Source organism: Gossypium raimondii, chromosome 12 (genome assembly GCF_025698545.1).
Source record: "Gossypium raimondii isolate GPD5lz chromosome 12, ASM2569854v1, whole genome shotgun sequence".
Classification (NCBI taxonomy): Eukaryota; Viridiplantae; Streptophyta; class Magnoliopsida; order Malvales; family Malvaceae; genus Gossypium; species Gossypium raimondii.
The window spans coordinates 49,801,102-49,873,190 of NC_068576.1; the positions used below are offsets into that span (position 1 = coordinate 49,801,102).

General features: G+C 31.5%; 4 protein-coding genes and 1 pseudogene across 4 annotated transcripts; 4 read left to right on the top strand and 1 right to left on the bottom strand.

The window, feature by feature from the left end:
* Positions 1-1,433: 1,433 nt before the first annotated feature.
* LOC105764798 (SUMO-activating enzyme subunit 1B-1) lies at positions 1,434-4,727 on the top strand. The gene is made up of 10 exons (XM_012583557.2): positions 1,434-1,761; positions 1,871-1,922; positions 2,375-2,570; positions 2,695-2,774; positions 2,896-3,012; positions 3,322-3,372; positions 3,565-3,631; positions 3,979-4,082; positions 4,164-4,268; positions 4,359-4,727. The coding sequence occupies exons 1-10, from the start codon at positions 1,679-1,681 to the stop codon at positions 4,473-4,475; spliced, it is 972 nt and encodes a 323-aa protein (XP_012439011.1). The 5' UTR covers positions 1,434-1,678; the 3' UTR covers positions 4,476-4,727.
* A 9,388-nt stretch (positions 4,728-14,115) lies between these two features.
* On the top strand, positions 14,116-15,947 carry LOC105764799 (heavy metal-associated isoprenylated plant protein 7). The gene is made up of 5 exons (XM_012583558.2): positions 14,116-14,361; positions 14,448-14,682; positions 14,785-14,990; positions 15,089-15,176; positions 15,269-15,947. The coding sequence occupies exons 1-5, from the start codon at positions 14,353-14,355 to the stop codon at positions 15,739-15,741; spliced, it is 1,011 nt and encodes a 336-aa protein (XP_012439012.1). The 5' UTR covers positions 14,116-14,352; the 3' UTR covers positions 15,742-15,947.
* Positions 15,948-30,431: 14,484 nt separating this feature from the next.
* Positions 30,432-36,829, bottom strand: LOC105764800 (cytochrome P450 736A117-like; annotated as a pseudogene).
* Positions 36,830-63,193: 26,364 nt separating this feature from the next.
* On the top strand, positions 63,194-64,330 carry LOC105764801 (HVA22-like protein e). The gene is made up of 5 exons (XM_012583559.2): positions 63,194-63,336; positions 63,501-63,527; positions 63,611-63,733; positions 63,820-64,024; positions 64,112-64,330. Exons 1-5 carry the CDS (start codon positions 63,290-63,292, stop codon positions 64,130-64,132), a joined length of 423 nt encoding a protein of 140 aa, XP_012439013.1. The 5' UTR covers positions 63,194-63,289; the 3' UTR covers positions 64,133-64,330.
* A 6,014-nt stretch (positions 64,331-70,344) lies between these two features.
* On the top strand, positions 70,345-71,262 carry LOC105764802 (uncharacterized). Its single transcript, XM_012583560.2, has one exon. It carries the CDS (start codon positions 70,494-70,496, stop codon positions 71,064-71,066), a length of 573 nt encoding a protein of 190 aa, XP_012439014.1. The 5' UTR covers positions 70,345-70,493; the 3' UTR covers positions 71,067-71,262.
* The last annotated feature ends 827 nt before the right edge of the window (positions 71,263-72,089 follow it).

Consider the following 72,089-nt stretch of genomic DNA (forward strand, 5'->3'; position numbering starts at 1 on the left):
TCTATATTAATATAGATTTGATTTTTATGTGTTATAAATTACATAATATAAAAAATTATAAACTTAAAAAATAGGTCGGCCCGAACTTGGGCTTTAAATGTTCAAGCCCGAGCTTGTCCCATATCTTAAACGGACCTAGTTTTTTATGCGAACCCTCCTAAATTTTGAGCGAGCCTTTAGACGAGTAGCCCCACACGTGAACAAGTCTAATTATTATGCATTAAATTGATGATTTTATATCGACAAAATTTGCAAAGCAAAGCTGCCATATTGTGCCTATAAATAGATTGTTGATCAACTTCCTCGTTAGCCATTTGGGGTGTATTTAGATACTCCTTATTTAGGGATTTTTATGGAGAGCTTTTTATGTAATGTGAGGTACTAGGGAAAGTGGTTTGTAACAATTTGCGTTTGCCTCTGGAGATGAATTGTTGAATAAAATCATTATCTAAGTAAGGCTTTGTAGATGTAGGATAGGTGAATCTGAATTGCGTTAATAAATATCATGTGTTGATTATCTTTGTACTTATCTCTTTGGCTTACGATTAGGATTTGTGTTTATCTGTCTCATTGTTTTGCTTCTTATATTTATGCACTTAAACAGTTTTGTCCAAACCTCTATTCAAACATTTTTCTAAATATCGAATTGAACAAAAAGCAAATCGAGATTCTAACTATTGTAATTCATATGGATACATAAAATTTGATCTTCATTTTCATATACAGGATTATATTGTTGCTCCCACAATACATTAAGTTATATGCATTATGAATTAACACATCATTAATGTTGAATGACTTTAAATAAATATTTGAAAAATTAATCTTAAGTTTCCTTTTTAATTTTCTCTTCTCCCATACAAAATTGATAAAGTTTTAGCATTTATTACAATCCTAAAAACAATTTTAATTTTACTAATCCGAGTCAATCTGCGTTGCTCCTTAAATTAAGCAAAAACTAGACAAACGGTGTGAGTGTCAAAACTAAAGCACCATTACCCTCATATTCTGGGCAGGCACTAACAGAGTTCTTCCATCCCTTTCACTCAGTATACGATGAAGGAGAGAATAAAATTATAAAAGAACATTTAAGTATTTATTAAAAATTCATTATGGCAATTTATAATTAACTGATGATGGTGCATCAAATTACTTGATATAATTGTTTTTATACGTGATAAATAAATATTATTACAAGTTTCTGAATTTTAATTAAATAAAATTACATGTATAAAATTGTACAAATTAAAACTACATAAATACAATTTATAGCAATATTTGTTATTTGTTTAAAATTTTATGGATTTTAATTATTTAGTCTCCATTTAACTCGTTACATCAAAAAAAAATGCTTTATTCTGATAGAGATAGAGATTATTATATAAATTGGGGCCCAATTTGACAAATCAACTATGTTTCATTAATTTTGAGCCGAGTTAATGGCCCAATCTCACAAATCAGCCATCAGTACTCTCCCCTCGCGCTGACTCAAACAGAGAGAAAGAACGAAGCTTGGCCCTTTTCTTGAAATTTGAACTCTTTTTTCTTTAATATTTACACTGAAAAAGCTTCAAACTTGGTTTGCTTTGAAGCTTGATTCAGGGTTTTAGGGTTTTTATTACTCTCTTGTTTAATTTTTATTTCCTTGGTTCTTTGGGATTCAATTTTAAAGCCTGACATGAACGGGGAGGAGTTGACAGAGCAGGAGACTGCTCTCTATGATCGGCAAATTAGGGTTTGGGGTGCTGATGCTCAAAGAAGGTAATTTTATTCTGTTTTATGGTGCATTTTTTAAAATTCTTGAGTTTCTTTTATTATTATTATTATTTTGCTCATACGAGTGTTTTTGTTTGTTGTATATTTGTTTTAGATTGAGCAAATCTCATATACTAGTTTATGGAATGAAAGGGACTGTTGCTGAGGTATAATTTTTCACCTTTAAAAAAAAAAAAAGAGTTTCCTTGCTATGTTACTAGGGTGTGTAATCCAGTCAAATCAAACTCAAGTTTAAGAAGCTTGAGCTCGTGAAAATTAAGTTGGTCCATCTTGCTCAATTAAGCTCATTTATCTAGTAAAAAAGCTCGATTTTATATGTCGAATTTAAGCGTGATTATTTATACTTGATTTGAAGTTCAAATTGAGAGGTTTTTTTAAATACTATTTAAAAGAGGAAAAAGAAAAAAACTTCGATCAGGCTCTTGGGCTAATCGATTCTTCAGGGTACTTGAATTCGGCTCGCTTGAGGTACCCAAGTTTGACACGATAACTAACAAGCTGAATTCGGGGTTTTTCCAGAGCCGAACACGAGTTACTTGTGAGAAGGTTTTGTGCCGTTTAATGATTAATATATGTTTACATTTGTGGATATGGGTAGTTTTGCAAGAACATTGTACTGGCAGGAGTTGGTAGTGTGACATTAGTGGATGACCGTGAAGTCACCGAGGAAGCTTTGTCTGCAAATTTCTTGATACTTCCTGATGAAAATCTGTACCATGGGAAAACTCTCGCTGAGGTCTGCTGTGATTCTTTGAAAGAATTCAACCCTATGGTTCATGTTTCTGTAGAAAAAGGTTACCATTTCCTTCTTTCTTTTTTTCTCTTGGCATCTGCTTTATGGTTTTGTTTATCGTACAGTGTAAATTTTGTGCATTTTTGGTAGTTCAGGTGAAATCTCTTTCTTTTGCTGGCTTGCAGGTGACATATCAACCTTTGGTGTTGAATTCTTTGGAAAGTTCGATGCCGTGGTTATCAGCTGCTGTTCTCTTGCGAAAAAAGTATTTGCTAGTTTCATTCTTAATGCATCTTATAGACTGTAGAGCTATATGTTGTCAATATGTTTCAGCATATTTTGAGGCCTCAAATTCAATTTGCAACTGAAACCTTCCTTTGATTCAGAAATTGATCAATCAGAAGTGCCGGAAGTTATCAAAGCGTGTAGCTTTTTATACAGTTGACTGTAGAGGCTCTTGTGGTGAAATTTTTGTCGATTTAAAGGACTATAAATATTCAAAGGTGATAAATATTACACATTTAACTAGTGTTCTTTTTCTAGTAATCATCACATATGTCCAGCATTCATAAAATTACAAATGCAATTGTTAGCTCTAGTATTGTGAATTTCTATGGGAATTGCTGTTGAACTTGGTTCTTTTCTTGAACTGATCTTGTGCTTCCCGTATATTTTTTACTTCTTTTTTCGGTTGACATTTTAACTCTTTATTGTGTTATGATGCATATGCCAAGCATTTAATTCCCTTTTGAATACCCTGATTTTTTGACAGAATGTTTAATCTTGCCATCACTTTTATTTCTTTTTGACAGAAAAAACTTGAGGAAACTGTTGAATGCCAACTAGAATTCCCAAGCTTTGAGGTATGAAATAAATTTTGCTCGTTCTGGACAATTATTACTATTAATAACTGCACCTATGGGTCTATAATCTACCTTAGCACATAATGTGCACTGTTATCTCCGATGTCGTGAACTTAGCATGTAATAATATGCCATCTAAAACATGTGCATTTTATTCATTTATTGTAGTAAGTTAATTCTTTTCTGCCACAGGATACTATTTCAGTACCTTGGAAAGCACTTCCGAAGAGAGTGTCAAAGCTTTACTTTGCTATGAGAGGTATGCTAAATATACTCTTTTGCTTTTTGGACAAGAAAGTGGGGGAGAAGAAAATCATAATCAGCTAGAATTTGAATCTGATAACTAGTTGACTACAATGATTGTAGTCTCTTAAATACGGTTTTACCTTCTTTTTACCCTTGCTTGTGTGCAATAAGAGGAAACTCCTGAAAATTACTTATAATTCAAGCCTGAGTGCTGGGTGAATATGGTTTACTTTTTACATTTTCAGTTCAATTTTGTTAAACTTTTCCGATTCTACATGACACCTGGTTTACTTACAAGCATTGCTTTTTAACTTTCCTATATCCATACGGTTGATCACATAATTGCCTCTCTTCTTACAGTGATAGAGCAATTTGAAGATGCTGAAGGTCGTAATCCCGGGGAAACCTCAATTGCTGATCTTCCTGGTGTTCTGAAGCTCAGAAAGGAACTTTGTGAAACGAATGTATAGTATTGGGCATTTGTTGTCTGCATTATCTAGCAGTGCATTGCATATTCATGCTTATGTTATATTAATTTATTGCAGTCAGTGAACGAGTCTCAAATACCCGATGCACTCCTAGAAAGACTGCTAATGGATACAAGCGAGTACCCTCCAGTTTGTGCAATCATTGGAGGAATCCTTGGACAGGTTTGGTTTTTGGCCTTTTGAATTTTCTCTATCAATCGAAACCATAAATTACTACTGTAACTATGTGTAATTGACCGTTCAATGATGTAGGAGGTGATCAAAGCAATATCAGGCAAAGGAGATCCTCTCAAGAATTTCTTCTTCTTCGATGCCATGGATGGGAAAGGCTTGATAGAGGACATATCTGAGCCTAAACCAGTTAGCTGAGCTACTTTGATCGATGAGGGTTTGTGTATGCAACTTTTTCACCTCCTTCGCTTGAACTATTACCATGCGGCGAAGCTAAGTTGATGTTGAACGCTTTAATAGGATCAGCTAACATTCTCACCTACTGATTTTGTTGCCTAAAACCGAAACTCCGGGAAACTTGAAACTGTTAACCTGTTTTAAAGACTTTGGAGACAACAGTGTTGCTAATGAATCATGATTTATGGAAGTTTAATGCTGGAGGGTTTACCATATTGCTGATATTTACCCATGTTGCTCGTGTTTGGACATTGGTATGAGGAAATAATCTTTTTAATAATCCTATAAATATATACCTGTGTTGGATACTTAAATATCCAACATTCGGGGATAATTATAGGGATCAATGATGAAGATGAATCTTAAAAGCCATTGCAGGCGCTGCAGTGATGTGGTGGCGGGTCACAGTTGAAGCAAGATAGGGAGAGGGTTTTTTTTTGTTCTAAGAAATGGAGAGGTTGCATCCCTGTCTGAATCAACATTGTATCTAATTAAAGGGGAAAAAGCACATTACTTTTCCCCAATGGTAGTAGGCAGTGTTAAAAACATGAATGGTCAACAGCCCCACAAATTATAAAAGGTGAAATATTATGATGACATTTACAATCATGGTGTCATGGACAAATGACAATGTTCAACAGACTCTCATCGATTTTATTGTAGAGAAGTCATGGCCCAACTAATAAAAAACCCGATTTTAATTCAAACTTGTTGATTTGGGCGCCTCAACTTGATATGCACGAATTCAAAACTTTGATAAACCAGAAACGTGGGCAGTTTTGTTCCCGCAATAATCTCATCAGTATCATATTTCAAAACCAACGTCTCTAATCCATTTATTTAAAATCCAAATCCCCACAAAGTGCGCCGAGTAATGATCGAAGAGACCCCACCCCATGGAAGGACCTTGTACTGACGAAGAACAAACCGGAGACCAAAAGCTTCAACATCTTTTAAAGAACTTGGAACATGAATGGGACTTCATAAAGAAAAGACCTGAAAAAACCCTTTATAGAACTTCAACAGGTTCATCAACTAAAATGATTAAAACCCTTGGATCACTCAACCAAAACTCCCCCAGAAAACTCATCATGTCTCCACCATTGGATGAAGTTGCATGGAAAGTGAGGACCAATGACTTGGCAGTGGAAGAGATACTCAGAGAGAGGAGGGCAGCCATCGAGAGTGGTAAGTTGAAAGGAAGACGGCTTTTCGAGGACGATGAAGATGTAAACGAAGTGGGTTTCGGAAGAAATGAGGGTTCATGCAGTGGGTTTGAGATTGGTTTGGTTCAAGAGAGTGAAGTTAGGTCAGTTTTCTCTTACGAATCTGATAATTATGAGGATGAAAACTGGCCAGGAAAAGAACATATGTCCCCTTCATATCCCCATTGCTCTTCATCATCTTCTTCTCTGTGTGGTGCTGAGACTCTACAGAGAGGATCAGGAACTGAGATGGCAACAATGGCGGAGAAGAAAATAGGCAGTGATGTAGGAAGCGGAAGGGTGAGATGGATTGTTATCAAGATTTGGGTTGCCGTTAGTTTAGTTGTGTTCATTGTTGGGATCATCTCAACGAGTAGCTTTGGTATATATGAGGATGAAGAGGTGATTCTAACCCCAACCTGAACTAGCTTTGGTATATATGAAGAATATTGATGAACTAGGTTTCATAATATATAATCATAGATCTGATTTTAAATACAATTATTGCCTTTTCCCTGCTTAATTATTTCCATGTTCTAATTATATGTACTCATCTACATGAGCATGATTTGCCTTGTGATAACGAAACATTAAGTGATATAGGATATAGTTTATATGTAATTAAACAAGTCCTTTAGTCGGATTTGTATGAGTGATGGATACCGACTATGTACACATCCATGTCCAAGTATATATAGTATGCAAATCACTAAAAATTCTACTAAGATTGGTAGTTTTTCTGTTTATGTGGTAACTCTTAAATAGTTAAAATAAGATCAAATTTATCATTATATTATAGTTTTGATTTATGAATTAATTATTAAAAATAAATAAATTCTTTTACTGATAAACATTGTGATTTGGAAGTTTTAAATTCCATGTTGAGATGAATAACATTTGAGGTTGAAAATTACATGGCAATGTCGACTTTGATAATGAAGTTTGATGAGTTAATTAGAAGCGCCATAATCTGCTGTCCTAAGCCACTTATGACTTTCAGAACTTTAGCCACTTAAACCATGCAACTAATTTGACTGACACCATACATTCTTCCATTGAAACATCTCGAACCTGGAGAAAATGAAAGAAAATTGTTAGCTCTCTCAATAAAGGAGAGTTGAATAAGCCCAGCAGCATCGATAAAGCCTTTCTGGCTAAATCCACCCACCCTCGTTTACTTGGGGCTGGCGTCTACGCAATGCATATAATTACTGAGCTTTGTTGTTGGGCCGGGGAAGCTTTACAGTGATCCTTGGAGTCCTGGTTTTACATCAAATGATCCTCAAAGGCTTCAAACGAAGTCCCTTTTGCGTGAAGAGTACCATCTGTGCCAAAACCTGGTCTAACAATCAAAGCACCCACGTCAAAAAACGGTCACTTTGCCTTTTGTTACCTGTCAAATAAACTTAAAAAGCTTCTGTACAGTGAATATGATTTCGGTGAGATTAAATTTCCAGGCAGTCCGTCTGATTAATGATGACTCTCTTCAAGTTCCTACCCATGCCTTTAGTAAGAAACATTAAACAGATTAATACCGAGCTAGGAAATATTGCAGTGAATCATGTCCGTTGCTGATTTCATTGTTAAAAGGGCAGACTGCAGGTGCAGTATCCAATTCCTAAAGCTTGGACTTTTCTTCTGAAAAAAATAAAGAAAACTGGGAATAAGATTGAATTTTGTTGAGTAAGATTAAAATTAACGATGAAATATTAGTCGAAAATTAACGATATGAAATTAGAATAGAAGCGACTCGTTATAGAGATTAATTTATGATGTCTATAATATAATAAATAATCAATTATATTTATATTAAATATGAAAAATAATTAACATTGTATTTTTTTTAAGATTAATAATACAGATTTGGTGAAGTTTTGATGCCTGTTTCAATAGCAATTGGTGAAGCTGATTCCATCACAGTAGAACAGCTTGTAATTAGAGTAGTGGTTATTCATTTTATAGAAATTTATCATCGAATCAGATAGTTTGAATGTGCAATTGGGTAAAAAATCTCGTTTTAACACCTTGTAATCTTAAAATTATTGTCGAGTCCCTTATTATACGTGAGACATTTTTCACATCAATACGGAAGCCAATTAATTTGCAGATAAGTTGGGTAAGGATGGTGCATTTAGTGAGACCATCTTGAGTTGATGTCCCGTGCTGCTTTAAGCATCAATTTGCAATTGAAGAGCTCCCTTGTTTTATTTTGCGTTTTTCAAATCCCAGTACTTACAGGATGATTTTAAGTTTTGTCTTGATTTATTTTTGTGTTCTTTGGAGTCATCTTGTCAGTTGTTGCAATCGCACTTTGATCAATATAAGATCTTTTTCTGTCAAAAATATAATAAAAGTTATTAGAATTGTATTTAGAATAAAAATTTAATTTATATTTATATTAAATAATAAAATATATTTAAAATATTTTGTATTAAAAAATTTTAAAATATATTTATGCTAATAATATTTTTCTCATTAAAATTATATAATATTTTTTAAATATATTTAATTTTTTAATTATATTTATATCATATAATATATTTACTATTTATGATAAAATCAACTGCTTTTATTAATTTACATACTATATTAATAATGAGTTACAATAAATTATTTTTGTATATTTTAATATATTAACAAAATTTAATATCAATTTTTCTTTTTAGTATTTAATTAGAACAATGATTAAAATTTTAGTCAACCGGTTAAGTGACAAGGGTTCAAAGTCCAATCCCGATTTACCCTGACTTGGTTCACTCTGGGCCAATATTATTTTGCAAATGCAAATGGGTCCCCTGGTTATATTGGTTATCTTGGGCTAGTGACCGGGTGGAATCCGTGGATCAGCTCCTTTTAGGCCGTCCTTACCTGCGGGCCACCATCTACATTCCAAACTTTGGGCTAGGCTATGATCTGTCATGTGTGACTTCCTTTTTTGTGAAATCATAGTTTATCATAATCCCATTGAATAATCATCAAATTACATTATGTCTTAGAGCTCGAAATAATTGGTTTCATCCTTGGATTGTTAAGGTCGAGTTAATAATAATAATACTTTTATTCATGGTTGGACCATAGATATAAGATAATGTTGGTAGTCAAAGTCATATCTTTATACTCAGATAGAGATATCGGATGAACATCCCTTATTTCAACCAAAATCATCGAATCTGGTATTGCTGTACCAGTAAGATTCTATTTCCTACCAAAGTGGGCACCACCAAAACATCATCACATGCATGGCCAATCAAATAATTTTACCATCATGTGTCATGCTTTTCACAGACAACGATGGTCACTTGAGCCTCCTTTACATCATATGATTAGTACGTCCATTATCATCAACCAAAACCCTTCTCTATGAATTTTGGATTAATTTCATGTGGTTGTGTTTGATCTTTCTCCTGCATGTCCCAAATCCCATACTCCTGTTTTGATATCAGACAAAGGAATGAACTGTGACAAAAAAGAAACACCAGATGTCCACTTTCGTTGTATTTTTTAAGATAATTTCATTACAGACATATGGTTGGATGCCTCGCGATTGTCGATTTGTTCTTGAAAAGGATTGAAATTCCTCTGCATATGTTTTGGAAGTTATTGTTATCCAATATGAACTTGTTTTCTGGCATTTTCAAAAGTTGGAAAGCTTCAACTTTCCATGGACCGATTCTATATTTTCGACCATGTTCCGGATTCAAGGAGGCAAATAATGGCATCACTCAGCCCCTTATTGTGGATCACACATCGATCCAACTATACAACTTTGCCGATTCCATCTTTAGTCATTCATCATTCATTTCCATTGATCTACGTCTCAAACATATATGAATGGATAAAAATATAATTTGATCTTTGAACAGATTATAGATAAAAAGATAGGAAAAAGATTAAAAGAAGAAAAGTTGGTTGATAGATAAGAAAGGAGATATGAATGAGGGGCACTTTAAATCCTGAAATCAACCACCACAAAAATTATCTGTTGTGACGTTTAATCGTATGGAGTGATGTTTGCCATTAAGGTTTCAACCCCACTTCTGTTTTTGGGAAGCTCTATTTGAATGGGACCGAAGAAAATGTGATTGGCTTCTAGCCTTCTAGTGGGTCTCTTTAGCTCAAAAACTCAGGCCCATTGCCTTTGATAGCTCAAAGCATAAGATTAAGTTCTACTCGAATGGTTTTCCAGGGTTTTTTATTTTTCTTCTCCTGGCTCAGATCATCCCAACTCATATTTAGTATAAAATGTTAAAAAACAAACACAAACACAACCACCAAACCCTAAACCCTAAACCCTCACACATATTAGGGTTTACAGATTCTTTCATATTATTTGTAAAGACTTGTAACCAATTACCAAGTTTTTGCTAAAAAATATCATCATTTTATTTATATTCACACCTCACAAATGAGGTTCCTATTACATGTCAGGATACTAGATATTGTTTGGTGATGTTGAACATGCCGAAAGGCGCGACGTCATGTATTTTTGCCAGGTGTCAAGAGTTGAGGGTCAAAGAATAGACAAGTCATATGCCACGTGGCGTTTAAACCATTTAAGCATATTTTATTACAGTGTGCTGCCTTGAGAAGGAAATTAGTTGCCGGGAAACTTCTAGTAAAGAGAGGAGGAAAAAAGGAGTAATGGTGGCGTTTGGTTGGGTGGAATTTGAGACACTCATAAAGAAAAAAAACACAGGAAAATTTCAGTGGCTCATGGAATGTGGGTCCCCTTTTTGAGAAGGATAGATCATCATATTTGCCACGATGGATGCGTTTTGCTTCGATGTGGAAAATAATTTCCAGATGGAGATTTGAAAAGTTGTAACATAAAAATGTGATAACATATGTTTCGTTCATGTCCCCAAAATGACTTAGCATGCAATGTTAACTCAAATGATAAATGGTTAAACATCAAGCAACCCATGTGATTTTGGTCATTGCTCTAATCAGAACTTGTTTTTGCTTCAAATCATCGCGACTACAAAGTGGTTCATTTATACAGGATATTTCCCAACCCTAAACTTTCCTATTAATTAACATATTAACTTTGATTATTTGGATATATACAGATATATATATATATATAATTATTTTTTCGTGCTTTATCATCAATATGATTGAAAACCCAATACAAAAAATCATCTTAAATCACTTTTCCAGATTAACTGTTTAAATAACTACTTGTTTATCATTAATGTAAAATAAACATATTCCTTTTTGGCATGTTTTGAAGACAGTAGCATCCTTTCCTAATGATGAAAGTGTTTTTTTTTTTTTTTTCATATCAAACTTTATCCATGATCATTTAATTAAATATCAAACAATATAAGGATTTAGGATAAACTGTAAAAATAGTCATTTTTGTTTGCCTCAACTTACGTTTTAGTCACTTATGTTATTGTTTTGTTACGAAATGGTCATCCTGCTGTTAAGATTTGTTACCTCCTAAATGACAGTCCGACTGACAGTTAAAATGGGTTTTAAATGGTAACACGGATGTCCAATTGGGATGAGAAAAGTTAGATTTTTTTTTTATCTAAACACCATAATATCTAAACCCAAAACCGAGATAAAGAACAAAAAACCACATTACTTACTGTAATCCATGCCTAGACCCTCCATTGAATCGATCATTTGTTCTTCCATTTTGAATAAAAAAATCCAACTTATTGATGGAGCACTCAATTTGATTTCTACTATTTCGATTCAACAAAGATGACTATGAAAATGGATAGTTTTTTCAGTCAAAATGGAAACGAAAACTAAAAGAAAAATGAGACCAAGGGTTCTTTTTTCCCAGTTTAATGATTAATCGAATGCATTCGTTTTGATTATTTCGGGAAACCAAATTAACATTTCCTTTAATTAATTTAAAAAAATTAATTCATTTAATTAAAAATCAATTAATTTACTTGGCTGGACATTCACATTGGTATCTAAAACTCATTTTAACTATCATGTCGGACTGTCGTTTGGGAGGTACGTAATAGATCTTAATGGCAGAGTGACCATTTCAAAACGATAATGTAGCATTTCAAACATAAATAATCAAAATGTAATCTAAAATAAACAAAAGTGACTAATTTAATAATTTACCCGAAGATTTAACATTTAATTCTAATCATGGTATCAAAATCTAATCAAACCAGAAGCATGTGGCATTGTGGTCCACATATTAACACAGGCAGCTCTTTTCTCATGTTATGAATCAGAGCCAAGAATGTCAAATCCAACAAGATTCCTATCACTCTTTCTGGTCTTATTTTTCATTCAGTAGAGTTGAAATAATTAACTCAATTTGCTAAATGTAAGCCAAAGGTTTATATTTTCAAGTTATTCGGATCACCAAATTGAAATTGAAGTTGAACACACTATTTATTGTATTTATTTTCAAAATCATCCCCAATTCTCTATTTACTTCTCTAATCGTATTGCTGTAAGAATTTTACCTTTTGTTATAATTTATCAAAAATAAAAATAATAATCTAATTATCCAATATACCAACAAAATCATTATTATTTACACATGGCACCTTTTCTTTCTTTCTTTTCTTGCATTTACAATAGAAAATTTCAATTTCAATTTTAATCTCTCTCATATGCTTAAATTTAAGATTTAATCTATATACTTTTTATACATAATTTGGCCCCTATATTTTTATAATGTTATTAGTTAGTCAAAATAGTTTATACAACTAACTTTTTTTGTTAAAAGGTTATATATAGCTTGAATATCATAATAGTCTTAGAGATTGACATGTGGCTTCTTATTTATTTTAGCTTCGTGTTGTTTTTTTCCTTACATCATAATCTTTGGATTATGTTGAAACTTGATATTTAATCTAAAGACTTTAATTTTTGACATAGTGTAATTCGTTAGTCTAAATAGTTAATGTTGTTAAAATGTCGACATCAAATTTTCTTAAAAACAATAAAATTCTAGTAGGAATTAAAAAATTATCCTAACCATTCGAATGAGAGTTTTAAAGAAAAATCCTAATAAATATTGTCAACCGTGATGTTTTTTAAAAAATTCAAAATATCACAAAGGTGAACTTAATTGAAGCATTCCAACCATGGTAATAACTGGACCTAAATTATTAAATTTGAAAAAGTAGTGGACAATATTTTTAAAATAAAAGGAGCTAAATTCCAAATGTATGTATTTTAACCTTTAAACATTTAATATAAATAAACAAAAGCATTCAAGTTTAATATTAAAGTCTAGATTTTATTTGGGTGGAATTTAATGTAATTTTCATTTAATTTGATTGTTATGGATCCCTAATTATCTTTCACTTCAAATTTAAATTTTACTTTAAAAAGTGCTATATACGAGATAATTACCAGTCCACATCCTATTATTTTTACATATAAAAGGAACAAAAACGTCATTGGCAATGCTACTTCCACTTAGCTTTTTTACATATATATTTTTTGATAAATTCATTAAAAATCAACCGCAAATAAAAGAGTAAATATGTGGTTTACATTTCAGAAAAAGTAGATATTTTATTTTTATAATTTTATCTTTTAATAAAATGTTACGTATTTTAGATAATCGAATGGATTTTCGTTAAATAAATGTTTTAAAAATAAAATATAATAAAATTTAAGTTATAACTATAACCTTCAATTCGATTTTCTAGACTAGTTTATTAATAATTAAATATTTTTGCAAGAAAACCCTCAAGAACTTGTAAAAAAAATCAATTAAAATAATCAATGAAGCGGTTAATATGATCAATGACGGAAACATACGGTATTTAATAACTTTTTATATATTTTTTATTTTAACGGTCAACGACAAAAACTGCTAAATTGGTTATTTTAGTTAACAACAAGAACTTAATTAGACGCAAATTTAATACCGAGGCTTGATTGATTTTTAGCATTTTCTTGAGGACTTTTTAACGTATAAACCAGTATTTTTTAAAATATTATGGCAAGGGTATATTAAAAGAATTGTAAAACAAATTTATCAGTTTTGGGGCTACGCTCTTCTAACTTCACCCTTGTTTACAGTACCAATTAAAGTAAGTGCAACAGAAGCAACCAATATAATCTGATTCCAAAGAGTACTTAGAAGATTAATACAAAGCCAGGAGGCAAGTATCAACATAAATGCTGGATAGAATTATGGAAGATTTTTGTAATCCCTTAAATTCAATTTTGTGATTTTGTGATCATTTTCCGGATATACCAACATAAATGTTGTATGCAATAATAAACCTTAAATCTAATCTCATTTCTTCTTCTTTTTTTAATGTTAAATAGCAGAAATAAAAGAAAATTCGAGGCTTCAATCTTTTACGAGGAAAAAAGTATGTAGCATTCTTGAGCTACCATTTGTCTCAACCTCATCCATGCTCAAAAACACGTGGCCTTTCAGAAACAGCCACGTCATGTTATCATGGCTCATATGTTGGTATGATGATGATGATGATAAAATCCCCATCTCCCCCCTTCCCTCTATTTAGTTTCACAGATCTGATGTTCTTGACAGTTCGCATAGTTTTAAGTGTTTCTTAGTAGCCTCTGTGAAGAACCCAATCCAGGAAAAAACAAAAAACCCAACTCCAAATCTGTTCAGAGAGAGAAATCACTAGAGACAAACAAACAAGCTCTTATCAATGGGGGAGGTGATGATCTTTAAACATTCTTCATCATCTTTAAGTTTTGATACATCTTTACTGGGCTTAATTCGATTTGTTGATTTGTTTAACAGGAAGAGAAGAAACCTGCAGACGAGAAGAAAACGGAAGAGCAAGTATCTGAAAAAGATGGAAAGAAAGGAGATGAAGAGGAAGTAAAGCAGGCTGAGAAGCCAGTTGAGGAAAAGAAAGCTGAAGAATCCAAGGAAGAAACGCCGCCGCCTCCTCCGCAAGAGATTATCTTGAAGGTTTACATGCATTGTGAAGGGTGTGCACGGAAAGTTCGCCGGTGCCTCAAGGGCTTTGAAGGTTTTTAACGTTGACTTAAGAAACCAACTTTGGTTTTGTTCTTTTGATTTACGTTTTTGATGAAATTAATGGTTTTCTTTTTTTTTTTGGTTGGATTTGTAGGGGTCGAAGATGTAATGACTGATTACAAGAGTAATAAGGTGGTGGTGAAAGGAGAGAAAGCTGATCCTTTGAAAGTTCTTGAGAGAGTTCAAAGGAAGAGCCACCGGAAAGTGGAGCTTCTTTCACCGGTTCCGAAACCACCGTCGCCGGAGGAGAAACAGCCTGAAGAAAAAGAGAAACCTAAGCCTGAAGCGAAGATAGAAAAGGTCAGTCTCTTTTCGTTAATCGCTTAAAAAATCTACATTTTGTCATGTCGGAATCTGACGACGTTCGGACTTGTTTTCTTATTATGTGAATTATGCAGCCGGCGCCGATCACGGTGGTGCTAAAAGTTCACATGCATTGTGAAGCTTGTGCTCAGGAAATAAAAAAACGTATTCAAAGAATGAAAGGTTGCTTCATTTACGAAGCCAATCTCAACTAAACCCATAATCATAATTTACACTATAATCCGGAAGCTGACATCTGAAAAATGTGTTCTCAGGGGTGGAATCAGCAGAACCAGATCTGAAGAGTTCAGAGGTGACGGTGAAAGGAGTGTTCGAACCACCGAAGCTGGTGGCGTACGTTTATAAGAGAACCGGGAAGCACGCGCTGATAATGAAGGAAGAGGCGACGGAGACCGACAAGAAAGAAGGAGAAGAAAAAGAAAAGGCCGAAGATGGCAACAAGGAAGAGAAAAAAGGTGAGGAAAAAGAAGGCGGTGAGGAAGTAAAGAAAGAAGCCGGTGGTGAAGAAGACAACAAAGACAAAAAAGAGGAAGGTGATCAAAGCACGGAAGCCAAGGCATCTGCCGCAGAAGCGGCGGCTGAAGGTGCGATGGAGGAGACGAAAGTGGCGGTGGAAGTGAAGAAGAATGAGTACTATTACTACCCGCCAAGGTATGCCACAGAGTTTTACGCATATCCGCCTCAGATCTTCAGTGATGAGAACCCTAATGCCTGCACTGTAATGTAAAAACTGGAAGAATTGAAGGGATAAAAAGGAACACTGAGTCGTCTTGTTCTTCAGCCTGTCCCATCTCTGTTCTGTGTAAGCTTTGCCTAATGGCTGTAATATTAAAAAAAATGGTATAATCTACAGATAAATCTGTAGAATTTTGTTAATGTACTTTCTCTTTATTAAATAATAATATCATAAATCATAAGCTGTAAATTTTAAAATATTTTTTCAAACTGGTTTTTATTTTTTCCACCTAATGTCCCGATTTGCAGAGTGGAAGAAACATGTACTATACACAATCATAAATTCAAAATAAAACAAATTCCGATATCAAAATGAATAGTAATTTGATCAGAAATTTCGGTTTTAATATGACTTATTTATGTTTTTAAATTTTGTTTTAATTTAATTTAATTTTTCTTTTAATATAATATATTTTATGTATTATTATTAACTTTGTTTCAATGTTTATTGTATGTTAATTTTAAATATAAATTTATATTCTAAATATATGATTTTTACTCATAGGATTTCTAATTAAAAATATTCTTGATTTTGGTAATTTTTTATTTTGATGCAATGATTTAAATTACAAGTTAAAAGATGATTTATGTATTTTTGTTTTATAAATTTTGTATAACACCTATTTGAATATTTATATAAAATTTTAAGAAAATGTATTTTCATTGAAAAATTATCATTTATTTTAAAAATAACTAATTACTTCCATTAAAAAAATTTGATCTTCCTACATTGTAAGTATAATTTTTAGTATAACTTTATAAAGTTGCAATTGCCAATTCAGTTTCAGCTTGATTGGCAGATTGAGTTTCAGCTTAATTGGCTTGGACATTGTTGCCAATGCAAGAGAACATGGGTTCGAGTGTGTTGAAGAATATTATCCCAAACATTGTGTCAAAAAGAGCAACTATCTTATCATTTTAATATTTTTCCCAAGGGACGCTCAGAATCTAAACTACGCCTTCTAGGTGGATCCCACCTATAGGCCGAGTTATACTTGGAACTTCCAGATAGCCTTTCACATAATATTTCGTGCGTTCCACGTGTTATTTTAAAAATTTCCTTCGGTAGCCAGTCTCTAAATGCCTTTAGATTCCATGTTCCATCTTTCGTTACCATATCCCTAAGTAAACATTCCATTGTAGGTCTTATTTGTAACAACCCAGTTTTAGCTAAATCAGAACAGTGATTTTGAAACCATAAATTCGAGCTCAAAAAATTAGTTTAATTTTATTTTTGGTGTTTACAGCATGTGATTATATATGCGTGAAAGTTTCGTGATTTAATTTTATCGTTTAATAGCTCAATTTGAGAAAAAGGACTTAATCGTTTAAAATGCAAAAGTGGCATTCTATATGTTATATGTGTTTAATTGTAATGATTTATTAAACCAAAGGTCCTTATAGTGATATTAGACCATTGGTTGTGTAAGTGGACATTTATGGACAACCATTATATATATTTAATGTTATTTCATTAAGGTTAATTAAGTAATTTGTGATTTAAGTTTAATTAAATTAAAACAAAACCAAAGTTTAGCTTCATTTCATCTTTCTTTGGCTGAATATGGTGGAAGAAGAAAAAATTTAGTTTATTTTAGGGTTCGGTCAATTGGGAGCTTAATTGGTAAGTGTTTTGAGCTCGATTTTTGATGATTTTTACGTTTTTGAGATCGTTGCTAAGTATTCTAACTAGCCCATGCCTTAATTTTTGAAGTTGTCAATGTTTTTGTGAAGTGCCATTGATGAATGTTTTAAGCTTGTAATTGTTTGATGATGAAAAATGGATATTTGTTGATAGATTATTATATTTTGTTAAGTGATTTTTGACAAAAATGTCAAATAGGGATTTATTTGTGAAAATGTGTGGTTAAATGTGTGAATAAATGATAAATATGAGTTGATATGTGCACTAGGAAAATTCGGCTAGCTTAGGAAGGTTTTAAATTGCATGAATTTAGTGTATTTGTGAAATAGGGACTAAATTGAATAAATGTGGAACTTTAGGGGCTAAAGTGTAAAAATGCCCAAATATGTGTTTGTGGACTGAATTGAATGATTTGATGAATAAATGAGTTAATTTTGAATGTATATAAATCAAGAACGAAAGAAATCAGATTTAGATCGGGGAAAATCTAAGGTTATCGAATAGTCTATCGATTCCGTTTATCCCGAAAACAAGGTAAGTTCATAAGTAAATAGATGTTTTTAAATTTAAATGTACATGTTTTATATATTTCCGAATTGAATTGTATAGGTATAGACCTATTTTTGAATTGAATTGTATATGTATACACCTATTGCTGAAATGAATTATATATGTATACTTATATTGCCGAATTTAATTGTATAGGTATACACATATTGCCGAATTGATTTGTATATATATTTATGTATTGTTGATTTGATTTGAGCATTGGATGACTGGTTTCATGCATGAATTGATTAATTAAGAAGTCGAAAGCCCCGAATGAACCTTAGGAAAAGTATAGGATACTGATGTCATGACATTATGACTTTCGAGGTGTAATTTCGTGTAAGACCATGTCTAGGACATTGGCATCGTGCATGATTCGTATAAGACCCTGTCTGGGATAGTGGCATCGATATGTGTTAACATGTAAGACTATATTCGGGATATGGCATTGTACGAACCTTACATGATTTCCGAGTATCCTTAACAATTTCGAATGGTTCAACGAGCAATGTCAAATCGAGACCGAAGGTGAATTTGAGCTAAATGGTTCAGGTATGTGTGAAGTTTATATGTTCATGAAATATTGAGGTAAGTTTAGTACTTAATGTGGTAGTATGAATTTACATGAGTTAGTTGAATGTATATGTGTTTGAGATTTATTTAAATTCAATCTATTTGAATTGAATTATAAATATCATTGAGATGATTTATTTGCTTATGTCTTACTAAGCTTCCAAAGCTTACTTTGTGCATTCTTTCATTGTTTTATAGATTACCGAAGCTAGCTTGAAATCAGGGATCGTTGGGAAACGTCATCACACTATCGAACATCTTGTTGGTACTTTTGAAGCTTTGTATATATGGTATATAGCATGTATAGGCTAGTGAACTTTTGGCACGTTTGAATTGTAAATTCTAGCCATGTGAGTTGGCTTGGAAATGGTGTATGTGATGAAGTTGCGTTTGGGATTATGATATGAGATGAATCATGGTAATTGATGTGTACGTATTATGGCTAAGTGTTTAGCATGCTTATTATGATAGGTGATGCCCTTGAATTTGTGCAATTTGGTTTAGATGTCTTGATGATCAAATGATGCAATTGGTATGATATTGAGATGATAGATTGGTATGTAGATGAGGTATGAGTTGGTTGTTTAAATATTGAGAAAATGCATGTTTGAACCTAAGATGAATTGATGATTATAGTAAGTTGAATTGATATACTTTTGAATTAGTTTGTGGACATGAAATGAGTGGTAAATGAATGGTTATAAAATGGTATGAAATGTGCATAGAATGAGTTGTTGAGGTTGCCTATTATTATGTGAAAAATGGCATGAATTTAAGGCGGTTTAGGTATGCTTGAAAGGTGTGAACCCTGTACCTTAGAAAAATTTTAAGTTTTTCAGAAATTTTTATATGTGATCAGTTTAGTCCCAGCCCCAAACCACTTCTAAAGCATGTTTAAGGTCTCATAGACCTATTTAAGGGACATTATGTATGTAAAGGAATGTTATTCGATAATGAATGTTTATTGAGTTGTAAAATGTTAATTAAATGTTAAGTACGATCGGTAATACCTCTTAACCCTAATTCGACGATGGACACGGGTTAGGGGTGTTACATTATCGTAGGAGACATATGAGTTATCAATGGCCCCGCCTTAGGGATCCTAAGTTCTCTTTCAACAAAAGTCATACCTTTGCAATTCCTCTCCAAACAGTTACACAGTTTCCTTTTGCAATACTCTTGAGGATCGTCTCTTTCATCCTATACTTTGATCACAAAACACGAACCCATAAAGTATCATCCTTAGAGACGAGATTAAACCCCAATTTTAACAAAAAAAAAAGAGGAAGCATTTTCATCCTCCAAATGATAAAAGGCCTAAGCCTTCACAAGCATGAGGTTGGCATATAGAACGCCGATCAACCAATGCCATTTTTTGTCCCCCATTATTGGACCCCCCAAATGAATTCCCTTGCCAATCGTTCGATCTCCTCGCACACTCTTTTTGGAATTCGCATTAACTGCATGAAATAATTCGTGTTAAAGAGAAGAACCAACTGTGCAATGGTGAATCTTCTTGCCAAAGAGAGCTGTTTCGCATCCCAATTACATAATTTTGATCGAACCTTCTCAACCACAAACTAGAAAGTAGAGTTAGTAACTCTTTTGTGAAATAACGGAACTCCTCAATACGATCCTAGCTCTTGAACCTTCTAAAAGCCCAGTAACCTGCTTAATCTATTACTCAGATCCTCTTCCACTCCACTGGAGAAAAACATATTGGTTTTCCGAGCCTTAACATGGTGACCTGAGAAACTAAAAAACCTCATCAACTTGTATTATTTATGTTCTAATATGGTTTTCTAATTTAATATAAGTAGATTATAGATAACTATAGATTATATTTGAAGGAAAATAAATTATGTAGGAATTTATACTAATATAAAATATTTGATTGCATTTCATATCACAAGTAGCACTAACTCAATTGTTAAAATCATAAAAGAATATCATATTTTGTAAAAAGTTAAAATATGTCATAAGTTTTTATACTCTTCTTAAATTTGAAATTTAGTCATTGTACTTTTATTTCTAGGAATTTAGTCTCTACTTTTAAGACTTTAAAATTTAAGTTCAATTGTTATCTTGTTGAAATTATTTTGTTAAATTTAGGTTCATTATAATATCATTTCTTAGTTACATTGCTACCGAGTAAAATTTTTGTATTTCAAAATGTCACACCAACCAAATTAACAAAAAAATAAAATTAAAGTGTTAATAATTAGATCTCGTATTTTGAAATCTCAAAAGTAAAGGGATTAAAATCTTAGAAATAAAAGTATATAGATTAAATTCTAAATTTGTGAAAACTATAAAATTTATGGCATATTTATTAAAATAATTATACATAAAACAAAAACAATTAATATAAATTTAAAATTGAACTTAGAAAGATGAGTAGAACTACCGTACAGATATTGCAACTATTCAAATTAATGTTTTCTTTTATTATAAAAAAATCATTCTCTTTGCAACAAATAACTGACATGAGTGACTCAAATTATCAATTCTAATTAATTTATCGTTAACTAATTTGACTCTTGTTTGATACATGTTCAATTTTGTCATCTTATCGCTCACCTTAATATTGTATATTTTTAAAATGTATATAGTAAATAATCTAAATAAATAATATTTTAAAAATAATGGTTTTTCTTTTCTAAATAATTAACCTTTTGGCCTTTTCAGAATATTGTATTATAATTTTAAATATATATTTTATCTGTATTAATATACAAAAATTAAATATTATCTATTGAGTCTTAATTTAGTTAGTATGTGCATTAGTGTCCGTGCAAGAGAATATGAATTTGAGTGTGTTGAAGTTAAAAGAAAGTAAATAAAAATAAATTAATGAACGCTAATTATATTAGTGTAACTTAATTCACTAACTTTAAATTCAGCAAAATATGAATAATAGTAATAAAAGATTTAGAAAATGCTTTGGTGGACCCCGTTAGTTGGCAGGAGGAGTTATCAAAAGTGACGTGGGCAAGTGGGCACGGGCACTTTTTCCGTAACGCATTTTCCTCTTTTTATTTTTTATTTTTATTTTTCTTGGAAGTGAAATTAGATGCGTGAAATGCCTGCTATCTTTGGCTACACTAACACACTACCAAAATTAACGTCTACCGAAGTTACTTGTATTTGCTTAATTCGTTTCCAATATTCAATTTTTATTTAGTATTAAATTATAAGTAATTATTTATCTATTTATTTTATTTCATATTTTTTAAAATATATTAAAACAGTTCAAAATTTACAAAACCATTTTCTTTTGGATTAAATACGATTAAATTTTTAAAACTTCATCAAACACACCAAATTTAATGTTGGGATTTTCATTATTCTACTTGATGGAGTGAGAGAATGACTGGATCAAAGTTTTCGGGGAGATATATGAACTATGGGATACATATTAAAAGTTGATACTTAATTTTATATATGAATTTGATTTGATATAATAATACGCATGAAATTTTGATTGTGTTTTAAACAGGTATATATATATATATATTATTTTGATTTAATTACATACAATTTAAAATATATATAAATTTATTTTGTTATTAGTCAAATATAATTATTTCTATATGCAATATGTAAATATAAAATGATGTTATATAGACTATGGAACACTTATTATAGAGTCAAGTTTTTTTTTGTGTGTGTAAAATATGTATTTATAAAAATATATATACAAAAACTAGTAAGGTTTTGGTTGAAATAATAAAGTTGACATTTAAAAAATTGGTGTATTTGGTTCAAATCTCGTGGATTTTTGTATATTTATTTTTGTTTGAAATTTTTTAAAGATTTTATATGAAAAGATAAAAAAATTTAAAAATAATGACATTAAAATTTTTTCTAAGTGAGTTGATAGTGATTAACTTGTAACATCAATTCAGTTAAAGACTTAATAATATAGGTAATTTTACTAATATATGTTTTGAAAACACTCACCAAAATTATTATATAACAAAATTTTAACTTAATGTATTAAATTAATAAAAATATTTATAATAAATGAGTAAATATATTAACAAAAATAATAAGTTAATGGTAAAGTTGAGGTTGGGAATATTGAAATATTTTATTATCAAGTTTGAGATTTTCTTATATAATCCATCCGTAGATTTCTCAAATTAGATTTATTTTATTTTAACTCTTACAAATATATTTTGATTATCAATCATTTTCTCGTCCATTGTAATTGTTTTATGAATATAATGATTTAGCATTTTCCGTATTCAAGATTCTTAGATGTTTTTCTTGACAACATCCTTCCAAAAATTCCAACATAAATTCTTCTTTACACTTTTGAAAAGTTTAAAATATCTTACATAATTATAGATGATTGCAATTATAATTTAGTTTGTGTATTTATGTACGCGTGATTGTGACTATAGTTTCTCCTTTTAACAAAGATTGTGATTATAATGGTAATTTTTAAAAAATTAAAACTCAATTAATTATTAAAAAAAGATGGTCGGTGGAGTCTTGATTCGATTGGTATTGATATTGTTATTAGTGAAAAAGGATGTGAGTTCAAGTGCACCAAAATGCATTATCCTCCCAGTTAAGGGTTTGGGAGAAATTATGTATATTGTATAAAAAAATAGATATGATGAAATTAATATAGTAGAATATGATTATTATTTGGCACTTTTTGCAACAAATTGTTATGATTTTAAGAACATATTTATAGGTATATTTCAATCAAAAAACTGGAATCGCATTGGTTGAAGTCTAATTTGTTGGAAATACCACAGCACCTTCAAAACTTCAATTCCCGATGAGCAATGGTTCCTAGGGAAACTTCTATTTCCTTCCAACATACACTCTTTCCGTTATTTCTAGCTACCAAATCCAGGATTTTTTAAACTTAAAATTCATTTCCACTTTTAAATTAATATCTATTTATAAATTAAAGTTTATTTTTTAATTTAATTTGTCAGAATTTATCTTTTATTTTACGAGGACGCAGAAGTTAATCAAGTTATTGAATGAACTTACGATTAATCTTTTTTAGTTGTTGCATATAAATTGAATTTAATTTTTTAGTTTTTGTAAAATGTAAACTTAATTCAAGTATACTTAATTTTGATAATTAAACTTTTTATTTTAAAATTTTGAGAATTTCAATTAATGAATATGCACCACGTGACTTTTTTTGGTCAAATATACAATTTAGCTTTAAAATTTATAAAATAAAATACATATATATAGAAAAACTTATGTAATTAATATTAGAAATATTATCACATGTGTATACATATGGAAATTGTATATTTAAAATATAGACATGCTTTAAAATAACATTCAATAAATAATAAAACATAAAGTTTGAAACTAATAATAACAACAACAACATATATGTATTATGTGCATAATTAAAATAAAAATAATTTAATTTATGAATAAAAAATTTTAATTAGGTAAATGTATTAAATTAAAAAATAAAAAGCTAAAAATAGTGATCATTTAATAGAAATAGTGTATTAATTATTTCTTAATTAAATTGATACTCAAATAATTTGTGACACTAATCTAATCTAAAAATATGCATTTAAAAAAAATCATGGGGCTGTTGGTTGGATTCTAAGGGACACTTGCGGTTGAGTGGTTGCATCAAAATCACGCGGCTCAGCATAGCGGATTCCACATAGTTTAGACTTTAGACAACGGATCCAAGGTATCTTCGACTGTCAGTTGTGCGAGAGGCGCGAATGGTGAAGTGGCGGCTTGAGGCTGTGCGTCACGCAAATGACTGGAGTTGCGCAAAGCAAACCTAGGCTGTGTTGGAGCAACACACAACGATTGGGCAGGTAGGATTATCGTCGTGCAACGGTATTGGGCAGATGGGTGTGGCTATGGGATGGGTTATTAATCTAAAATTTTGGATTTTTATTTTTATTATTTTTGAATTTGTTAATTTTTCTAGATTTTTAAATGAGGTGAGAGAGATTAAAAATAATTTTTAATTTAAAATAATTTAATGATAAAGAAAACTAATTTACTAATATTTTTAAAAAGAATTCTACCAATTTTATAAATTATATATATTAGATTATATTTATTTATGGATTTATTATTTTTTATCTTTAAAATTTATACATATTCGATAAAAGAGTTTATATATATTTAATAAAAGAACATGTCTCGTGTTTTTTTTTTTGAAATCATAATGTCCACCATTGATAGTATGTGTCGTGTTTTCATTACTTAAAATTGTCATTATTTAAAGGGACTCATAGTCACCTAGCTATTTGTAAGTCTTTTTTGTTGGTTATCTAACTATTCGATTTTTTTGTCGCTGGTCATTAAATGGTTAATAGGAAAATGAACATAATAATAAATTTAGCCCTCAACGTTTACACGTTGCATCAGTTTAGTCTTATTTTAAAAAAATTAGCCTTCATCATTTATACTTTACCTTATTTTATCTTCTCTTTTTTCACGTGAAAATATATTTCAATATACATGTAAATTAGAAATAAAAATAATTGTTTTTCTTTAAATCTCTTTATTGATAAACTAGATAATCCTCAAATACATTACTTTCTTTATACTTCAAATACGCAGACAACTTAATATGTTTCAATGGCAATTAACTCATTTTTAGTTAACTTGAGCTAATCACCATTGACTTAAAATTGGATTGAATTAACAAAATGTGCGCTTTTTATTTTGAATAATTGTATTGGGTATTTTTTTAAAAATTTTGGTCATTTTTTTTATTTGTTCTTCATTTTTCCATGCAGTCAAACATAGGGACATCGCCAAAGGACGAAGTAGCAACACTATAATCGCTCCTATTTACCAACAAAATCTATCATTTGATATCAACTCCAGCAATCGATAACACAAAATCATTAGTGGTTCTATTCAAAATCTAAGGTCCCCGAGTCATTCAACTTATCTACTCCTTGGACTCTATTGAACTTATTGCAACTCTAGCTTCGAAAGTTGATTTCAAAGGCACTTTCATTTTCTTTTTAATTGTGGGTTAATTGAACGAGCGACTCTATGTGTTCTTTGGAAATGATAATTATAATGATGATAATAACAAGAACAACTCAATTGAACTGACATCGAGCAATTCAAGTGTGAATCTTATGAAATTGGTGAATAGTGAAACAACAAAGACCGAGTTATCTCAGCTGTCAGTTCTTGATCCAACAATGGAGAATTGGACTATCAAGAGAAAAGAATGGAAAATGTGAAAATTATGATATTAGGTTTTTGAGTGTTTCCATTTTTGGTATATTTTCGATAAAATTTAATTGATAAATTTATTTTTTGAGTTTTTTAGGTGAAAGGGTCACAAAGATTAGCAAAACTATAGAATGACCAAATTACACGATGTGTGAATGTCGAAGGTTAAATTCTTTAGAATCAAGACTAAATTGACATAATGCATAAATTTTGAGGGTTAAAATTCTTATTATACTAATTTTAAACGTTGTCATGTCATATTTCTGTTAAGTGATCATTTTATTACTTTTTATAATTGGATAACCAGAAAAAAAAACTTACTAATAATTGGGCGGCTATCAAAATAGTTTACAATTATATAAATAAAATTAAAAAGTAGGACCAAAACCTATAACAAATGATACTTAGGCCAAACTTTGGGTTACACCTTTTGCGAATGTTCCAATGACGGTGCAATGCCTTGATAAAACAATAAACTTGTCTGATAAAATATTAAAAAAATTAAATCAATTAAAATTTAATACATTTAGTAATTTAAATTTTAAGCATGTAAAATAATTCATAATAAATATAAAATTAAAATTAAAAACCAATAAAAATATATAAGTAAATAACGAACTACTCATTTCCTCTTTCTTTGTGATGGTATAGTTTCTTTTCTATATAAAAGAAAGAACATGTTTCCTGAATAGTAATGACGAATTTTGAAATTTTAATAGTCAGATTTATTTTAATTAAACTACATCTCATTTATAATATTGTAAAAATTAAATATAATTTCGATACAGTTAAAAGGATGAAAATATGATATATTTTTTTCAAATTTCATTATTATATAAAAGATAAAAAAAGAGAAGATGTATGGATTTTATTTTTATCCATTAAGTTATTTCACATTTTATAAGAAAAAGTTGTTGAATTAAATTGGTTGAGCACTAAGCATGGGCAATGGTTGTCCTCTTTAACTTGTTTTCTCTGGAACGTAATCATGATTTCTTGTAGGAAATATTACTTTTTAATGAAAGATAATCCAAATCCTCAAAACTGACAATTTTAATGATTCAAGTGATTTTCTCTTAAACTTATGAACGTGGGTTCCTTTGTTGGATATGATGAAAAGCTGTTTGATGCATTAAAAAAGTTGTAACTTTTTAGAAATAATTAAATTAAGTTGTAATTAAAAAGTTATATAAATTTATTTTAACAAATATTGAATATCATATTTTAGTTTAATTATAAAATTCAAATATTTGGAAAAAAGATGAGCTTAGAATTGAGTTAGGTCAAAATCAAGTATGAATGTAATATTTCTGAAACTAAACCGACTCATAAATTTATTAAATGATTGGATGCATGCATGGCGGCTACGATGCCAGAGTTGTGCCAACACTCTTTTCTTCTAAAGAAGGCTCGGGTGATGGGTTTTCCTATTAAGACTGTAAGGCCATCCCATGAATCTCCATTACCTTTTCTATATCTGCTTCTGCAAAATTAGATCCAATCATAATTATATGCATATTCTATCCTTCCTAACTACAAGGGTTTTCCTTTCCCTACCCAACCCAACCCTATCTTATCTTATCTTATCTTTTTAGTTTTATTTTTGGCTTTTATTGAAATTCAATCACTCTTTTTATTATGCTTCAAATATTTAGGTTTGTTATATTTATGTTACCAATTGAGTTTTAACTAGATTGGTATGGACATTATTATTAATGGAAGATGATGTAGGTTTGAGTGTGTTGAAACATATTATCAGCTTTCTATTTATGGGTTGGGTTGGGGTTATGGATAGTTCTAAGCATTATACTAAAAATAGCCCTATAATATTGTATTCATCATAAATTTAAACAATCTAAGGAATATTATTCATAAATGAAACATAAATGTAATTTTTAAACAAAGATTTAAATCCAGCCAGAATTTGGAAATTGAAGATGGGATGTAAATTTACAAAATCGATTGAATTAAATTTGGATTTAAAATGAAAAGAGAAATGAGGAGACATAGGCTGAAATTTATTCAATATGACTTTAGCAATATTAGGGAAAAAAAAATGAAATCTGCCTATAATTTCTCCACCTAAATAACTCAATGTGTCCAAAATACCCACCCAATCATGATTTTTTCTTAATTTGCACCTCCTTTTCTTTTCCTTTCTAAATAATTTCTATTAAACGTGAATTTAAATATTTAAAATTAGAGTTAGAGAATGATAAAATTTACGAAATTTATAAGACACAAAAAAATAGCTTCCATTTATAGTATCTTAATACATTGTTTCTACATAGCTTTCTTTTCTTTCTAACTTGCTTTTCTTTGAACTTTGTTATATAATGTTTGCCGTAACCAATCCGCTATCCGATTAATATCGATCCAACTCTTTTTAGCTAAATCATATAGTTTCCCTGTATGGGCTTGTGTCATCATGTAGGCGGATTTATACTCAAGAAACATGTGTCAACCTTAATGTAGGATACATGTTAATATGCATTTTTCTTGGAAAATTTTATTTCTTATTGAAGATTTTCGGATTGCGGAATTGATACTTAGTTAACGTAGTTCCAAAATAGACTTGTCTCATGCACTTTGGTAAAACTTTCATGAATTTGGGTGGGTGCAATCTAAATAATTTGAGTTTTTGTACAATAAAATAAGTTATTGGATGGGCTGCCAAATCAAAAACTAATAGCGAATACTAATATCGTGTTAGCCGTGTAGGTAATATTAAAGTTTTGGAGTCGTAAGTGTTTTGAATTGATTTTCGCATTATATAAATTATGTAAAGGATTTATTTTAATTTTTATCACATGTTGGTTTTATTAAGTCATTCTAATATTAATTATATTTGTTGATTGAATTTTAATTGATTGATATTGATATTGTTATCAAAGATATGAGTTCGAGTATGTTGAAACATATTATCCTTCTATTTAAGGGTTAGGAGCGGCTATAAGTAATTTTAAACATTGTATAGAATCTATAATAAGATTAATGTTTAAATATATATAAATTATATTCGATTCCTACTTTACATTTCACAAAAGAATTTAATTTTATTTAAAATCACTCGAATATATTATCGTATAATTATTTATAATTGTACTACAATAAATAAATAAAAGAGATAAAAAGAAAAGAAAAGAAAAGAGGAGTATGTATCTTTTTGTGTAAACATCTGCCACTGTCCTTTGCCTTATCCAAGTACACCCCAAGGAAAGGATAAGAAGTACCCCATCCTTTACATTTTATATATAATATATAGCCTGTTATTTTATTGCATTTTAATTGATTTATGGTTTTAGCAATGCATATTAAATTTAGATTTTAATGTTTATATTTTTTGTTGATTTGATTTTATTTATTTATAGATAAATTTGACTTTTAATTTTATAAAAGAGTTAAATTGGATCATTAATTTTTTAAATGAGTAGATTTTTTTTATTTAAATGCTAACTAAAATGTTAAATTCATATCTACGATATTGAGTAATATCCCTTACAAATGTAGCTTAAATATTGATCACCAAAATCAAATTGAGAACACGAATACTAAATTGAAACTACCCAAAATGCAATGGATTAACCCAGTAAATTACTATTGAATACTTAATTGCGATAGAAAAACTAATAGATGCAAACTCTCTCCCTCCTTTCAAAATAAACATGACAAATTGACTTGCGACGAACTTGTTCTAAAGACTGGTTTAAGGATATTAAAACGTATGCTATTCAGACCGGTGAGAGAGTTTTAGATACTAAAGTTTATTTTTAATTTTATATGGATGATGGTACCCTCATACCTATAATCGAATACACATTGGACCCGGATAGAAACACAAGTATTTGAATAAAATGAAGAGTTGGATTAAAACCATTTTAGTATAGCTGAAGCTTTTAATACGTAAATAGGTCCAATATTTTTTTTATTGTAGGGTGTAAAAGAATTTGAAGAAGAAGAAAAATCTCATCTAAAATGTAATCTTTAGTAGCAAGTGCTGTTTGAACTTTGAAATTGAAAACCGGAGACTATGTAACTTATAGTTATCATGTAGAGTAGACATTTTATCTAATTCCGTTTTAACTTTCAGTTGGACGAATCAGCAGTGAGCTCAAGCTGCCAGAGAAGGCTGGGGTTACCAATTACTCTACTCGGTTTGTCTGGTAATTATTCGCTTAATCTTTTCCATCAAAATGAGCTCAAGTGTAGTAGTTACTTGCAAACATAATCCCGTGTTGATTTTGTCGTCAGGTTGGAGTTTTTGTGGTTGCCGATGCCTTGTTCATTGGTGCATAGCAAGTGGGTCGTTATCTTCCGGATATACGGTCTCACTAAAGTTATATTGATCTTCTTGAAGGCATTCGATTAAAAGTTAAACCATCTGAAAGATGGCTATTGAATTTGTGATCAACTATAAGAGACTGGAGATGTTTTGAGGATCCTAATTTTGAAAGCCACAGTAGTTAGCAGAGTTTCATGGTGTTGCCTGTTTCTTAGGTGCAAATCCTTGTGATTACATATGTCCTCAATCACATTGGCATTGGATACATATAATGGTATCGATTGAAAGCCATTCCGTTCAGTTAAAATCTAGTTTTCGAACGCTATAAGTAGATAAATTTAATGCATTATGACAAGGAAAATAACATGCCTAGATTTACAAGCACATGTAACTTAGAATACTTACTGTAACAGACGAGGCTTTCCACTAGAAAGAACATCTATTCGCTACAGCGATTAGAGGAGATTTTTTGTGTATGGTAAGGCCGACGGTTTCGGTCATGTCCAAATCATTCTCTTTTGCTCCACTAGGCAATGACCAAAATCAAACTTGTGCACGAGATTTGCTAAGAGAAGCTCATTTATTGCGATTGTAAACAAGATTTCCGGACAAATCCTCCTTCTAGAGCTGAAAGGAATCAACTCAAAATGTTGTCCTTTGAAATCTATGGAATTGTCCAAGAACCTATCCGGAAGAAAGTCTTCCGAATTCTCCCATGACGCAGGGCCTCTTCCGATCGCCCAAACATTGATGATAACTCGAGTTCCTTTGATAATGTCATAGCCCTTGAGCTTAACGTCTTTTGTAGATATTGTTGGAAGCAACAAGGGAATCGGAGGATATAAACGAAAAGTCTCTTTGATCACTGCTTTTAGGTAGTGCATGTTACCAAGATCATCCTCCGATATGCTTGAATTTTTAGCAGAAACATTCCTGACCTCGTTTTGAAGTTTCTTCATTATCTTGATGTGCCTTAAGAGTTTTGTCATTGCCCACTCCAGGACTGCGTATGTCGTATGGGTATCGACTACAAATATATCCGGGAAAGATATCCACTTCAGCTGAAGCTATGGAACTGTAATATATATAAAATTCTCTTTATGGTGAAAACAACAATATACACAGATACGTTATGCTAACATATATGACAAATTAACTTGTTAGTTCTTACCAAGATAAGAGCCTTAATGCTGATTTTTTCTAAAGGGAAGCCAACTGTGTTTTCCCTCTGAATATCCAGCAAAGCATCCACAAAGTCTTTTTGATTTCACCTTGGATCCCTGCATGATCATTTACGTATTTTTCATGCCGATTCATATGTTCTTTGATCACCCCATCTAGAAATTCATCTAACTCCTTCGACACTTTTTTGGCTTTACCATAGAGTCCATTAACATGGCTTAACCATGCAAGCCATGGAAGATAATCCCTGTTAGTATAACTAATTAACAATAGTTGGTTAATAGTTGTTAGCAGTTAGTTTAGCTGGTTAGTCTGTTATAAGTATACTACTATAAATATGCTTACTATAAGTGTGTTGAGATAAGGTTTTTCAATGATAATAATACTTCTTTTGTAAGTATCGTAACATGGTATCAGATTTTCTTTTCTTTTTGGTAGATCCTTGAGGTCCTGTGTTCTTTATGGCTATACCTACCAGTCCGTCTGCTGTGCAGTTTGATACGCCTGAGATGGCTTCAAATGTGTCTGAAGCTGTTGCTGACAGTCGAATCTTTGCTATCAAGAAGATTAGTATTTTGCTTGATGATACTAATTACCTGCTATGGTGTCAACAGGTTTTTTTGGCTATTAAAACCTACAATCTGCAACAGTTTCTTGACTCTAGCACTGCTCCTCCTCCTCGACAGGTTGTGAGTGAAGAACGAATTCTTCAGGATAATCTTGCGTTTTCAAGATTTCAACAATAAGATTGTGCTTTAGCTTCTTGGCTGTTATCATCTGTCAGTCCAGCTGTTTTACCGCATCTCATTGGGTTAGGGTCTAGTGCGTAAATATGGAGTGCCATTGTTGCTTTGTATGGTAGCAAAACCACTTCTCGGTTGATGTCCTATCAAAGGGCTCTTCATTCTCAATGAAAAGGTGAGCTTTCAATGAAAGATTTCTTGATGAAAAGTAAAAGCTATTGTGACAGTCTTGCTAGCTATGGTGAGGTAATTAGTGATCATGAGTATGTCACTGCCATTCTTAATGGTTTGCCACCGGATTATGAGGCAATTATTGCTATTATTACTGCTAGTCAGGTGCCTTACAGTGTGCAAGGAGTAACCACGATCTTGCTTGATGCTGAAGCCCGACAAAATATTAGTGTGTGTGAAACATCTAGCTCTGCTAATCTTGTATCTCATCAAGCTTCAGCCTCGGTGCCTGAGCCTGTAAATACACCTGCATATCGTTCCTCATCAAATGGTAGAAGTAGAGGGCGTGGTCGCTCATTTGGATCCGTGTACAGTGTCAACTGTGTGGAAAGTCAGGACATCTTGTTGACCGGTGTTATCGTAGATTTGATGCATCATATAAAAATGTTGGTTCCTTAAGCAAATCTTAGTACATTTGGACATGGTGCTGCAAATGTGTCTTGGCCACCATCTGTGCCTGCTGCTCATGTACCTACTCAAAATTCACCATCGGGTTGGTTGTGCCCACCTGCTTCAACTAACAACTGGAATAATCCATTTGTTGCGTCTGCTTCATTGCATGGTGGTATGTCTCCTAGTATGTCTTCCTCTACAGCTCCAATATCGCAAGCTTATGTTGCAACTCCTACAACGGTTGCGGATAATACGTGGTATCCCGACTCTGGAGTGGCACATCATCTGACAAACTCAGCATCGCCACTAGGTGAACCTCTGGCTTACAATGGTCCAGGTAAAGTCCATGTTGGCAATGGTACTGCTCTATCGATTCTTTCTATGGGTCAGTCCACATTGTCTACTTCATCCTGACCTTTATATATGAAATCACTGTTACATGTACCTGGTATTACTAAGAATTTTCTATCTGTGTCTAAATTTACAAAGGATAATCAAGTAATGGTTGAGTTTTATCCTACTCAGTGTCAGGTTCATGATCTAAAGACTAAGCAAGTTCTCTTGAGTGGTTCAGTACGTGACGGGTTATATAAATTACGTTTAAAAGGTTCGGGGTCAACAATGTTAGCTGATGGCTCTTCCCAATGCTTTACTGCTAGTGCAATGGTCCCGTTAAGTGTGTGGCACTCTAGGTTAGGCCATCCATGTGATGTAACCCTCAAAAAGGCTTTAAAACATTGTAACATACAATTTGAAACTAATAAAAATGTTTCGTGTTGTATTGCTTGTCACTTGGGCAAAGAGCGTAAGCAACATTTTTCTCAATCCTTGACTGAATATACTGCTTCTTTACAGCTCTTCGTGGCGGATGTCTGGGGGCCAGCTCCGGTCATGTCAAATAGATTTCAATATTATGTCGCTTTTACTGATGCTTACTCCAGGTATACTTGGCTATATTTCTTACAGAAAAAATCTGATGTTCTTGTTGTATTTCCAATGTATCATCGACAGGCTGAACGTGTATTGGGGTGCAAGCTTAAGATTTTACAGACGGATGGAGGAGGTGAGTTTCGAGCGTTGAAGCAGTATGTGTCTCAGCAAGGAATTATACAACGTATTACCTGTCCGTATACCTCACAACAAAATGGCCTCGTTGAGTGCAAGCATAGGCAGATTGTTGAAGTTGGTTTGTCCATGTTGGGACATGCAACTATGCCAGTCACTTACTGGAATGATGCTTTCAGTAGTGTTGTCTATTTGATTAACAGATTGCCTACGTCTCCCTTGGGCATTTCACCCTATGAAAAGTTATTTCAGAATAAACCAAACTACTTGTTCCTCAGAGTATTTAGTTGTCTCTGTTTTCCTAGTCTTCGGCCGTTCAACACTTCCAAATTGCAGTATCGGTCAACACCATGCACGTTCTTAGGATATTTTCCAAGTTAGAAAAGGTACCGTTGTTGGGCTGTCGATGGGAGATCTATGTTTCTTGGCATGTTACGTTTCACGAACATGAGTTTCTTTTTTCAACTCTCAACTGTAAATCAACAGAAGCTATACCTATTGTTCCACAAACGAGCTCTAAGCTTCTCGTGGTTCAGCCAAATTCAACAGGTACAACTTTACCTACTACTTGTATTCTAGTAGCTCACACTGAAAGTTCCTTGAATACATGTCGAGGGACTAGTGGGGACCATACTCTCAGTTAGAATCAGGACGTCCAGTTGTCATGTGATCACGATGGCTCCAACTCTAGTCAGAATCAGACAGTACAGGTGTCACGTGAATAGTCTGTTTCAAATTCCTCTAGCTCTTCTAGACAACCTGTATCTGCAGAGCTCCAGAATATTCCTGTCAACTCTCATGCAATGACTACCCGCAGCAAGGCTGGCATTTTTAAACCGAGAGTCTATTTGAGCAAAGTTGATGGCTTGGTAAATGACTCAACAACTGATATTCATGATGCTATGCAATATGACTGTTGGTGAGAAGCTGTTCATAATGAGTTGCAAGCTCTTATTCGCAACAAGACATGGGAACTTTGCCCTATGCCTACTAATAGGAAAATCATAGGGTGCAAATGGCTATTTAAAGTAAAGCACAGAGCTGATGGGACGATTGAAAGGTATAAGGCCAGATTGGTGGCAAAGTGCTTTTCTCAATATGCATGATTTGATTTTAGAGACACCTTTAGCCCGGTGGTTAAGGCGACTACTATACGTACAGTTCTTGCTATAGCAGTTATGAAGGGTTGGTCCTTAAGGCAAGTCGATGTGAACAACGCCTTCCTCAATGGTAATTTGATAGAAGAAATCTATATGGCTCAACCACCAGGGTTTGTAGCTGTAGGTGACAATGGTCAGAAGCTGGTTTGCCGTATGACTAAGGCCTTGTATGGCCTTAAGCAAGCTCATAGAGCATGGTTTCAGACTTTGAAACAGTAACTTGTGAATCAACTTGGTTTTCGAGCATCACAAGCTGGCTCATCTCTATTTATTCGAGCCTCTGCTTATAATCTAATGTTGCTTATGGTTTACGTGGATGATATAGTGGTGACAGGGAGTTCAGTTGCTGAAATTGACAAGGTGGTATGTGAATTGCATGATAAATTTACTCTTAAAGATATGGGCAGAGTCAACTACACCTACTTCTATGGTGAGTGCTTCAAAACTTGTTGCTTCAAATGGTGGATCGTTGTTTGCGGATATTCATTTGTATTGTAGCACAGTCGGTATGCTTCAATATTTGTGTGTTACACGTTTTGACCTAGCTTTCTCTGTCAACAAGGTAAGTCAGTATATGAATGCTCCTACTGAAGATCATTGGAAAGCTGTTAAGTGGGTTCTCTGCTATCTTATAGGAACTATAAATCATGGGTTGTGTTTCACGAAAGGGCAGTTTCAGTTAGTCTGTTATTCTGATGCCGACTGGGCTGCGTCTGTTGAAGATAGAAGGTCTACTTCTGGATATGTCGTTTACTTGGGACAAAATCCGGTTGCCTGGTGCTCCAAGAAGCAAGCAATGGTTTCCAGGTCATCCTCTGAAGCTAAGTATCGAAGCCTAGCAAATTGTGTGTCGGAGTTACTTTGGATTAAACAGCTGTTAGAAGAGATTGGGGTGCTAGTATGTCAGATACCAGTTGTTTGGTGTGATAATACTTCTACCGTTAGCATGGCTGCAAATCCAACTCATCATGCTCGAATGAAACATGTGGAGATTGATCACCACTTTGTCCAGGAAAAAGTTCTTGATGGTATTCTTCAAGTTAGCTTTGTTCCATCAGCAAGCCAAATTGCTGATGTTCTCACCAAAGCTGTTCCACCAAAGAAGTTTGCTAAGTTTCGACAAAGTCTGCGGGTTTGTGCTGTTAATGAATGTTTTTTGAGTTTTTCAAACAAACAGAACCAGGAGAATGTTAGTATAACTAATTAACAGTAGTTGGTTAATAGTTGTTAGCAGTTAGTTTAGCTGGTTAGTCTGTTATAAGTATACTACTATAAATATGCTTACTGTAAGTGTGTTGAGATAAGGTTTTTCAATGATAATAATACTTCTTTTGTAAGTATCGTAACAATCCCAACATCCGGAGCACCCAACAACTTCGTAAACTCACTCAAAAGCTTACGAAACTTATTGGTATCTTCACTCTATTTTTTTCCTAAAGCGATTTTGCAGGTAACCTTGTTGGTGGTTGCGGAAAAGAGTTCACTTAGATTCACTGGGGAACACAAAGAGCTACACTTTTCGATCTTCTCCATTGTTAGAGTCGTTTCTTCTTCTCGCACACCTCAATAAGATTGAACCCTTTTGTTACTCAAAGATTTAGTACGCATATACTTTTCATTTGCCTCCAATACTCTCGGTAAGGTGCCGACCCCACGTCTTTGTAGTTATAAAGAAGCTTTTGATAGATTCTGCGTTTCGGTCTGTTTATGAATGTCAAGTCATGAGTTTTCTTGATCTCAGAGGCAGCATCAGCGGAGGAGACAACGAGTACGGGGACATTGCCGAAGCGTAGCGACATGAGAGGGCCGAACCGTTGAGCTAAGGACTTGAGTGAGCGATGAGGGTAGCGTCCGATGTTGTGGAGGTTTCCAATGATTGGGAGTTTCGGCGGCGACGGTGGTAATATGAGCTTTCTTTTGTTAGTGGTAAGAATGAAGACCACGAAGATGGCCAACAAGGAGAAGAACAGGGGATATGAAATGAAAAAGATTTCATATTGTCCTAAAAGTTGCAGAAAACTGGAGATATCCCTTACCATATTCCACAAATTACCGTATGAAAGATGAATGATGAAAGAGATGGGTGTGTGCAATTCTAGGATCAGTGCGCATGAATTTATATAGTGATTGCAAATTGGATACGTGTGTGTGGTAATTTAATTCGGCGGCTTGTTGAAATAAAATAAAAATAAAAAGGAAAAAGTCATGACAGTATTTGGCATATATATCATTTGTCTGCTTTAATGAACAAAAATGTGAGATAAATTTTAGATTAAGTGTTGAAATTATCAGAATTATTTCAATCCTATTTTTTTTTATTACCATTTGCATTAGATGTCAGTTAACTTTGGGTCACATAACGTGTACGTGCATGTACATATCATGACATTTTCTCTGCTTACCAGCTGATATTCGAAGGATGAAACTAAAATAACTTTTAAAGTTAAAATATAATATTCTTTTTAAGCTATAATTTTATTTATTCTTTATATATTTCTCTAACCTTTCCGACCATTTCTCATAAAAAAATTTATTGGATTTCGCACCATAACATGGTAAAAATATCAAAATATACTTAAACAATTCAATATATTGAAAATTTGATCGAAGCCGTATTTAAATTCTTACCGATGACCATGGTAGAGACACTTGATCACCATTTTTCCAAAAACTTTTAATTTGGAAGAGTGGTGTGTTTATCTCTAGTGAGATTAAAAATAGTCGTGAAATAAATTAGAATGAAAATAATAAAAAATGACCATTAAAGATTTTATCTAGAAAACATAAATATTAGGAAAAAAGACATAAATATTTAACAAAAATATATATTTTATTTAATATTTATGAATTTAATAAATAGATTAAATTTTATTAAAATTATATCTATATCCAATAATATTTTATTAATATTGAATAATTAAAATAATATATCAAAAATATTTTATTATAAATATAATAAATAATTAGATTTTATTGAAACTAATTTTATTTGAAGTAATATTATGTATATATATAAATAAATAATTATACATCAAATATTTCTATTATTTAATTATAAAATTTATTAATTGTTTAAATTATTTATTAAAATAATAAAATTTTAATAAGCAAAAATCTAACAAATATTAGAATAATTCACCATTATTGAAAGATGAAATAATGAAGCAACTCTAAAATAAGAAAAAGAAAAATAAAAAAAATATGGATAAAACAGGAAAATAAAAAGCAACTGGAGTTAATTGGAGCAAAATACTTGGATCTAAAATTCCAAACTCCATCGTGGCCAAAACTTTTACTAGCCAAAGTTAAAATGCCATCCAAAAGCATGACACCAAAACCCATAACAATCATGTCTCACTGGAAGCTACTGGGCTTCCAAAGGAAGTCTAAGGGTGAGTTTGGATGGGTGATTGGGTGCGGTGCGGTGCGTTTAGTTTACTTTTTATCTCACGTTACAGTATCGCTACAATATCTAATCTTACTGCCACCGCTGTTTTTACATTAACCACATGTAAACACACCGCCCATCCAAACTCACCCTAAGTGTTTTAAAACCTTGCCTGGTTAAGATGATATCAATTAAGAGACTAGTCCAAAATATTTAATTTACTTTTTATATTTAAACAAATTTTAATTTAATGTATATAAATATAGGTAGAGTAAAAATTATAATATGGTTTTTCAAATAAAATCAACAATTTGTTATGATTAATTGAAGTCTAATTTGTTGGAAATACCACAGCATCTTCAAAACTTCAATTTCCGATGAGCAATGGTTCTTAGGGAAACTTCTATTTCCTTCCAACATACACACTTTCCGTTATTTCTAGCTACCAAATCCAGGATTCAAACCAATATTTTTTTTTAACTTAAAAATCATTTCATTTATATTGTTTTTTTAACCCCATCTTTTAGAATATAAATGTGTATTTAAAAATAACACTTAATAAATAATAAAATATAAAGTTAATAGTAATAACAGCACATATACATAATTAAAATAAAAAGAAATTTAAATAGGTAAATGTATCATATTAAAAAAATTAAAAAAAAACCATCAAAATAAAAATAATAATCATTTAATAGGAATAATGTATTAATTATTTCCTAATTAAAATGACATCTGATTAATTTGTGATACTAATTGAGTCAACCAGATTAGGGGTGAGCATTCGATCGAATCGAATCGAATCGAATCAAAAATTTTCGAGTTAATCGAGTTTTCGAATCTCATTTTATCATCCTAACTTTATTTGAAGTTTTCTCGAATCGAGTCGAGTGAGATGGAATTCGAATCGAATCGAATCGAATCGAATATATTTGTTCGAGTTAAATTTTAAAAAATAATTTTGGGTCCTTGTAACCGTTGTCACCCATTGTAATAAAATTTGTCTACCTTAATCAAATTTTTTATTAACTTTCATCACCTCATAATTTATTTATTAATTTTTATATCTTGGTTAGCTTCTTTACTTGCTTAGTTGTTTCAATTATCTTGATTCTTGTCACTATGTATTTTGGAATTAAAAATATATTAAATATAAAAATATGATTTTTAATAAAATTTATTTTAAAAATAAAATGTGAAATTGATAGTAATATAAAATTTTAACACGAATATTTTATGACATAATTAATAATTCAATTTTAATATAAATATTCAATATGACTAAACAATTCAATAATATAAATAATATAAAATGTGAAATTTAATTTAATAATATAAATGGTAAATATAAATAAAATTATTACTATTTATGTTTAGTGATTTTTTGGATAATTTTGATTTTTATTTGAAAGTAAAGGGTGAGAAGTAAAAGTTTAGGGGAAAATAAAAGTTTTGGAGAATAAAAGTTTGAGGGAAAGTAAATAGGGGAGTAAAATTTTGGAGGAAAATATTAAAAAAATTGAAGGGGGAAGGTTTGGGGTAGATGGGAGGTGGGATGGAAAGGAATAAAAGTTTTAGGGAAAAGTGGGAAGGAGTAAAATTTTGAGAGAAAATAAAAGGTTTTGAGGGTTTTGGGAGTAAAATTTTGAGAAAAGTAAAAGGAGAGTAAAATTTTGGTAGGAAATGGATTTTGGGTAGATTGGGGGTTGGGAGGAGGAGTAAAAGTTTTGGGGAAAGTGGGAAGGAGTAAAAGTTTTGAGGAAAAGTAAAAGGTTTGGGAGTTTAGGGTAAACTGTCAAATATTATAGTTTGATATTGAATTATTGAATTATTCGAGTTATTCAATTGAAAACTCAACTCGATTCGAACTCGAAATTCGGAAAAAAAATTCGAGTTGATTCGAATAACTCGATTAACTCGAATAACTCGATTCGTTTAACTCGAAATTCGAATTTTTTTTTGATTTTTTCGAGTCGAATCGAGTTTTGCTCACCCCTAAACCAGATATTTAAATAGAAGTATAGATAATCTAAAAATTCTTATTTAAAAAAAAATTATGGGGCTGTTGGTTGGATTTAGACCTGTCCATGGGCCGGGCCGGGTTCGGGCAGGGCCCACAAAAAAATTCAGCCCGTTTACTAGGCCCGGGCCCGGCCCGTTTTTAATTAAAATTAAAATTATTTTTTAATAAAATTAAAATTAATTGTTATTAAAATTAATTGTTAGTAAAATTATCAAATTATTAATTGTTAATTGTATTAATTGTTGTAATAAAATCTATCATTTGATTAGGAAATTTATCAAATTATTAATTGTATTAATTGTATTAATTGTTGTAATAAAATCTAACATTTGATTAGTAAATTTATCAAATTATTAATTGTATTAATTGTATTAATTGTTGTAACAAAATCTAACATTTGATTAGTAAAACAAACTTGATGTTTTATTATTAGGGTGCGTTTGGTTCGCTGTATTGGATTAGAGGTGTATTGGATTAGAGGTGTAATAGCTAATCCACTGTTTGGTTGAATGTAATGGAATAGAGGCGTAATAGTAATCTTGTGTTTGGTTGAATGGAATAGAGGTGTAATAGCATAATGGAAAAAACTAAAATGACTAGAATACCCTTAGCATAAAATTGTTTTGGTAAATGATTATTGTTATTGTTATTTAAATTTTAATAAGATTATTATTATCAGTAATAAATATTTTAATCATATTTAAACATAATTATAATTAAACATATTTTAATTAAAATATATAATTTAATAAAATTCTTATAATTAGCGAGAAAATTGTTTTGGTAAATGATTATTGTTAATGTTATTTAAATTTTAATAAGATTATTATTATCGTAATAAATATTTTAATCATATTTAAACATAATTATTATTAAATATATTTTAATTAAAATATATAATTTAATAAAATTCTTATAATTAGCGAAAATTGTGTTGGTAAATGATTATTGTTAATGTTATTTAAATTTTAATAAGATTATTATTATCGGTAATAAATATTTTAATCATATTTAAACATAATTTTTATTAAATATATTTTAATTAAAATATATAATTTAATAAAATTCTTATAATTAGCGAAATTTGTTATTGTTATTTAAATTTTAATAAGATTATTAATATCAATAATAAATAATTTAATCATATTAAAACATAATTATTATTAAATACATTATAATTTTGGTATATAATTTAATAAAATTCTTAATAATTCATATTCTTATATGAATTTACTCAAATCATAATATATGATACTATTAAATGAAAATTTGAAATAATTAATATTAAATATATTTTAATTAAAATATATGATTTAATACAATTTAAAATAATTATTATTAAATATAATTTCATAAAATGTCCTTATGAATTTACTAAAATCATAATATAACTTGAGAATTATTTTCGCATAAACATAACTAACTTATACTAAGAAAAGTTAGATGAAAATGAAATTGTACATCATAATCCATATGTTATATAGTTTTACAACATCAAAAGTTTGAACATTGATATTTAATGGTGAGAAAGAAATCTTGACCCATTCCAATCAGACATGAAGGTAAACTAAAGAAAGCGATCATTTGAGTTGGATGATCGGGAATTTTACTCAAAGCATCATACCGCTGATCGTCGGTTAAACCTTCAATTGACCATAAGGCTGAATATAAATTTGAAGCTTTCTCTTCCATCTTTTCCTCTGACTTCTGCTGAACTACCATCTCGGAGGCCATAGTTCTACTGATTTGATCACCAACGGCCTGGATTTTTTCCCCCAACAAAGTGGCAGCCTCCTCAAATGAAGAATACACATTATCACGAGCATCAGATTTCTTCTTTCTCTTGTTTGAAGATGAGGAACCCCCTTGGTCTCTATCTCCACGTGGATCTGCATGCGAAACATCCATGTCGTCTAAAGAGACGTCGACTTGATCATAGAATGTGTTTCTCTCTTCATTCATATCGTAGTAGTACGTTCATCCTCGGCATGTATTTCTTCAAGAACATCAACATTGTTTGAGCGTCTTTCCGATCGCTCGATCTCTTGCGTATATCGCAAGAAGTGGTTGTAGTAAGGAAAGAACGATGTCCGAACCGAGAGGCTTCTTTGTGACTCTAAAAAATGAGGAAATCATATTAGTTATAAGTTTTGTAAAAAACAAATAAATACTTGAAATACATTTTACCTTTACATAGGATTCCCAAACTGCATCTTCAGCAACAACGAAGTGCTCGTCCCAACCAAAACCACTTGTTGTTTTGGCCATTAAGCATGTCGTAGACGACTGACCATTCCCTTTTTAGGCACCTAATCCGAGATTCAATATTTGGTTTCGCCTTCAACATTGCTCTTGGTAAAGCCTTTTCTAGCATTTTCTCTAGCTCGTTCAAATAACCGGCTTTGAACCCGGTATCAGCATTAAATGTTCCTACATTGTGCAAATCCACCATGCAAGAAACCAAGGCTGCATCCTCCTCTGGAACCCATTTTCTTTTGCTTCCTCGAGAAGCTTGAGAAGAAGCACCCGTTGGTGGAACACCTGACATATTGTTCTTAAAAAAAAAAACAAATTAACATTATTTACTATTTTGAATATCATTTAATTGTTGGGTGAACAGTTTATAATATTATATCGGTAGTTCAATACTAAATTTAAATCGGTAACACATGCTTAATGAAAAGATAATTACATTATAATTCAACAAAGTTTCATAAAGTTTCATAAAGACCACCAAAGTTTCACAAAGTAAATACATAAAAAAACATCAACAAATCAATTCAAACTGAATTTGTCCCTAAACCTAACTAATTTCTAGATGCTTGCCATTCATTTAACATTTGGTTGGCTAGTTCCATCCTCCAAGTTGCCCAAGCATCCGATGGATGAATATTTGTGATATTCGGTTCATCGTCATCCACCACATTAGTAGGTAATCCTTCTCCCACCTCCGCTTCAATGGGATCAATACTCATATGGGTTCGAACAAAATTATGGAGCAAACAACATGCAATAATAATTCTATTGTGCACCCTTACAGGATAAAACGATGGACTCCTAAGTATTCCCCATCTAAGTTTTAATAAGCCAAAGCATCTTTCAATGACATTACGTGCTGAGGCATGTTTCATATTAAAAAACTCTTGCGGAGAACTTGGCTGATAACCCTGACGCCACTCATTCAGATGATATCGCTGTCCTCTAAATGGTGCAAGAAATCCCTCACAATTTGTGTATCCAGCATCAACTAGATAATAACAACCTATAAAAAAATTGGCTAAAAAATGATTAATTCAGCAAACAAAGTTTGATCTTAATGAATAATTCAAATTCCTCTAAGTATACACTGTACCATGAGGAACTTTTAGTCCATGTCTTCTACTGATGGCATCTCGGAGCACCCGTCTATCGGCAATCGAACCTTCCCAACCGGAAGAACATAAACAAATTGCATCTCGGTGTACAAACACCTAGCATATTTGTTGCTATGTCACCTTTCGGGTTCGATATCTAGGTTTATCAGCTGTTGGCACCCTAATCTTTATGTGAGTTCCATCAAGAGCACCTAAGCAATTCTATATCACATGATATAAAACCTTGTGTTAGAATACTAATTTAAATCTAAGTCAACTAAATGTTGTACAAGCTATATATAAAACTCAGTCTACTACCTTAAACCATTTCCACCTTGTGTCAGAAGAGTCGGCTGTAATTGGCTCCGGCTTTTTAAATAAGACATCTTGTAAGCGTATGACAGCATCTAAAACACTATGAAATGCTCTGCTTACAGTTTCCTCGGACCTTCTAAAGTGATGCTTGATAACTCGATTTTTCAGGTGATGGGAGATGATATGTAAAAACATTGCTACTTGCTCATCAACAAGCATGAACCTTGACGACTTCAATCCCCTATCGATTCTAACATCTCACATAGTTTACAAAAGCGTTCTATTCATCCTAACTTGTTCAATACAAGTCTCGTCACTAGCATATACAAGCCTCTTCACATAATCCTGTTTTGCATAAAAATCTAAGGCGTAGGACCTAATCCTTGGTTGATAAGTCTGTAGGCTAAGGCTGGCACCCATTCTAAACAAGAACCAAATCGCAATTCTACAGATTTCCAACCATAATGTCAAAGCAAGACCAATTCTTTTACGCCTCACACTTTGTGCAATTAAAGGCAGACGAGCCATTACTGCAACATATTAAAATTATAACACACTATCAATGAATTGAAGCAAAAATTCGGTTAACCAACCGGTTTCGAACCCAATTACCAACCCAATAAAAATAAAACTAAAGTCTAACTCTTAAGTATCTACCCAATTACACATGTTTTATTTTTTAGGTTTAATGCAAATGGAAATTTTTTGGAGAGAAGAAATGGATATAAATGGAGAATATTAAAGACTTACATTTCAACTATGTGTTAATTTCAACCCAATTACCAACCCAATAGAAATAAAACTAAAGTCTAACTCTTAAGTATCTACCCAATTACACATGTTTTATTTTTAGGTTTAATGCAAATGGAAATTTTTGGAGAGAAGAAATGGATATAAATGGAGAATATTAAAGACTTACATTTCAACTATGTGTTAATTTCAAGAATTATGTAATGTTTTTAATTATGTAGTGATTCAAAGACTTATGTAATATTTTTAATTATGTAGTGATTCAATTCGGGTAATTCGGTTAATTCGGTTAATTTTTAACCAAAAATAAAAACCATACAATTTTCGGTTAATTCGGTTAACCTACCTAATTAACCGAAAAAATTTCGGTTCGGTTAATTTTTTTTAAAAAAATTCGGTTCGGTTAACGGTTAAAAATTTTGGAAGGTCGGTTAATTCGGTTATAGCTATTTCGGGTCGATTAACCGAATGCACACCCCTACTTCCAATCCTATGGCATGCCAACTATATCCGACTCAGCCCAACTAGTTAATAGGGTATTCAAATCATTTTTCTATTTCAAATTCACTTTCGATTCAATCACAATTCAATTTAATTTTACTTTTCACTTTTTAATCAATACACAGTTCAGATAATTTCACTTCAATTCACTTCATTTCGATTCACCTTTCCAATCACTATGTAATTCATATATTCACACATATTCATAATTTCATTAACTTTTATTCAATGCAATATTTTAATACTCACCTCAATTTCATTTACCAAGTACTTTAATTGAAATTTAACAATTGAAAATAAATAAATTCAAATTATAGTAATACAAAACGTAAATCTCCCGTTTTAGTCCTCGATAGCTTTCTCCTTTCGTTTTAATGCCGATGCCTCGGGTTCTTTGTTAGCTACGAAAATAATAATAATCTTCGCTATTAATTACAACATTAAATTAAAATAAATAATTGAATTTCTAATCAATTCTTAACTTATTCCCAATTTAATCTTAACTAAGTTTACTTATTTTTCTAATTCAATTCACACTTCATTTTTATTCAAATTTCATCCAAACTCAAATTTAACTACTAACTTTTCAGCATATTTCACTAATTTCGAATTTTCCTCAATTTAGTCCCTACAACATAAAACCTATAGCTTACTTTACAATTTAATCCCTTTATCTATTCTAACTTGAATTTCATTCATTTAAATCCCTAATTCATCTTTTTGTTCAATAAAATTTAATGTCTAAAAATCTAATATCTTCTAAAATTTCAGCACATACTTAATACTATTTTGTTCTTGTACAAGCCCATTTGCCTGGGCCCAACACACAAACCAGGCCTACTACCCAACTAACCACAAACCCAATGCCCTAGTCCCAAAACCATTTTGTCAAACTAGGGTTTCAGCTTTTCTGAAACCCTAGTACTGCCGCCGCTCATCTTTTCTGCCAATGCCGCCACCGCCGTGCCGCACGTCACCTTAGCCATCTGCTTCAATCACCGCAACTTGTACCTGCAAACAATAAAAGAATAGCAGTACCAATAGAAAAAAGAGAGAAACAAGTTGTAAAATGGCTATAAAGCCATAGCAAAAATGAAAAACGGGGTTTGGCCTCTATTTTTCTACAAAGAATAGAAATAAAAAAAGGTTGAACATCCATTTCGGCTCGTTTTTCCTTTTTCCCTTTTTTCTCTTACTATTACTATTGTTTTTTTTTTACAAGTTTATTTCTTTCATTTTTAACACAAAAATATATTTAAAAAAAAGAATAAAAAGGAGAAGCCTTTTACCTTTTTTGCAGCCACCGGAGCGCTCAGGAGGCCGATGAGAGTCATTGGAGAGAAAAGGGGAGACTTTTGGTCTCCCCGGTGTCGGCGGACGGCGGCCGATGTGGTGGCTCTCGGCCGGGCTCTTGGTCGGTTTCTGGAAAAAGGGGGGAGAGTTGAGAGAGAATTTTGAAACTCTTTTTTGTGAAGAAGAAAAAATGAAAAATCATCAAAAAATTTAGGCTTTATAACAAAATGAAACGGCGCCATTTTGGGTAGGGGATCCGCGCGTTGACCCGACCCGACCCGGGGAATCCACTTGTTTTTAACTTTTGGGATATTTTCATGCGCAGTCCCTCTAACTTTGCAGCGCGTTGCAATTTGGTTCCATTTCGTCATTTTCTTTATTTTAATTTGGCCACAAATTTTTATTTTTGTCTCAATTTGGTCTATTACAACACAGCGTTCTGGGGTTTTGGGTTTATTTACCTTATTGGTCCCCCCTTTTTTTTGCGCGCGTTACAATTTAGTCCCTTCTGTTTTTTTATTCCGAATTCGCCCAGTATTTTTGTTTTTACTTTGATTTAGCCCCCCTTTAGCATTTTCACTATTTTGTTCATTATTTTAATATTATTATCATTTTCATTATTATTATTATTATTATTATTGTCATTACTAGTAATTATCATTAGTTTTGTTTCCTTTATGCCTATTCGTTACTGTTTTGATTAGTATGTTAGCTAATTTTATTCAAAATTTATTTTTATAATATATGTATATATATACCTACGTATATTTATATATATATATATATGCAGTCACGTTTTTTTATACTTTATAATATTCATGTACTTATATATATACATATTTTAATTTATTCCTCTATATATATATACATCTCTTTACATTTACAATTGTATTCACTATTTATTTATTTCATTTTCATTAGTATTTTGAATGAAGGATTTAATTGTGTTCGTTTATATATTTTATTGTTTGTATGTTGTAAGGTTGACTTTTATCTATTTTATGTTGTTATCGTTGTTCATATCATTTTATACTTTCATATTCATTATGGTTTTGCCATGCATAGTAAAAATGTAATTTGCTTTCACATTCTTTACTACGATTTCGTGTTTTATTTTACTGGAAATAATAAAATTTGTTTTGAATAAATAATATTTCGTGTTTAGATTCGAGAGGATCATACCCTAACTTACTGGATTTCGATTTTCACAATAAATCTAAATACACGAATCTTTTCAAACTCAAGTTTTTAAACGATCTCGGGAATTAAGAAAAGATCGTGTCTTAACTTACTGGGCATGAGCCCTTTTCTAAACCCGAGGTAATAAAATATCTTTTAAATAAGTACAATTTTGGGCATTCATTTGCATATCGAAAATTTGAGACATTGTATCCTAACTTACTGGATATGATGCCTTTTTCGATTAACGTGAAATGTGCCCATTTTCTAAAAAAATTTCATTTTAATACAAGGATCTCATTTTTTAAAACTCTTTAAAGTTTTCAGTTTTTCGACATTAAGACATTAAGATATTAAGTAATCAACTAGGTACCAATTTTGGGCGTATCGAGGGTGCTAATCCTTCCTCGTGCGTAACTGACTCCCGAACCCGTTTTTCTGAATTTCGTAGACCAAACTTGTTGTTTTAATAAAATCAAACTATTTATTAAAAACAACCCCTTTTCGAGGTGATCCAATCACACCTCATAAAAAAAATTGGTGGCGACTCCCGTTTCTTTTTTTAAAACCCAAGTCGACCTCGTTTTTTCATCCAAAAAATGGTGTCAACAGTTCTAGTTTCAAAAAAACTCAAAAATTATAAGAAAAGGACTTAATTTAACTTACCAATTTGAAATTCAACCTTGAAAACCCTAAATTTCTTCTTTCCTTTTTCTTTCTTTCTTTCTCCCCTATTTCTTCTCAGTTTCGTTTGCTATTCTGTTATGTTTCTTTCTTCTTCTTTTTTTCATTTTATGTTTTGTTTATTATTTAATAAATGTAATATTTTAATAATATAATATAATAATATTTTCTTATATAATAAGTAATTACATAATTTTAATACAAGTGTATTTATACAATCATTATCATGACACATTTGTAAATTATTACCATACATTTGTCACCATCTTATTTATTTCACAATATAATATAATAATAATAATATTAATAATATATTTCTACACATAAAAACCTTAGATTTTATGTTTATGCCGCCTCAAATTTGGCAATTGGCATAATTGCCTATTTAGTCCCTATTATTTTCCTTTAATTTATAATTAAACTTTCACTTCTATTGTAATTTAATCCTTTTGCTAATTACTCTTAATTAAGCTAAATTCACCTATCTAAAACCTAATTAAACACACAACTAGTCTCGTAAATATTTCTAATAATTATTTTCGAACTCAATTTACTATGACAGAGGCACGATATTATACTTTTCTGATGTCCGTGAATTTTTGGGTCATTACAAATTATATTTGTTAATCGCATTTTAACTCGATTGATATTGGCATTATTATCAGTGTAAGAAGATGTGGGTTCGAATATGCTGAAATGAATTATCTTCTTATTTAAGGATTGGGGAAGAACTATAAATAATTTTATGTATTGTATAAAAAATAGATATAATAAAATCTATAATAAGATTAATGTTCAAATATATGTAAATTATATTCTATTCATAGTTTATTTTTCACAAAAATTAAATTTATTTAAAATCATTCGGATGTATTATCTTATAATTATTTATCTACTACAATAAATAATTTAAAAGATAAAAAGGAAAAGAGGAGTATGTATCTTTTGTGTAAACATCTACCACTGTCCTTTGCCTTATCCAATTACACCCAAAGGAAAGGATAAGAAGTACCCCATCCTTTACATAATATATATAGGTTGTTATTTTATTGCATTTTAATTGACTTATGGTTTTGGCAATGCATATTAAATTTAGATTTAAATGTTTTTACTTTTGTTAATTTGATTTTTATTTTTTAGTTAAAATTGACCTTTAATTTTATAAAAGAGTTAAACTGGATCATCAACTTTTTAAAATGAGTAGAATTGATTTTTTTAATTGAAATACTAACTAAAATGTTAAATTCTAAACATAGTAGTCTGCATGGCAATCCATGTCAAGGACACTGAGTAATATCTCTTACAAATGTAGCTTCTGTAAAAATAGAATGTCAATAATGACAATATGTCGCAAAGCAAAAAGAAATAAAAATAAATAACACAGAGATTTTTACGTGGAAACCCTTTCGGGAAAAAATCACGGGCAGAGGAGAAGAAAATTCACTATGTTGAATTTGAATGAATTTAAGAGAAGTTTCGACTACATCTTTTTATAGGTTGAAAAAACCTAATTCTAATCAAAGTCAAATATATTATGTTAATAAATGCTAAATATATTATACTCATAAATACTAAACATCCTAGAAAGAAGATATATTTTGTTTAACTTGACTTGCAAGCAATCTCATAGAATTTGGGTCACACAACTCTAACAATCTCCACCTTGACATGAATTCTCAATGAACAAGTTTTTTACCTCTTCCATAAAACCCCGTAAGGGTTTAACTTCAACAATGAACACCAACCAAGTCTAAGCAATATTCAAACCTAGTTATAGGAAGTGACTTAGTCATCATATCTGTAGGATTTTCATGAGTACTAATTTTGCTCACAACAATATCACCACGAGCAAGAATATCACGAAAAAAATGATACCTAACATTAATGTGTTTTGTTCTCTCATGAAACATTTGATCTTTTGTAAGGAAGATGGCACTCTGACTGTCACAAAATTTGTATTGATTTGAAGGTCTTCATTGAGTTCACTAAATAGTCTCTTCAACCAAATAGCTTCTTTACAAGCCCAAGTAATCGTCATGTACTCAGCTTCAGTGGTAGACAAAGCGACTGTAGTTTACAAAGTAGCTTTCCAACTAATTGCACAACCTCCGATTGTAAAGACATAACCTGTGGGAGATCTTCTTCTATCAAGGTCTCCAGCAAAATTAGCATCAACATACCCAATGACTCCATCTCTAGTTCTTCCAAACTGTAAGCAAACATCAGTAGTACCTCATAAGTATCTTAAAATCCACTGAACTACTTTCCAATGTTCTTTACCGGGATTCGCCATGTATTTGCTAACTGTACTGACTGCATATGAACAAATCATAGCATACATGAGAGATCCCACTACACTAGAGTATAGAACATGAGACATGTACTCAATCTCATCATCCAATTGTGGAGACAAAGCCGATGAAAGTCTAAAATGGGCTGCTACAGGAGTACTAACAGGCTTAGCACTCTGCATATTGAACCTGTAAAGAACTTTCTCAATGTACCCCTTCTGACTTAGGTATAATTTACTTGCTTTTCTATCTCTGAGAATCTCCATACCAAGTATCTTCTTTGCTGATCCCAAATCTTTCACCTCAAATTCTTCACTTAGTTGGGCTTTGACCTTTCTTATCTCTCATTTATCTTTTGCTGCTATCAACATGTCATCAACATAAAGGAGTAGATACACAAAAGAACCATCCCTATTTTTCTTAAAGTAAACATGACTGTCAAAACTACTTCTTTTAAAATCATGAGAAGTCATAAAGGAATCAAACCTCTTGTACCACTATTTTGGTGACTGTTTTAAACCGTAAATGGACTTTTTCAGCAAGCAAACATAGTCCTCTTTTTTTGAGACTGTAAAACACTCTAGTTGTTACATGTAAATATCCTCCTTAAGTTTTCCATATAAAAATACAGTTTTTACATCTAACTGCTCAAGCTCCAAATCATGCATGGCCACAATACCAAGCAAAGCTCAAATCGAACTATGCTTCACAACTGGGGAGAACACACCTGTGAAGTCCACTCCTGGAATTTGACTGTAACCATTTGCAACAAGTCATGTTTTGTATTTGGGTTCTTCAACCCCTGGAGTCTCTTTTATCTTTTTAAACACTTATTTACAACGAACAACCTTTTTACCTTTAGGAAGTCTCACAAGATCCCATGTTCTATTTTTGTGGAGTGATTCCATCTCCTCTTGCATAGCAAACATCCACTTTTTCGAGTCTTCACAGCTAACCACCTCAGAATAATTAGATGGCTCTTGGTTTACATTTATATCTTCAGCCACATTTAAAGCATAAGCAACTAGATCAGCCTCAGCATATTTGCTTTGAAGGTTTAATTTTTCTTCTAGTTTTGTTTTTAGTGATAGAGTATTGTGGTAAAGAAGCAACTCTATTTTGAATTTTTGTACTAGCTTAAGGAGTCGACTCTGTTGTAAATTATGGATTAATCTGATGCTCCACCTGCTTTTGATTTTCTTTACTGGAAGAGTCTTTAAGAGACTAGTTAGGTAGCATAGCGGTTTCATTGAAAACAACATATCTGCTAATCACAACTTTTTTATTTTTAGGACACCATAACTTATACCCTTTTACACCAGCTTTATAACAAAGAAAAACACATTTAATGGAGCTCAGTTCCAATTTTCCATTGTCAAAATGAGCATACACAGGACACCCAAATATATTTAAATTAGAATAGTCAGCAGAATTACAAGACCATACCTCTTCTGGATTTTTTTCTCAATGGCAACAGATGGTGATCGATTGATCAAAAAACATGCAGTAGATGCTGCTTCGGCCCAAAATGACTTTGGTAAGTTGGCATTTGACAACATACATCGAACCTTCACTATGATCGTTCTGTTAATTCGTTCTGCAATGCCATTTTGCTGTGGAGTGTGATGAACTGTCAAGTGTCTCACGATCCCTTCTAACTTGCACAGTTTATTAAACTCATCAGAATAGAACTCTAAACCATTGTCTGTGCGGATGTATTTTATTTATTTTCCCGTCTATTTTTCAATCATAATTTTCCAAGACTTAAATGTGGAAAACACATCGCTTTTCTGCTTCAGGAAGAACACCCAAACTTTTCTGGAAAAATCATTAATAAAGGTTAGCATATAATTAGCTCCACCTCTCGAAGGCACTCTGGATGGCCCCCACAGATCAGAATGAATATACTACAACGTTCCCTTCGTGTTATGGATTTCTCTAGTGAATCGAACTCTCTTTTGCTTCCCAAAAGCGCAATGCTCACAAAACTTTAGTTTGCAAATTCTTTGCCCATCAAGAAGTCATCTTTTGTTCAATTCTGTCATGCCATTCTCACTCATATGCCCTAGGCGCATATGCCAAAGTTTAGTAATATATCATCAGGTAAGGAAGAGGAAGCGACAGTTGTATCACCAGTAACAGTAGAACCTTGCAAAACGTATAACTTGACAGTCTTTCTTCGCCCTTTCATCACAACGAGAAAACTTTTAGAAATCTTCAAAACCCCACTTCCAGCTGTGTATCTGTACCCTTTTGAATTAAGAGTACTCAACAAAATTAAATTTCTCTTCAATTCTGGAACATGTCTCACGTCACTAAGTGTTTTGACAACTCCGTCAAACATCTTAACTTTAATTGTTCTAACACCTGTAATTTTACATGAAGTATTATTTCTCATCAAAACAACACATTCAGACACTGTTTTGTAAGTTGTAAACCAATCCCGATTGGGACTCATGTGGAATGTGTAGCCCGAATCAAGGATCCTCTCCTTGCTGACTTTAGAATTGTTAGCAGAAGCGACTAGAGGTTCATCATCGCTGTTGTCTTCTACAACATTAGCTTCACCAAAATTTTCTGGTTGTTTTCCCTTTTGATTCGCAGCCTCCTTTTTAATCTTATTCTGTAGTTTATAACACTCAAATTTAATGTGCCTTTTCTTCTTGCAGAAGTTACAAGTTTTACCTCTATTTGAATACTTCAATCTACCCTTAGATTTACCACGATAATTCCATCCCTATGTCCTTCCATGATCATCATGAGTATTCTGTTCTTGTCTTCCACGAACAATGAGACTATCTCCCTTAGAGTCGAATTTAACCACAAGATGCTTCATCTTATCATATGATGTCAAAAAATCATAAATCTCATCAATTATGAGAGACTTGCGGCTATATAAAATTGTGTCTCTAAAGGTTGAATAAGACGGGGCAACAAACAAATTAGAATCAGCCCTAGATCTTCCTTATCATGTTGAACCTCCATGTTTCCAAGTTTAAGAGAATTTCTTTAAACACTATTAGGTGTTCGTGCACAGATGCACCTTCTTCCAAACGATGAGCATAAAGACGCTGCTTCATATGCAACTTACTGGTTAGGGTTTTCGACATACATATTTGTTCTAGCTTCTTCCATAATGCAGCGGCGGTCTTTTCTTCATCACATCCTGTAAATTTTTTTTAGACAAATGTAGATGTAATTGTGTTAACGCTTTTCGATCCTTACGTTTCTTCTCTTCATCCGTTAATGTCGAAGACATCCTATCTATCCCTAGCATGGCATCCTCCAGATCCATCTGCGCAAGAACTGCTTGTATCTTAATCTGCCACAACGCAAATCTGGTGTTACGACCCAACAGTGAAATTTCATACTTCAAAGATGCTATTACCGTGATCGAGATGAACAACTCGAAAGCTCTGGTACCAATTTAGAAAAATAGAACGTCAGTAATGACAATATATCACAAAGAAAAAAATAAAAATAAAGAACACATAGATTTTTACGTGAAAACCCTTTCAGGAAAAACCACGGGTAGAAGAAAAAAATTCACTATGTCGAATCGAATGAATTCAAGAGGAGTTTCAACTACATCTATTTATAGGTTGAAAAAACCTAATTCGAACCAAAGTCAAATATATTATGTTAATAAATGCTAAATATATTATACTCATAAATACTAAATCTTCTAGAAAGAAGATATATTTTGTTTAACTTGACTTGCAAGCAATCTCTTAAAATTTAGGTCACACAACTCTAAAAGCTTCAATACTGAACACCAAAATTAAATTGAGAACACAAATACCAAATTGAAACTACCAAGAACGCAATAGATTAACCCAAGAAATTACTATTCAATAATTAATTGCGATAGAAAAAACCAATAAGTGCAAATAAAAAAATAAATGAGAAAACACACCAAATTTACAAGGTTCATCAAATTGCTTACATCCTCAACCACCAATAACATATGATAATTTCACTAATACTAAAAGAAATATTTACAAACTTATGGCTGATATAAATTTTGGCGTCATGTTGGACTGTGTGGTTGGCACGTAATGATAAAGTATTCGAAAAACATTAACGACTCTTGATACTTTGTTGTTCCATTCTAAAATGAGATATTTGATATGGGTAAGGGCGGTTAATGAGGATATTCAATTTATGGAGGGATCTTGGTGGTGTTGGCCTGCGAAATGTAGATCTTTGAGAAGCATTGACAACAAAATTAGTTTTCATTGGGAGCCATCTCCCTCGAGTGGTTGAAGTTCAACGCGGCTAGTGTAGTAATGGAGGATGAAGTTGGTTGTGGTGGGGTTTTAAGAGACAATAAAGGAGTGGCTTGGGCTTTGTTTTCTGGGCTAATTGAGGCTTTGGGATCAGAAATGGTAGAGATAGTAGCCATTAAAATAGCCTTGTAGCTATTTATTGGTATGGTTTGTCATGTGAAAGTGCCGCTAGTTATTTAATCTAGTTCACGTGTTGCTTTAGAGTGGTTGTTGGAAAGGAATTATAGACCGTGGATGTTGCAGAATATATTCATTGCTATAGACTGTGGTATTAACCAGTTGTTTCGAGTTCAATTCACAGTTATTTACTAGCAAGCTAATGGTATGATTGATGCTCTGGAAAAAGTAGATATAAGGAAACCTTCATTATTTAAATCCTAGTGGTGATTATTGTTTGCTGCCTAGTAGTTCTGTTTGAATTGATGTTGGTTGTCTCCGGTCGGGTGTATTTAAAAGTCTAAGGTTACTCTAGGAGCTTTATTATCTTTTTGTCTTTGAAGGAGGTTGGTATTTTCTAACGTCTTTCTCTTTTTGTTATTTTTATATTGACCAAACTAATAGAAAACTTAATTAATTTTTTTCTTAAAATACTCAAAGTATATTTAATGAGGGAAAACAAACAAATTAAGGCTCAAAGCCATGACTGTTATTATGGACTAAAATTGAAATCAACCATTTAAACCATTAACTTTAAAGATAGTAAAATAGATACGAAGGATTTTAACTAATAACTCTTTAAAAGCTTACTTGGGTAGCAAACTTATTAAAATTAAAATTTTAAAAAATTACATTCATCGTTTAACAGTATTTGAAATGTATATTTTATATATTATAATATGGATTACTATTTTTATTATAATCTAAATTGAATATTTATTAGTAAGGAAAGAATACTTAAAATTAAATTTTAGAATTAATTTAAGAGTAAAATTTATATGTAATTTAAATATCTAAAATATGGTTTACACGTTAAAATATTTTAAATTAATACTATTTATAATTTTAAGTATTATTTAAATCAAGGCATAATTGTCAAAAATACCTTCAGGGTTTATGAGTTTTTGAGTTTGAGCCTTAATCGTTTTTTTTGGGGGGGGGTTGACACCCTGAATATTACAATTTTTTTTTCAGAAATCAACCTAATTTTAACGGTAAACGTGAGTTGACCATTAATCAAACCGTAGGTCAATGAAGTAGCTTATGTAGCATGCTACATAAGCATGAGGTCATAAATAAAGTCATCTATAAAAACAAATTTGTTTAACAAATTTTTTTCATTTTGTTTCATTTTTTTTTGTTCTTCTCCTCTTTCTCTCTTCTGCCCTAGCTGATGTCGCTGTTGTGTCCAACCTCTACCACCATCACATTCCCTCTCACTCTTCACCGTTCCAACCCCCACCACTGCTCCCTTCCCTCTCACTCCTCACCATTAATCTCACCACAGTATCACTCCTGAAAATAATGCTTAGAAGAAGACAACTACAGTGTGAAAACCCAATCATTTTCCATCAATATTCAAGGCTTTAAACATCTCTTTTGAAATATTTATCCCACCATTCCCCCTTCAAAGTCGAAGTAACTTTTTATCTTCACCATTCAATTCATCTTCAATAGTTACAAGTACTCTTAACTATAAATTCTCCAAATTAATTCAACTGCTCCTACTCTCTAACAGCCACCATAAAGAAAACCCCCAAAATTTACATTTCTATTTGTACAAATTAGGTCAAAAATTAAATCTATCTATAAAAGGGGGAGAATATAAACGAACTTGTAACGAACAGATTTACACTGAGAATAGTGGGTGGTGGTAAGGGTAAAGCAAACAACACACTGGAACTTGGGATAGTAATAGAACTCCACGACGACTTGAGCTTCCACATAAGTGGTTTCATGAGAGACCATCTCAAGTAACCTCGTAACTTCCTCTTTTCTCGTCGCCACATTCCTCAATTTATGTTGGGTTATTAGAAAGACAACAAGGAGGGACACCAAAACAACGACGTCGAACCCTAGAGAACCAGGAACCAACATTTCTTACTCAATAAATTTTATTCCTTTTTTTGGGATGTTTGTGGTGAGATTGAAGGTGAGGAGTAAGAGGGAAGGCGGCAACGTTAGGGGTTGGACACAATGGTGACAACAGCTAGAGGGGAAGAGAGAAATAGGAGAAGAACAAAGAAGATTGAAAGAAAATGAAAAGAATTTGTTCAACAAATTTGTTTTTATAGATGATGTCATCTATGATCTCATAATTATGTAGCATGCCACATAGGCTATTTCGTTGACCTGCGGTTTGATTGACGGTCAACTCACGTTTACTATTCAAATTAGATTGATTTCTGAAAAAATTATAACGTTAAAGGTGTCAATAAAAAAAAGGTTAAGGGCTCAAACCCAAAACCCATAAACATTAAGGGCATTTTTGTCAATTATGCCTTAAATTAATTCAGATAAGTTTAATAGTGTAAAAATATTATGGAGGCCATTGTATTAGATGTCAAATTGCATTGTGCCCCATCTACTAAAAAAGGACAAATTAGTCCCTATACATTATATTGTAGTGCAAGTCATTTCTGTTAAAAATTTCATTCATTTCTATTGTTAAAATCTGACATGATTGACAGAATAACCAAATAATAACGCATGACGTGCCATGTGTACCTTATTTGACGTACATAAATTGATGAAATGCAATCCAACTCCTAATATAAGGACTAGGGGTGAGCAAAATTTGATTCAATTTGAAAAACTTAATAAAAAATTTCGATTTTTGAATTAAATAGTTTGAGTTATTAGGATCAACTCAAATTAAAAATCAAAATTTTTTATTTGACTCGAATATGAATTACACAATTCGAGTTATATGAAATCCGAATAAGAAAAGGTAAAATTACTTCGTTTCGATAAATGTTTACATTTTCTAAAGTTAAAAGTCAAAACCATTAAGTTAAAAGGAAAAACTACGTCGTTTTGATAAATGTTTACCCATTAAGTTAAAAGGTAAAACCGTTATATTGTTTATGTAGTTAAATAATCTGGTACTTCGTCCACTAGTTAAATAATTGGTCAATGTAAACGCAACATTAAGTATAAATAATAGGATTTATTAGCTTGACTCGACTTGACTCGATTCGAAAAAATTTCTAATTGAGTTTGGTTGCTAAAATTGAATTCGTCAACTCAACTAACTCGAATTTTTTTTACTCGACTTGATCGAATGCTCACCCCTAATAAGGACTTCCATTATACTTTTACCATTTAACAATAATGTTTTCCAAAAGCAATTTCTCATAGCCATTAGGAACTATTTTTCAGCTAAGCTTGGTGCTGATCATCGGAGTTCTGGAATGTTAATATATCAAGCATTTAATGAGGATTGTATTTAATTAATGCCTAAATAATTAGCGCTAACAATGATTTTTTATACTGTATAATTAGAGAGTTAGTATCAAGGTAATCAGTATCATAATGGTGGACATACCATTTTTATTAGTACCGGTACATATTAATACCGGTCTATTTCGTTATATCATTTTGAATTTATCACTATTTTTTATAAAGAAATTGATCTGTTTATATAAAAAGTATTTATAAACATAAAATAACGAGATTACATAAATCTCGAATATAAAATACCCATAAAAATAAAACTTCAATTGAAATGATAAAAAAATCTTAAATTTCAAATCCCACCATTTAAAAATTTTAAGATAAAAAAGCCCATCCATTATATAAAATATTCTTCACAAATACAATCTATCATTAAACAAGCTCAAAATAAAGAAGCAAAAATATATTCTATAAATTAAACAATAAGATCATTCCCTACTATACATATAACAAGTCATAATTCATATTTTAAAAAATTCATAATTCAAAATTTTAAAATAAATGATAAATATTTTACATATTTTAAAATGATTTTTGGGTACAAATAAATAATAAATAATTTAAAATATATATTTGAAAATTATTTTTTTGTACAAATAAAAAATAAAATTTAAAATTAATATTTTTGATACCAGCCGGTACACCAAATTTCGGCCAATACGTGAGAAATCATCTGGTATGCACTTATACGACCGATATCGATCGAAATTTGCACCAAAATGGAACCTAAAATTTGTTGCTCCAGTTTATTACTAGAACATAACGATCCAATCATCACGAGCGGTACCGGAACAATATCGACTACCATGATTAATATTCACACAGGGTAGGAACATATCTACATCACACAACAACACACTATGTCTAAAAGGAGCGGCCTAAATAAAAGGCCTCTCACATGTTCTTCAGATGCTTGAACTTGAATGGGTTCTATGGACGAACATCCTTGGACCACCAAGCTAATCATGGAAGTTCTAGCGCTAACAATGATGATGTCTTTTAAGATAGCTAGTCTTCACTTCTTGAAAACTCTTCTTTTTTCGTCCTTATTCTTTAATTCTTCAAGTTGTTCCCTGTAGCGCCTTTTGGATTCTCATAAACTTTATTAATTAACTCCAAGACATTCAAGGAAGTGAACGGTGTCTCTGTTTTGACTGCCCAAAAATTATAATTTTCTCCTTCAAAGGATGGAACTTGAACATCGTTGTACATCGTGTTTATGGAAACCATGACCAATTTTATGTTACACACACTCTGGCACCATTTTGTAGGAAAAAAATTAAAGATGAATGGCAGAGACACTCAATATAGAATGAATTTTTATTTTATCTTTTCTCACATCATATTTGTCAAAACCACCTTTTAAATTTGAAAACAAAAAATTTAGTTGTTAACTTAAAAAATAAAAATTGGAGTCGCTACCGATCTTTTAATGAGGTGAGATCGGATCACCTTGAAAACGATTTTAGGTCTACGAATTTTGAGAAAATAGGTTCGGGAGTCGGTTACGCACGAGGAAGGGTTAGCACCCTCGTAACGCCCAAAACTGGTACCAAATTGATTGTTTTATGTCTTAGGGTGGAAATTTTGAAAATATTTTAAAAGTACGATCCTTCTAAATTTTAAATTTGAATAAACCGAATTAAATAGCAAGATGTACTCATTTTGAAGAAATAAATTACCATACTCAATGAGTTGGAGCGCAACAATTCAATCACCAAGATTTAGTATGTCTTTAGTTTTCAAATTTAAAATAATTATGCATTTTGAAAAGGTTGTTTAATTATTTAAGTCAAACGAGAAATCAGAATTCAATAAGTTAGGTTTCGATTCCTCGCAATTCTTAAACATCAAACATTGCATTTGTTTTAAAATCGGGATAACAGAATATCACATCCAGTAAGTTAGGATCCGACATTTTGAAATTTGAAAATTTTATTTTAAAAAAATGTATGGTTTTACCAAAATGAATACTTGATCATCTAAATTCATCGAGAAGAATTGAAGCCCAGTAAGTTACGGCACAATTCCCTCGAGAACCTATGCACATCAAGTCTTTTTGGGAACTATAAAATATAACGATCGTAACGTTTTAAATACAATTCTTCCAAACAACATAATTGAATAGCAATATACAAAATAAAAGATAAATGGCAAACTAAATTTACATTAAGGAACATCCAAGCATACAATACATCAAAATTAACAATCAATTTCCTAAAGATACTCAAGTAAAATAAAATAAAAATAATATGAAGATTTAAAACAACTTTATAATAATGCTAAAAACAAAGAAAATGTTTAAATGAATCTTAACGAAAGAATTGTAAGAGAAAAACTTAAAATTAATATATACATTTCGATTTATATAAGTAAAACCTAATGTAAGTACTAGTATGTAGTAATAATATATAAAAGTTAAAATAAGTAAAATAAAATAACAAATTTAAAAGGAATAAGGCTTTTGTGTAAAAAAAATTTATCATTTGAAATTAATAATATATTGTTATATATATACGTATGTATACTACTAAAATACTACATATGCATATGTATAAAAATATAAAGCACTATTATTAGAAATTTTGAATTTTATTTTATATATATATATATATATATATATATATATATATATATACGTACATAGAACGAAAACAAACAAAAAGGGTATGTATAAATTATATTAAGATAATATCTAAAAACATAAAAATATTTATAACATTAAGGAATGAATTCATGGAAGAATATTAGGAAAATATTAAGATGAACTAATAGGGATTAGATTAGAAATTAAACAGAATCAAAGGAAAAATATAAAAAATAGATTAAAATGGCGGGTCAAAGCGTGTCGTGCGGATGACATGGGGACCAAACGGGAAATATTTCCCATACCCCAAAACGTAGCGTCTTTGCGCGGACCAAAATGGAATGAACACAAAATGCACGGCCAAAATTAGACGAAATATAAAGGTTTATTTGAATGCATCATGAAAACAAGGGACTAAGTGCGCAAAAATCCCCTCAGACCCAAAACGCGCGGATCCTTCCCCTGGGTCGGGTCATTGCGTGGGTCGAGGGCAATCAGACGACGCCTTTTTGAAGCTATCGCATTAGCTACAAACGGCGACGTTTTAAAACCTGCTACTAAAACTAAAATAAACCTAAAAGCCTAACATTTCCATAAAAAAAAAAACCTAAACTAAACCCCCCCCGCCGCTCTACTCATCGATCCCTCAAAACGGATCTTTGAACCCCCGCTCAGGCTCCGATGGCGGCAGAGAGAACAGGGATTCGACAGCGAGGTACTTTCTTTCCCCCCTTTTTTATGCTACCATTTCTTTCTTTAACAAACACCCAGTGGAACCTCAAACGAGAAACGAAATGAGAAAAATAAAGAAGGAAGAAGGAGAACCCCGAAATGACCTTTTGGTGTTTTTTTGATTTTTTGTATTCAGATTGCGTAAGTAGTGTTACAGCATACTATTGGTCTTTTTATAGTATCTATTTACGGAAAAATGAAAAATAAAAATAAAAACAAATCGCCCCCGTTCTGTTATCTTTGCTTTTTTTTTCTCTGCCCCTTTTGTGTGTCGTTGTTGTCTGTTTTACTGCTCATTTGTTCGTCTCTTGCAGGTACGGTGTATAGAGGTGCGGACGTGGCGCGTACGGAGGCGAAGGCACGCCCGTACGAAAGCTGGTCACGTGTGGAAGGAGAGCGAAGAGACGCTACTGCTGAGGCGCTGGGAACCCTTGCTGCTAAGGTTTCTGACTTCTGGTTTAGGCCAGTTGGGCTAGGGTATTGGGCTAGGGGTATTTGGCTTAGTGGGTTGTGTTTAGTTTGGGCCATATTGAGCCCAGTGTAAATGGACATTTAAAAGGAACTATTTTTTATTGGTTTATATTTTTTGTTTATTTATTTTTGATTTGGAGCCGGGCAAATTTGAGCCATTACAATATTCTCTTACACTCTTCTACCACATTATCACAGTGACTTCAGTGTGTTTACCTCCGAGCCACTAGTGAAATTAGTTACTGTAACTGTGAAGTAAAAAATTCTACCACACCACAAGAAAAGCTCATCCAAAGGAGCCATTTACAATCTTTTATATAATTGTTGTAAGTGGTTATTAATTTCTATTCATAAATTTAGGAATTAATGTGACTCTAGTACAGTCATACGTATTAATTAAATGATTACTAAATTTCTTAAATTCTTCCATCTTAATCACTTTAATTAAATACAAGATTAATAACATCGGATTCCTCTAACACGGTGAAAGCCTTAAACCAACTCAATAGACTTCATGCACAATCAATTATTGTTGTTATGGGAAGGAAGTAGAAAAACGTAATATGAATTCAGACTCTAGGTTTTGGGCCACAGATGCATGGGGTAAAAATTCCCAGAATTAACATGGACCAACTTAATCCCGTATTAACTAACATGGGTGGTTTAGGGCTACAATAATAATTTAAGAATCGAGGCATTGCCCAGAAATGTATCCAACTACTTTAATCTCTACTTGCAGCTGCAGGCTTCCTTACCATTAGAAACTCCAAACTTTTAAACAAATCTCGAATTGCGTGACCCACAAACTCCAACTCCAAGAAGGAAGAAACAAAGCTAAAAGAGAAAGAGACAAAAACTTGGAGTCTTACATTTGGATCCATGTGGGTAAGGGCGTGTGTCACCGACCTTTAATCATCCAAACACATGCTCAACCTTCCCCACTTTATAATTAAACAAATCTAACCATGGAAGGGGCGATTAACAACTATAATAAAAAAGGGTTTTTAAATCACTTGGATCGTTGATCGATTATCATTAATCTAATCTATCTGGACGGTACTTAATCTATTTCCACACGTCGAAGGCAGAATCTGATACTGCTTCTCTTGTTGCCACCTGGTACCATGTCCCCCCATGTTTATCTATAAATCCAGTCCCTTTTTGCCTTAGATTTCAACCAACAACAAGCAAACTGTTTTGTCTTTGTTCTATCTAACTTCAAACAAAATTTCTGAATCCAGAATCTAAGTATGGGTCGTTTATGGACTTTGCTTTCAAACCTTCATTCATTAGCCGGGTATTCTTTTTTCTTTTTCACATATTTTCATTCCATATTCATCTTAATGTTCATTGCTACTAATATTAAAACCCATTTCTTGGTTTTTGAATTTGACGGATTGAACTCTATATCTGAACTATTTTTCTTTTTTGGTGTTGTTTTGGAACTTGTAATGTCTGCAGGCCTGTGGTGATGTTGCTGTATCCATTGTAAGAAAATTTTGGAGTTTTTGTTTTGGGTTTTTGTCATTTCATATGTTTTTTTAGTTAATTTATTGGAAAAAAAATTTCAGATATGCATCGGTGATAGCAATAGAAAGTCCAGGCAAGGATGATGATGAACAGTGGCTCGCTTATTGGATTTTGTATTCATTGCTGACTTTAACAGAGATGGTGTTTCAATCAGTCTTGGAGTGGTAACAGTTAGCAAATATTTTCTATTAAAGGAAGGTTACAATATTTTTTCAGAAATTTTAATTGTGTATATATATAAATATTCTAGGATACCAATTTGGTACTCGGTGAAGCTGGTGTTTATGGCATGGCTGGTGTTACCACAGTTCAGGGGGGCGGCTTTCATATATGAAAGGTATGTGAGAGAGCAAATGAAGAAATATGGGATTTTGAGAGATCATCATCATCATCATAGCGGTTCTCCAGATGGAAAGGGCAAGAAGAAATTTGTTCAGTTCATCGTCCCCAAGAAAGTATGTTAATCGTGCTTGATACTTACACATTATAATGTATATATTGGTATCCGGCATTTATAAGGAGTTTGTTGATATGGATGACAGGGGGAGCAGGAAGCTTACTGAGGAAAAGGGTGGATCGTGTGTTCTTTGCTTGCTTCACACTTGAGCTTTTCCTGGGTGGCTGTAAATGCTTACCATTTTTACAAGTTTATGGGTTTCAGATCTTTGAGTACATGTAATGATTAGGAACGGATATTTTATGAAAAAAGCTTATTGTTCCAAGTCTCAAAAGCAATAATATATATCTATATTAATTTCTTATTTCTTTTTGAATTTTCAATCCCCACTCATTTTTAGATAAAAAATATTTAAATAATATTTTCAAATATATATACTTGTATCTATTATTTACACATTGAATGAATCTGAGGGTAACATATGAAATTTGTGAGCCTTGAATTGTTGCAGTACATCCTTGCGCTGTGTTTACAACCACACTTTCAGGCAAAAAAGGTGTTGTTGGATTTTTATTGTATTTAATTTTTGATATGTATTAATAATTAGACACTCCTTTCTCCCCTTTGGTCGATCGGTTTCCTTTTGTTCCTTTGAAAAGGAAAATCAACCCAAACTTTTGACCCGACGACCAAAAAAGTGCAAAAGAAAATGTTGGTGTAACCCAAACTGTGATGGTCAAAAATCGGGGCAATAGCCAATAGGCCGTCTATGAACTATAGTTGGAAGTTGGCTAAGATTGTTGGTTCATGTAATAAGGTTGCTCGTAAGATTTGTGATGGGTGTTTCAATGGATATTGAAGTCCTTTTGGGTGTGTCTGTAGCTTGTTGGTGGCAGGGTAAGTGGCTTGTACCATGCAAATTTTTCCTCTTATCCTCATGCATGTTTTGTGCTTTGTTGTTATATGTTGGTGTTTCGATATTATTTAGGTTTTTTTTCTTCAAATATAAGGAGCAATATTTTTATCTTTTCTACTGGTTTTCACTTTTTATTAATAAAATTCCATGTTTGGTTGGGAAAATAAGTTAAGAAATATAATCCTCCAATAGTAGTATATCAATTCACATCAATTCATTTGAGGTATTGCTTCAATCTTTTATCAACCTATGATTTCCCAGTAACTCTATCAACAATATAATTTTGGAAATTCAACAGGTATTCAATCTTCTTAAACTTTTTCATGTTGACACTGTAATAACAAAAGAATATTTTTAAAAAATCAGAATTATATAAATTTAAAAGAAAGAAAACCCATAAAATGGTTTACAGATGTGAATGTGATGTAGCCTCAGGAAAAATATAAAAAAAAAATCATGCAAACACGTGGGTTCATCGTCAATTACAATTACGGTCAACAATAAGAGCAGCCACATGTGGCATCCTAAGAGCTTCTCGATTCCTGGGGGTGGTGACTATGTCGGTAACTCAGCCGCATTCGACATAACATGGAGGCTTTTTGTGGTTTTCGTCAGTCACATAGTAAGGATTCAATTGGTTTTCCTTTAGTTTATATTTGGTTAATACTTCATTTAATAATTAAATCACATATTAAATCACTTTTAATTTGAGGCTTAAAGATGTAAAAATGTCTCAAATTCAAAATAAATTTAAGCTTATGTATTTTTTTTCTGCACTCAAATAAGTATTTGAACGGTCAAAATGTATAAAGAATACCTTTAAATTTTTAAAAATAATAATAATAACTAAGCTTCTACTATTTTTACACTCAATTAAATACTCGATTAAGCTTGTATTTGAAAAAATCATATATTTTTGTTGTTGAAAAAAACATATTTTTCACCTACTTAAAATCGAAAACAATATTTTAACTTTCATCTTTTCAAATATCTAAAACCTATAAAAATTTTATCATCATGTCATCCTTTTATTTTCATTAGTCAGAAAGTAATCGTCTTCTCTAGCGTGAGAGTATTAAAATCTAATGAAGCACTTAAATTATGAAATACTATGGCTGTGTTCTCTAATGCTTCTCAGATGAGCTTTTCCATTAAAAAGTATTTTTATCTAAAAAGCAATAAAGAACAGACGTCAATGTAGAAAAATTTTAACTTACTTTAAGTACTTTTTCATAGATGAAAAAGCATAAATTTTTAGCTTTTTTCAGCCCAAAAGTGCTTTTGGCTGGTATATTACTTTTTGAACCTTGCTATTCTTCCAAATAGATGTTAGAAAACTTTTTTAAAATAAAATAAATCAAATGTGTTAAAAGCATTAATTAAAAATAAAAATAATTTTAAAATAATACAATTGTGTCAATATCTAATTATAAATATTTAATTATTATATTTAAAATTAATATTATATTTTAAAATATTAACAATATGTTATAATAAATTATTTTATATTTTTGCTAAAATATCATAATATTAACTAATTTGAACATTATTTAAATACATATTTGTTACTTTATAATATCATGTCTAAAATAGAAATTTTATTTCTCAAAAGTATTTTTAACAAAGAATACCAAACACTTAAATTTTTCAAAAGCACTTCTCAAAAGTACTTTTCCACAAAGACTTTTCAAAACATTACTAAACTAGCCCTACAACTTCTATCAATTTATATTAGTGTTTTGAGAGTATTAAAAATATATCAATTTATGGTATAAATCATTCATTAAATAATTAAGTATAAGAATATGATTAAAAATATTATAATTATTTTATTTTAATTGAAAATATTTAATAAATATAGAAAACCATATATGCATTATTGTAAAGTACTATAATTTTTTTATATTAGTTGTGTTATTTATAAAACAATGATAATAGTTGTATCTATTATGGATATTTAAGTTTATTATATCTAAATATTAAATTTCATGAGAATAAGTCATTAAAAGATATGTGTCAATATTCAGCACTAATTAAGAAATATTTATAAAGTAATTTGAAAACAAATGTTAGCAATTAAAATATTGCCACTAATTTAGGCCTGAGTAAAGAGTTAAAGGAGAACTCAAATCGAGAAATTAAAAATTTGTTAGAGTTGGTATAAATTTTGTTTTTTGTCAAACTGAAAAATTGTTGTAACATTTGTTAGGAATAAAAATATAAAAAATACCATTAATTTACGTTATATGTTATTAATTTCTTCACCAGTAGTCATGCAAAATCACCCTTAACTATCATTATATGATTTTAAAGATTTGTTTCTTAATTTTAGTTAGTCGATAACATGGTAACATGTCACGTGTCAATAATTTATGCTGACAAATGGTTACATTGGATTACATTCTATAACTGTAACTTCAAATTGCTATAATATATATTTTAGATTATTAAATATTAAACTAAAAATAATATAAGTATCCCAAAATTTTAAAAAATAATATAGTAGGCTTAAAATGGGTTTGGACTAACTATATAAGTAGGCTTGGGCAAAATTTTAAGTCCATGTATTTTATTGGGTCAAGTTTGCACAAGTATAAAGTGTGTCAATATTATGTATAAGTTCGGCTCGGTCCTAGCCATGAACACCTCTAGTTCAACCTTTACCATTGTGTTTTTTTTTTAAATACAAAACCTAGAACTACTCACAGTTCTTCTTTAATCCTTAAATAGAAGGATAATGCGCTTTAACACACTCGAATCCACATCCTCCTACACTAGCAATAACGCTGATACCAACTGAGCTAAAACTCAATCAACATGTTTTTAAATAGTGTCTTTTAAACATTTTATATAATTAAACAATTAAAAAACATAACTATCAATGCAACAATACTAATTTATTTTTTTAAATGATATTTTAAAATTTTTATACTTGAATTGACATCCGATTAACTCATTGTACCAACTCAATCAAAAGCATTATATTAGTAACTATAGAGGTTAGTAATAAAGATGGAAAAGCCCCGTTAGAAAATTAAGTTGAATATCTATATCTAGTAATTTGTATTGTCAATTTTGCCGAACAATACTTATTTTTATGTATTATATAATTTTATAACTCATAAAAATTAATTTTGTGGTAATCTTATATACTACTATAAACAAACACTAAAAATATTAAATATTAAATTAGAAATAATCTAAATATATATTTTTTATAAATAATATGAGTGAAGTTAAAATAGGTTTGAATTAACTATTTACAAATATAAGTAGGTTTGAACAAAATTTTAAACTTATATTTCAGGCCGGACCAGACTTACGTATGTAAAAAATACATTAATATTATACTTAAGTGCGACTCAAACCCGATCCAGCCCATGAACACAGATTGTATCTTCATGTGAATGATAATTATGGATATTTAAAAAAAAAAAAATCCCAAATCCATGTCTGGTAAAGGGCGCTCCAGCGCTGCTTTCATATGCATAAAACGTGAAGTTGGATTATAAACAACAATTGGCTTTCTGTATTGCAGCCTGTAAATTCCCTTCCCCACATTGCTTCCATTTTCTTTTAACCTTTCAGCCCATCTCTCTCTACACATCCAATACATGCATTCCTTATATGTTTCCCCAACTTTGAAGGGTTTTCCCTTTCTTAATTGGGAAGAAGATGTTACACTTTAAAACCCACTCTCGCAAGCTTGTAGAAAACATATTATTTTATAGATATAGGTCATTGTTTTAATGTGTGAATAAGAAAACTAAATAAATAGCAGCCAAACTTTATGAAAGAAGTTTCATGTATGGTTCACTTGATTCAAGCATCAAAGTGAGTTTCCAAGTTTAAATTTCGACATCTTTTTGTACTTTTTCTGTGCCTGTCGGATCCGATCCCATCTCATTCCCATAGTTCTATTAAACCCACCAGTTTCATGTATTCCCTACACCATAAGAAATCTTAAGTTTGCTTTATTATCATTTATTTATTAAACATAAGAAGAAGGAAAAAGCCTCTTTTAATTAAGACTAAAAAATATTAATGCACCTCACTCCAACTTGTTGATAAATAAATATTAAGACAAAAATCTGAGTTGAGCAATGAGTCAGGTGTACCATTTTTAGGCCAAATTGAAGTAATTAATAGAAACACCTGTGGCGAGGAAACCATGTACATCATCATCACTTCATTCTTAAGTATCCCACACTATTTTTGTTAGTGTTTTTTTGGAGTTGGTCGTCTAATAGAACCCTTCGGCTTAAATCTTAATTTGATTGTTAAGTTTAATTGTGTAAACATTTTTCAATCATATGTAATCAAGTATGATAGCTTTGACAATTGGTCTCGAAAGAATAAAGGAAAAGGATGTAAAAGAACTGAAGAATAATTGCTCGAATTTTAAAGCATCAACGATGCTTTGATCATTCTGTCAAAAAAAAAAAAAAAGTAAGCAGGGCCACACTTGGTTTAACTAACTTGTTATTTACTACGAAAATTATTACCATGCAGACTGCAGGTATTGGTTGAATATGAGCATTTATTTATGATTATATTATATAATCTCAGAAAATAGGATGTTTGGGTCTATGGCAGGTGTTGAAAAGAAGATGAAGGAATCAACTTTACAGTATTCTGTTCTCTGACAACTGTTAATCACCGAATTAAGCACCCATGTTTCCCTGTTTATCCATATTTCTCATCCATCTAATAATACACAATACCACATCAACAGTCCTTTTATCATATCAGTAAAGTTAATTGGAGAATCTGCCCCACTTTTCCAACTTTTTTTTCGATTTTCAAGTTTAAAAAACTCCCTTACAATGAAATCATATATATATAACAGGCGTTATATGATTCATTGAAAATATATAAATTTAAATCCTAGTTGTGCATCAAATACAAATAAAAAAATATAAAAAAAAAGTTAAAAAGAGTATTGATATATATGGATATATCCGCTAATTGCCATGAGGTTGCTTTCAGAGTTGTGGTGGACAACGTGCTCTCTACTAGTAAAATTATTGAAGGAAAAGCTAAATATTGTGTCAGCATTGGAATGGAAATGAAAGGGTGAATGCTTTTTAGGTGGACTGTGATTTCATTTTCATAAGGTTTAAGCAAATTTAAATGGAAAATAAACCAAATTTTCCGTACTTGAATCATCCAAGGGAATAGGCAGATTTCCTTTTATTCTAAGAAACTATGGAAGATTGAAAATCATATTCTAGCTCTTCATTTTCTTTTATCTTAAAATACGATACATGTCTAAATATAAATATAAAAATATTCGTGTATGAACATACACGTATCATGCATATCCTACTAAAATAGGTCCTTAAACACTAATAAATCTCTAACAGCTTTTCAGAAAGAAAATTCCCATTATAGAAAAGCAAAAAAGAAGATATGGAAACATGTGGAAATCTTGCCCAAATTTACTTCCTTTTCCCCACTTATATAATCCAGTAATTCCAATGTGTTTAGGGTCAGTTCCATGAAAATTCACCTCTTTTTTAAAGGAAAAAAAACCAGAAAAACAATGAAGTGAGCTCCTCTTTTTTTTAATAATAAAAGTCCCTTCAACCCCCCGCAGTCCCAATTGAAAATGGATCCTAACCTAATGCTAAAGTTTCAAGCCATCAAGCAATCCAAGAAGTGTAAGAAGCAGCAGCTTCTGGACAAGCTTTTACTCTATTCATGCATAGCAGTGACTTGTTGTGTCTTCTGTTCTACCCCTTTTTGGCTCCCTTACTTGAAGAACTTTCTCTTCATTTCATTACCAAAAATGGGTTCAATCATGTACAACCCTAAACTACTGTTCTTTGTAGGGAACCTCATCGTTGTGGTTCTCATTGGAGAATCCAAGATTTTTGCTTATTTTTCAGGTTCTGGGGGAGTGTACTATGTTGATCATCCAAGTGGAAGCCTCGGAAACGATGGATCGGTGGTGGAAGTGAAAAAAGAGATGAAAATGAAGCAATATTATTCGGAAGAAAAGGTGAAGGCGATTTGCGTGGTTGAGGAGATTAGAGAAGTAAACAAGGGAAATAATGGTTCAGAGGGAAAATATCATGAGCTGGTTTTGCCTACTGAGGATTTGGAGAAAAGAGCCGATGATTTCATTGCAAGAGTCAACAGGCAAAGAAGGCTTGAAGCTGCCGGATTATTACTTAATTAGATGCAGTTTACGTCATCATTCAAATATATGAAATTTTTTATAATATCCCACATTTATCCCAAATCCAATCAGCCTATGAGTTATACTATCTTTTCTGTAACTTACTGGAGCTGCTAGCTGCTTTGTTTGTTCTGTTATCGGTATAGTTTTTAGTTTATATGAAATTGAGTCAATCACTCCTCTGGTTTTTAATATACATACATATCTTAATTTCAGCAAGCATGCAACTAGCACTAGCTATATAATGGTACTGTGTTTATATATATATATATTTGTGTTTGCGATTAACTTGAAATTTTCGGATATTATATATAAATTATCATGTATTTTAGGTTTGACGTCTATATTGTATAATATTCGTTTCTTTTGGTCAAATTGTCTTAAGCCATAAGGTTATACTTTATATTAACAAATTATTTTTAATTTTTAATTATATAACTTTAATAATAATCAAATATTAAGGTATGATTGACCTTAAAAGACTAAATTTAGAGGCACAATATGAATTTTAGAGTCAAATTTTAGAATTAATTGATTTGGCTCATACCTATACATATTAGGTTAGTGATTTTCTTGTATTTTGATTTGTATGTCTTGTTAAGAAATTATCTTCCTCCGCTAAGAAGAGTCTTTTTGATAGAATTATTCGTCTTGTGCTAACTATTTTCGTGTCTATTGCAACAACCAGACGAGTATTTTTAGCCATGAAAATTGTGAAGACAAGCTTTGTAATAGAATGGAGGATGATTTTCTTTCAACTTACTTGGAAACATACATAAAAAAAGAGATAGCTCGAGAATTTTCAACAAATTCTATTATTAATGAGTTCAATCTTATGAAAAACGGAAAGTACAAATTAAGATGTCTAGTATTGAGAAATAGGACTAAAGCCAAGTTCCGCCCCATTTAGAGTAAAATCCTTATTAAAATCCTGATTATAGTTATTAATATTTTTTATATAATACCATTTATAAAAAATGAAATTTCCATGTAAAAATTTAAAAGAAAAAAGATAAAAGAAAT

Coding starts and splice junctions, on each gene's coding strand:
- LOC105764802 (XM_012583560.2), top strand. CDS start 70,494: ATGGATCCTAACCTAATGCTAAAGTTTCAAGCCATCAAGCAATCCAAG.
- LOC105764801 (XM_012583559.2), top strand. CDS start 63,290: ATGGGTCGTTTATGGACTTTGCTTTCAAACCTTCATTCATTAGCCGG. Junction 63,337..63,500: donor AACCTTCATTCATTAGCCGG/GTATTCTTTTTT, acceptor TAATGTCTGCAG/GCCTGTGGTGATGTTGCTGT. Junction 64,025..64,111: donor AGTTCATCGTCCCCAAGAAA/GTATGTTAATCG, acceptor TATGGATGACAG/GGGGAGCAGGAAGCTTACTG.
- LOC105764799 (XM_012583558.2), top strand. Junction 14,991..15,088: donor CTGAAGCGAAGATAGAAAAG/GTCAGTCTCTTT, acceptor TGAATTATGCAG/CCGGCGCCGATCACGGTGGT. Junction 15,177..15,268: donor ACGTATTCAAAGAATGAAAG/GTTGCTTCATTT, acceptor ATGTGTTCTCAG/GGGTGGAATCAGCAGAACCA.
- LOC105764798 (XM_012583557.2), top strand. CDS start 1,679: ATGAACGGGGAGGAGTTGACAGAGCAGGAGACTGCTCTCTATGATCGG. Junction 3,373..3,564: donor TAGAATTCCCAAGCTTTGAG/GTATGAAATAAA, acceptor TTTCTGCCACAG/GATACTATTTCAGTACCTTG. Junction 3,632..3,978: donor GCTTTACTTTGCTATGAGAG/GTATGCTAAATA, acceptor CTCTTCTTACAG/TGATAGAGCAATTTGAAGAT.